At 35.0% G+C, this 64201-nt stretch overlaps 5 protein-coding genes across 7 annotated transcripts; 2 read left to right on the forward strand and 3 right to left on the reverse strand.

Moving 5' to 3' along the window:
- Nucleotides 1–592: 592 nt before the first annotated feature.
- LOC110099405 (flavin-containing monooxygenase FMO GS-OX-like 8) lies at nt 593–4665 on the reverse strand. The gene is made up of 7 exons (XM_020826534.2): nt 4050–4665; nt 3864–3934; nt 3535–3693; nt 3373–3455; nt 3109–3244; nt 2358–2522; nt 593–900 (listed from the first exon to the last, which is right to left on the reverse strand). Exons 1-7 carry the CDS (start codon nt 4606–4608, stop codon nt 700–702), a joined length of 1374 nt encoding a protein of 457 aa, XP_020682193.2. The 5' UTR covers nt 4609–4665; the 3' UTR covers nt 593–699.
- Nucleotides 4666–9114: 4449 nt separating this feature from the next.
- Nucleotides 9115–16069, forward strand: LOC110099408 (EID1-like F-box protein 2). Of its 2 annotated transcripts, none has more exons than XM_020826537.2 (3): nt 9115–9307; nt 13008–13809; nt 15717–16069. In XM_020826537.2, exon 2 carries the CDS (start codon nt 13044–13046, stop codon nt 13788–13790), a length of 747 nt encoding a protein of 248 aa, XP_020682196.1. In that variant the 5' UTR covers nt 9115–9307; nt 13008–13043; the 3' UTR covers nt 13791–13809; nt 15717–16069. The 2 variants fall into 2 exon arrangements, with proteins under 2 accessions (XP_020682196.1, XP_020682197.1); XM_020826538.2 differs by having other exon boundaries at nt 13012–13809.
- A 3835-nt stretch (nt 16070–19904) lies between these two features.
- LOC110099407 (heparanase-like protein 2) lies at nt 19905–27718 on the reverse strand. The gene is made up of 10 exons (XM_020826536.2): nt 27289–27718; nt 25170–25409; nt 25023–25059; nt 23475–23658; nt 22880–23028; nt 22147–22383; nt 21560–21749; nt 20831–20956; nt 20635–20734; nt 19905–20485 (listed from the first exon to the last, which is right to left on the reverse strand). The coding sequence occupies exons 2-10, from the start codon at nt 25377–25379 to the stop codon at nt 20090–20092; spliced, it is 1629 nt and encodes a 542-aa protein (XP_020682195.1). The 5' UTR covers nt 25380–25409; nt 27289–27718; the 3' UTR covers nt 19905–20089.
- A 2968-nt stretch (nt 27719–30686) lies between these two features.
- Nucleotides 30687–38151, reverse strand: LOC110099429 (probable galacturonosyltransferase 13). The gene is made up of 6 exons (XM_020826571.2): nt 37618–38151; nt 35025–35083; nt 34727–34882; nt 33340–33927; nt 32187–32489; nt 30687–31170 (listed from the first exon to the last, which is right to left on the reverse strand). Exons 1-6 carry the CDS (start codon nt 37826–37828, stop codon nt 30880–30882), a joined length of 1608 nt encoding a protein of 535 aa, XP_020682230.1. The 5' UTR covers nt 37829–38151; the 3' UTR covers nt 30687–30879.
- Nucleotides 38152–40256: 2105 nt separating this feature from the next.
- On the forward strand, nt 40257–60255 carry LOC110099413 (LYR motif-containing protein 4). 2 transcript variants are annotated; one of them, XM_028697926.1, is made up of 2 exons: nt 40257–40526; nt 60089–60255. In XM_028697926.1, the coding sequence occupies exons 1-2, from the start codon at nt 40299–40301 to the stop codon at nt 60137–60139; spliced, it is 279 nt and encodes a 92-aa protein (XP_028553759.1). In that variant the 5' UTR covers nt 40257–40298; the 3' UTR covers nt 60140–60255. The 2 variants fall into 2 exon arrangements, with proteins under 2 accessions (XP_028553759.1, XP_020682207.1); XM_020826548.2 differs by having other exon boundaries at nt 40262–40609; nt 60088–60255.
- The last annotated feature ends 3946 nt before the right edge of the window (nt 60256–64201 follow it).

Genomic DNA, 64201 nt, shown 5'->3' on the forward strand with positions numbered 1-64201 from the left:
TCAACTTTTTCTTTGGGAGACTTCTAGGTCAATTAAAACAAACTCACACATACATCACATACGTAAGACTCAAACTCAAGATTTCTTGATTGGTAGCAAAAGCTCCAAACCAACAGACCAAGACTAAGGCTTAGCTTAGGATGGCTTTCTTACTACTTTTTAAAGCGATTTTTTAGTTCAAAAATTAAAATTTTAATGCTAGAAAACATCTTTAAGAAGCGGTGAGAAATCAATCCCAAATAAAACCTAAATCAACATATTTTTAAAATTGCTTTAAGATTCATAGTATAAAAAGGATAGGGATGATAGCCTACCAATTCTTAATATATTGTGCTTCTCTTATACATTTAGCTATTAAAATCATTAGGCAAGTGCCAAGTAACTCCTTGTTCATATAAGCCAAATTCTAGCAACCATATAGATATAAAAATGACTTTCTTCAATTGTTCTTCCTTATTTCTTTCTGTTTTCTGCACTGAGCTCCCCTCATTCATCTCCTGGTTTCTAATTTTGATCAAAGCAAAATATAAACTAAGAGTTTGTTTGTGACAGCTTTTTTACTGCTTTCTAAAACAGTATTTTAGTATAAAAATTTCTTAAATTATAAAATTTTGTACTAAAAAGTTACTTTAGAAATAACAAAAAGTTGTTCCAATCGAAACCTAAGGACATTGTTTTTGAATAAATAAATACCGGCCTTCAAATCACAATGCTTTCATAGCCTTGTTGTGTGAAAGGAGGGCTTTGGTGAACCTCTTGAAGCAATTGAAGATCATCATCCCAAGAATCGCGATAAGTTTCCAGATTCATTTCAGCATTCAGTAGAGATGATAAGCATAATTCCTTCCTCCATTCTTCCAAATGTGGAAAAGAACATCTATCTCCATATTTGTCACAGTACTGTCCACCAAAACAATAAAAAACAAAATGGATTTGTTATATGATCATATTTTGATCAATTGTTGTGTTTCAAAACACAAAAGTTTGAAATACAAACATAGATAGAAAAAATGCTCAAAATTTTGTTCAATGGTGTTATTTTTTTTAATTTTTAAGTTTATTTTGATCATTTGTCATTCCATCAAATACAACACTGTGGTTTCTTTCGGGACACTTTCTTACTATTTTTTTAAAGCAGCTTTTTGATACAAAAATTTTAATTCAATTTTTTTTTGTATGAAAAAATTGTTTTAGAAAGTAGTAAGAAAGCTATCTCAAACGAAGCTTGTATCATGATATGCAAAAAAAAAAAGTTAGAATATTTTGATATAAATTGTATGAGGATGAGCATGGACTTTAGAACCTATGAAGTTACTTTAAGATTAGTGTTGTATACAAAAAGTTTTTGTTGTATTAATCTCAAAGTAAATCTACCGATTTGTAAGCCCATCCTAATAGAATTTGTATCGAGATATCCTGCAATAATTTTTATTATTAGGATATTTTATAAAAAAAATTTCTCTCTCTCTATATATATAGGCTCTAAAATAAAATAGGAAGCCAAAAGGGAAAGGTTTGTTCCTATGAAAATGGTTGCCTCTTAATCGCTTCTTCAACATCATACTAATGTAACTTTGTTTTTGGTCACCTTTATGAATCCTATTAGAGACCAATCTTACCCTTATCTTGCTAAAGATTTCATTGCCGCCGTCTCTCCAACCGCACAAACTTCTATCTACGGGATCCCTACCTGTTTGACTAAGTAGGCTAGGTTCCATTACTTCCCATGAAGATGGAATCATACAATCATAATTCTGTTTATTATCATTGCCCCAATCATCTGCCCTGAATTTATAGTTGTAAATTCTTTTTTGTTTCAATCCAAATAGCTTCTACTAAAGCAATTAATCATTAGAGCCACACAAATGAAATTTAATTGAAAGTGTTCTCTTATGATCAAGATAAATAGTCAACCATAGAGGATTGCACTTATAAAAAATCTCAAATTAGAATAAAAAGTCCTCATAAGACGAGTAAGACTTCGTTTGCGATGACTTTTTTGTTGCTTCATAAAGCAGCTTTCTTGCACAAAATTTTTTAATTTTGCACTAAAAAGAAACTTTAAGAAGCAGTGAAGAAGCCGTCCCAAACAAAGACTAAATCTCTTGGTAAAGTAATTTATTATATCAAATTTCCTTTCTAGAAAAAATTGATTCATAATCATTTGAATATTTAGTAGTGTCGTATAAGATGTCAATCATATAATGTATAATTTTTTATTTTACAACATCTATAAGTTCTAACTTTGAATTATATACCCTTTTGCTTTTCTAATTTTATTTGTGAAGACTAATATGACATTCACAAATCTTAGCTTACAAATTTCAAGATGGGGTGATAAAGAAAAAATATATTACCTCAAAATTGGCTATATCATGTGCATTGTGCTTTAGTATTCCAGCTAGATCTCTAGAGTGGTAATACTCCTTCATCATCTCTTCACATGATGGAAGTGTCCTTTTCCCTGAGAGCACTTGAGCTATCCATTTTGCTTGTGATTCAAAGAATGGAAACACAATAATCTATAAAAATTCAGAGTTAATAATGATCCTTATGCATATTATTAATAATGTTGTTTAAGTTTTTAGATGCAAGAAATATTCAAGCTTCGTTTGGGACGACTTTTTTATTGATTTCTAAAGCAGTTTTTTAATACAAAAATTCCTTAAATTAGAACATTTTATACTAGGAAATTATCCTAAAAAAATAGCAAAAAAAGCTGTCCCAAACAGAGCCTTAATTTACTTTACTGAAGTTAATCCACCTGAGAGAGAAGTAGAATGATATTTTCTCAATTCGTTGGAAACCACTGATGGAGTATGTTTTTTTTATATGGTTATGATTTTAATTAGGGATGTTAATGATGTAATCTCAAAGTTGATATGATCTAATACGATCTTACTCGATCCACCTCTAATTTGAATTGAGTAAGCAAATGGGCAGATTTGGGTCAGATCAAGGTCGACCTGAATGACTTTGACTTGATATTGAGCCAAAATCGAATCATCGTAACTTCAAATCATTCACAACCCTTCCTAATTTTATATAGGATAAAAATGAATTAATCTCCATGAACAAACACCTGTTTCATAAAGAAGTAGATCTCACCTTCTTCGGAATTCCTACAAAAGAGAGTGAAGGAGCAAGTGAAGGTGGGAATGTATGCTCATACAATGGACCTACTTTGTCATCATCAACAGTTACTATTCCCTTGGTGTCAAGAAATGGCAAAGAATATGAATACCTTCAAAGCAAAACAAATTTATAACCATCAATGTATCATACTAAAATTTATACTTTGACATAAATTTTTTATACCACAAAGCAAATAGCAACACTAACAAGACGGAGAGTTTATTTTTTAGCACTTACCCTGTGCAGTAAATGATCGTATCGGCGGTAATGAAAGTACCATCAACAAATAAAACTCTTCCATCTTCATAAAGAGTGTCTATCTGCAATTTACATAATACTTATTAATCTTAAGCTTTTATAAATGTTATCAGAAGAGTATTTTAGTTTCTTGGAGAGTACCTGTGGATGTAAGTGAAGGTTTTGATATTTAGCAATTACTTTGGACAATCCTTTAGATATTTCAAGAGATTTGACACTAAGATGAACTTCCTTAGCAACATTCACAAGTTCCCTTGATATGTCCCGGCCGCTCACCGAGTTCCCCACCACCACTACAATCTACATATTATTTCATGAACACTTTTGTTATGTTCTTCCCTAAACCCTAAACTAAGAACACCAAAAAAATAATGATTTTCAAGCATATTTTTCATACAAGTTAATATAAATTTTTGAGAAATTTAGCATGATAAGAGTAACAAGTTACAAATGGAGAAAATCTTTCTCACCTCATTGCTGAAAGGCTGGGGAACTCTGTATACATGACTATGGAGCTGTCTCCTTCTCCATACATCCATTCCTACATATCAAATGAAAGAATCTTCAATACAAAAATCATTCATAAACTGCAATACAACAAAAATATATATAAGTTTTCATCATCAACAATAATTCCATACTTCAAATCTTCATACCTTTGATTATAGGCAATCTAGGCATAGAATAATGCCCATTAGCAACAACAACAGCATCATATATTTCTTCACAAACAATTCCAGTCTCAATTTCTTTACTTCTTACAGCCCATCTAATTCTCTTACCAATATCAAATTCAGAACTATCAACTATTCCAACATATTCCACTCTTGTATTAAATCTTATCATCTCCCTGAGTTCAAACCAGCTACAGAAATCTTGGAGATATAAAAACATCTCACTGTGACTTGGGAATCTCCTCATGTCTCTTCCTTTCTTTGCAATGAAAGGGAAGTCGGTGAATCCCATTATCTCTCTAGGAGAAGCTAATCTTAATGAGTTATAGACACTGCTATGGATCTTTAATGGAGTTTTCTTCCCCATTGAATCTTCGTCTTGAACCTTTGATTGGTACAGCCATTGTCCTCCGATGTCATGGTTCTGCTCCAGAACTAAGACAGAATGTCCTTCCTTTCGCAGCTCTCTTGCAGAAACCAGACCTGAAGGTCCTGCTCCAATCACACAGACATTTTTGGAGCTGAGATTTTCTGAAACCATGGCTAGATGAATCTTGGGAGGAGAATCCCTTGCTGTGTAATATGTATAAGGGAGGAGAATGTCCTGCTTTTCTACCAAATTTTCTTTAAAGCCTTTCTTTTTTAAGTGGTAAGTAAGTTTGCTTCTTCATCAAACATGAAGTGTGCCCTTCACACTTTATCCTTCCTTTTGCCAAAAGTCCGGAGTGCTGGCCCAGTGAGAGAGAGAGAGAGAGAAAGTTGGGGTTGGAGGGGGTGTAGATTGAGATTAATTATTCTATGCCGAATGCCGTCCAGAGACTAACCAAAATGCGTCATGTCGCCCATTCACTTAGTACCGCGGCTCCGTACTGCTTGTACCGTTGATGTGGCTGCACCTAATTCGTCTCCGATATAGAGCTACGTCCGGCCTCCGCACAGAATAATTTCTCGTAGAAATGAGGTGAATTTAACCGTTTGTCAAAAAGGATGAATATGGTCATGCGATGTTAGGTGTGTAAACGAGTCGAGTCGAGCTAGAGTTAGAGGGTGTTCGAGCTCGACTCGCGAGTCAAATACCGAGCTCGAACTTGAGCTCGAGCTCGAGTAGAGCTAAAAAATCGAGCTCGAGCTCGACTCGCGACACAGGAAGGAGCTCGTCGAGCTACTCGATTTCGTTTTCACGCCCGCCAATGGCTGTTTTCCCGCCCAGGTTCACTGCATTATTCGGTGGATAAAAAAAATGATAAATTTGCTCATACATTGCTCGATCGAACACAATGATAATGACAAATGAGTAATGAAAGCAATTGCTTCAAAATATCTCAACCTATATATGTAATGCATTCTTTCTTTATTTCCATCTTACTTTGTTGTTTTGCCATCGCATTTGATTTGTCACATCCTTGATGACAATGGTGGTTGAGAAATATTCTGTAGAGATTGTGATGTTTTATAACATAAATATTAAGAAAAATGAAAGAAATAGCTTTGTGATAGAGAGATCTATCTACTCATCATTTCTTTAATCTCTCTCTCTCTCTGTGCAAAAAATAAAATTGATATTATTTAATACAATTGTTTTGATAATGTATTTATTATTATTATATTTATATTATTTTATATAAATAATAATAATAATAAATCTCTAAATTACATAATGCTATATAAATCTTCCATTTGTCCTTTTAAAATTATTGCAAAATTTAGACATATAAATTGAGAATTTTTAATATAAATTTCAATAATTTTGAACTATATTTAATTCGATAGTAATTAAAAAAAAGTTTTATAGTTGGTTTTTAAGGAAATTAATTTTACTTAAAGAAGAATTAAGATTTTAAAGGGGGTTCAATGATGGATTTACCATTACAAATAAAATTTAGTCGAAAGTTATGAATTTTGTCAAATTTAATTTTGGAAGATTGGAGAAACATGCAATTAGCTGATTTAACTTGGAATTAATTAATTGAATTGAAAATCCTAAATTAATTAAGAGCATTTAATTTAACATTAAGTCTCTTAATTAATTTAACAACCAACTCTTAACTTAATTAAAAACCAAACTTTTATCATAACTTTAATCAAATTAAATTTCACTTAAAATTTGTAAAAAAACAAATACTGAAAACTGATTTTGGAATTTAACTAATCAACTTAAACAAAATCCTTTAAATAAAATCAACTAAAATAAATTGGAATAATCAATTAATCAACTAACCAAAGAAAATCATATCTCATTAATTAATAAAAAATATAACTGTCAATTGATTAATAATAAATAAAATTCCTTTTAATAATTCAATAAATCAATTGGAATTCAATTAACTAATATGAAAATTCAATAACTAAATTTTAATCGAATTAAAGCTTTAACAGATTTAAGCTAAACCACTTAGCTTTAACTTGACGAAAAAAAAAATCAATAAGGTGGATGTTAATTAAATCAAGTTTAAATGACTAATTCTGAAACTAATTTCAAAACTTGGGTTTAAAATAAAAATCTTTTTAATCAATTGGATTAAATTAAGCAACCAATTAAATTGATTAAATAACTTTAAAAATAACATTTTAACATTTAAATAAAAAAAACAAATTAATTGAACAAACTTTAAATCGAAACTTAATTTCAATTCATTTAATCAATTGATGCAATTAAAATAAAATGCAGAAATAATCATATTTTCCACTATCAAACCTATGTACAAACTACTCTCAAATAGCTCTCAAATTGGCAACCCTCCAAAGGACTACAGATCATCAGCTCAAACACAAGATTAAGGAGCTCTCCAAACAACTCAACAAAGAACTCTAAAGCTCTCAAAACAAAACTCAAACTCCCTCTGGCCCTCAATAATATCTACTGCAGCTACTTGTGGGCTCTCTAATTTACTGGCTAAGAGCACCTGAAAGAAAATAGGCAAAAGTTAGTACACCAGTAAATAAGATTAAATCAATGCTAGAAAAAATAAATCTAACTAATGAAAGTAAAGCAAAGTACTAAAAAACTAATAAAGTAACAATCCTGAAAAACAAGTAAAGCAAAAACAATTTATTGTAGCAAAAATACAAACTAAAAGCACAAAATAAGACAATAACATTGATATCGAGGGAGTAAAGTGGCTAAAGCTATGCCCTAGGTAATCTGAATCATTAAGGTTACTTCTAGTCGGAGTAGTAAATCTTATCAACAATTCTTTCACTAAATATATATTTATTAAGTGAAGAAATAAATTCCTAAAACACCACCTGGCTACTTTCAATGAAAGTCATAAATATGATCTTTTAAGGTTAATAGCTAGGAAACAACTTAACTCTAGACCCCTTAAATATGCATCTTAATCTATAGGACTAAGTTGTAAGACCAACTATTTGGGTCACTTCTAAGGAAGCCGTAAGACCTGCATGTTAGGGAAACTTCTAAGTGAACAACCCTAAACCTCTTAACCAATTGTGCATCTTTGTTTATAAAAACTAGGTTGTAAGATCCGTCACCTTGCTACTTTAAATGAAAGCCGTAAGTTCAACCTTTAGGGAATAATAGCTATGAAGTAACCTTATCCTAGACTCCTTCTCGGGCATCTTAAGCCTATAGGACTAAGTTGTAAGACCCGCTATTTGGGCTACTTCTAAGCGAAGCAGTAAGACCTACGTGTTATGGAACTTCTAAATGAAGAGTCCTAAATCCAAAACTCCAAACTACTGGCAATCTTGTTTATAAGAACTAAGTTGTAAGACATATCCATCGGCAACTTCTAATAAAAGCCGTAAGTCTGACCTATAAGAGAAATATTTAGGTAATAAGATAACCCTAAACCTCTCACCCGGGCATCCTAGTCTATAAGGGTAGGTTGTAAGACCCACCACTCGAGCCACTTAGCTTACAAGGCTATGTTGTAAGACCCGTCAAGTTCTAAGGAAGCCATAAAACCTATCAAAAAAAAAATCTTCGGGCTACTTCTTATAGAAGCCATAAGACCCACTTATATAAAAAACCATTAGGACCACCTCTAATAGAGGTCATAAGTCTTATCATTAGGGCTACTTTCAAATGAAAGCCGTAAGCCCCTACCCAAATCTAATTATATGGGTAACTCTTAATTGGAGTCATAAGCACCAAACTAAATAAATTAAAATCCAAACGCATCTTCACTTTAGTTTACTCGGGATCCCTGAAAAGAGACAACCCATGGCTGATAATCAGATTCCTTGGACACTACAATCAAAGGTTGTTAGTGTTGGTAGACTGAACCCACGACATACCCGGGATAACGGAACAATGTGATCTTGATCGAGTGTACCTTAATCCCCCATAATTAAGCTTAAAACTTTGTTGCACATTCTCACATTCCTTACACAAAGCTAAGTGTATTTTATCCTTAATTGAGAGTGCTCTCCTAATACGTTAGGAGGGGTAATTAACTATGAGGGCTTGCACTCATAGAAAGTAGATCCTATATCTAAATAAACCTTGACACTACTCTCAGAAAAAATCTGATTAAATATTAAACTCAATTTATCTCCAAAAAATTTAAAAGGAACCGTAAATTCGTGAGAAAAAGGTTCACACTTGTTGTTATGATGATTTTTCAAGGCAATCAAATTTCACGTAAAAACTTTGAGTGTTATATTTTACTTCTATTTATGTACTAGATATTTGTATAACGCTGAGACAAAAATTTCTAATTCTATCGTCGTGTATGTTCTAACCCGCAACACCACTAAAGGCTCAAAGATTGGGCAAATTATTGGGTCAGGTGACCGAACGCAGAGATAGGTTCGGATAATAATAAAATATTATTTTAAAATTAGCGCAACTAAAGCGCAACTAAAGCGCAACCAAAGCGCAACTAAAGCGCAACCAAAGCGCAACCAAAGCGCAACTAAAGCGCAACTAAAGCGCAACCAAAGCGCAACTAAAGCGCAACCAAAGCGCAACTAAAGCGCAAGTCAAAAAGCGCAACTAAAGCGCAAGGTGACGCGGCAAATTTTTATTGGCTGTCCGAACTTATCTTTTGGCTCCGGTCACCTGACCCAATAATTTGCCTCGGTTCTCATCTCTCTCTTTGCTGGATGCGACAAGCCCTAGATTTCTTCGGCTTCATCAACGCCGGGCCTCCGGCATAGGTAATCTGTCACGGCGATCTTAAAACCCTTTTCCTTTAGTGGTTCTGTTCCCTATACCGAGGCGAATCCATCCACTTTCGGGGAACTAAGAGAACATCCGCACTACGCTCAAAGAGGTTTTCTTCACTTCTTTTACTTTGGCTTCTCACCCTCTTCTTGCATTGAGCTTAGCGTCTTACTCTTACCAATTGAAAAAAGAATCGCGCAATTTACACAATTTCCAAGATTTTGTCTGCAAGTTCCGTTGCATTATTTCATAGGTTTTTTAAGTTCTAGGCATAGTTTTTGAGACCGGAGGTAAGCAAATTATTTTTTTTTCCCGAGCAAAAAAAAGTAACGATACGACATGATGTACCTGATGCATGGCATATGCAACTATCATCTTGGTCTGCCTTTTGAATCTCATGATTGATGAGCTAGTAATTTGAAGGGAATGGTTAACCGAAGAAATGAGTGTTTTTTTGTGAAATGTTTGATTATATTGGCGGCCAGTGTAGTTGTGGAAAAAATGGGGAAAATGGCTACCGCTGTCTGTAGATCTAGGACAGGAGAAAAAGATTTTATGAAATAAGTTCTGAATGTGATTTGGATTGATTGGGCACGTGCAATGGAAGGTTGGGAAGTACCATTAAAGGATGATGTATAATGTATGTGAAAGAGCTTGAAAGGAAAAGGGGTTGGTTGAAACTAATTTGATTAGAAGGTTTGGCAAGGGATCTAGGTATTTATGAATAAGCACAAATCAAATAAGTAATAAATAGTGAAGAAGAATGGAAAACCCCAATCCAAAATTGAAATATGACTGATGATGTGAACTTAGATTTCAACTTTTCATCATTCTTCTACATTTAGAAATAATTCATGCTTTGTTTATTTATTTTTTGGTCCTAAACGATTGCTCTTTTCATATTTGCTATTAATATTCTTCTTCTTTCATACATGTACAAGAAAATGCTGATTGAGCTCAATTAGAACTTCAAGCTATTGTATTTTGCGTATTCTACATTAAGTTTAAATAATGTTGAGCTTTTATTAAAGTAAATTGCACAATATCTTTTGACACTTGATTGAATTGTGTTTAAGACAAAATCATTTTCTGCTCCACTCTGTAGATACATAAGAGAGAAGGGAGCAGCTACCATGTTGGGAGAAGATTCATATTGGCTTTTTAATTCATCATAATCATTAAAGAAATACAAATTAGACAAATTTATCTGGACTACAGTTTCACATAAACATTGTAGTAAAGCTCTTGCGTACCCTTAGTAAAGAAAGACATTTGATGTAAAGTAACATGTTATTTTGCATTTCATATTAACAATACCTTAACAACTTTTATCAACATGAGTAGTTTTTTTATGCTTGCATTGAGTTACTTTATTAAACATGTGGTTGTAAATTTTGTCTTGGTTGATCCTTAGTACGAGTTAATGCACCTATCTCTGACATTTTCTATTATCCACCCCTATGAATAATTCCTCATTAAAACTTTTCTAAGATAGAGTTCTTTTGATTTAGCATCTTATGTAGGCTTCTGAACAGAGTTGGCCGTCTGATGTCCTTGCTGCTCCCATATATTGTATATGTTGGAGCCCTCAAGATATTCTCTGCGGTGTAATTTCCCACACTTACCTAAACTTTCTATAGCTATATTGGAAACACCACCACTAACCTCGCTACTAATGATCATGGGCTTCTTCGATTTGGGCCTCTCAACTGATTAACATATTAGCCTTCTTTATTGTTGTTTCTTGATGCAAATTTATGTACTCACGAGTAATTAAAAGTTAAGTTCTACCCTTCTAACTCTCTCCACAAGTACTAAATAATCTTTAATCCCTAAGGTAACCTTGAACTGTCTAATCATATCCCTCAGTCCACATACGAATCTGACATTTTTCTTTAGTATTTTGAATTAATTATGGGTTATATCTTGACAAGTTGTGTAAATTCAGTTTCGTACTGCATTACTCACTTATCTCTATGCATAAGTCTTATAAATTTATCTTGTGTTTACTTTTTTTAGAAAGAGGCACAAATCATTATCTAAAGTTTCTACAAATCTCCCTAATCAATCAACATACTATATAGGTCTTAAAACTTGTCTTGATGTTAACCTCGCCTCCATATCTCTACTTATCATCTATTGCAAAAGTGGCAAATGCTAGCTCTCTTTCTTATGGAAAGAACATACCATCCAGTATTTTCTCAATTAACAGTAGCCAATATTTTACTTCAGTGGGTCCTTCAGCTCCTATCAATAATGATGGTTGTATGTCTTGGAATAACTTCAAATATTTATCATACTATTACTTCTATTATGTTGAGATAACGAGTCTTGGAGTAATCTTCATTTGAGTGAGAGCATTTATATCAACTATAGCATTTGTTGGCACTCCATCTTCTTTTGTATTTTCATCTCTTACTTCCTCTTGGTTATTCATAAACCTAAGATGTACAAGAAAATATTAAGTAGTTAGTAACATAATGTCTAACCAAATCTCATATAAAAATCTCTTTAATCATTGTAATAGCTCTTTTGTTATGCTACTATTGCATAATCTAACCTTAGCTCTAGTATCACTTTGACACATCCCGATCCGGAAGCTTGGAATACCAAAGCGAGAACAAAAGGTTGAGTGGAGTTTTTAAGTTACATTTTCTAACATCGAATAATATAAAAATCATTAAGTTTTTATAATACCAACTTCCAATATAACTAAAGAGCCACTAAATGACAAAATCTATTCTACTATAAAATAGCAACATATCTATTATAGTTACTTTAACATCCAGAACTTTTAAATACATATGATTAATAGCTCCACATTAGCAGTACACAAACTCTCTTTTCTCTCTCATTCAGCCATATAATTCTTTATTTTATATATTTATCAAATAGCAAGTGTGAGTTATAATAACTTAGTGGGTATATTGTAGTTCTAAATCATAGTAATTCAAATGAAAATGAAACATTTATGCTAGTCATCATATTTAAATTGTAAGGAGACCATAAGATGGGTTTATCTTTTAAATATTAACCAATACTGTAAACATTGATTAATAGTTGAAGTGATGTAGAATCATAGCATTTATCTTGTCATTAAGAGCTTATATTATATTAACTTATAATTATAATTATATATATATATATATATATATCAATCTTAGGAGCACAATCTATACATAAACCCAACTTACCTTTGGTTGATACCTCCCCTGTTAGCACAATGCCACAATGGGATGTAGATCATGTCCATTATTGTTTACGGTGGAAAAACATCAAGTTGCCCCTAGCCAATACATGCTCCGTCGGTGCAGTAGAGTGTAGGACATTCATAATTCTACCAATGACTGGGCTGGAAGGTGGAAGTCATCAACATGTGATTAAAATTTTAATATTTGATATTTTTAATTAAATAAATGAACATTTGGTTTTTCTTTTATTTACATTTTCTGAGAACCAATTTAAATTTAACTCTTAGACCATTTATTCAAGATGCCTTTATGGATGAATTGAGGCCATAGATGACTTTAAACTTGAGAGTTTCGAGTTTTAGAAGATTTAAGCCTATTCTAAATCAGTGGCTTATTGGATCTACTTGTTATTGTTGTGACTTGATTATCTTGCCCTAGGCGAATATGGTTGTACAAATTTATTTATAGACTGATCCCATGTGAACCTCTTGTTAAAATTCTTTGATTCAAAGAACTTTCAATTGGTAATTTTTTAGTAGAGTAAGTGTCTTCTTAGTTGGTTCAGTCAAACAAACTTAATATGTATCTTTTACTAAATTTTAATGAACTTTCGATTAGATAGAGAAAGTTCATCTACAGTCGCTGGTTATAACAATGCTGGTGGCAAAGCAGTACCGCTGCACCCACTCAGCAGCATGTGGGTGCACTAAAGGCCATCTAAGTGAGGATGCAATATTCCTAGTCTTTCAGCACCTCAAATGGAATCCTAGATTGATTGCAACACTGTCTTGTGTTTGCAAATGGTTTAGCGAGATATCCAAACAAGTGCTCTGGAAAGAATTTTGCCGAGCCCGTGCGCCAAAAATGATGCTAGACTTTCAATCTAGTGGAACTCACAGTGTTGATGGAAATTGGAAGGCACTTGCCAAGCTTTTAATATATTGTTCAGGTTGCAACAAAGGTGGACGTTTGAATAGCTCACCTATCCCAGGCCACTTTGTCTATAAAACACGGTTTTCGAGGACATCAGGCAAAAGCTTTCTCATTCCTCAGTGCAGAACAGATGTCCTATATGTCTCAGACCCTTGCGAGCATCTTGATCAAGGAGAGGATGGTGATGTGGGATTTTTTCGCGGCATCTTCAAGTCATTTTCTGTTTCAAAAGTCAGGAAGATGTTGGTTGACAGGGGTGTCAAACTCCATAATACTGAGCTTTGTCCATTTTGCAAGGCAAAGATGTGGAGCATGCTGCAGGCCAAAATGGTGCCAAAGAGTGCATACAGCAGGTTGGGTGCTTATGAGGACTGCATAGATTATTATGTTTGCCTTAATGGCCATATGCTTGGTATCTGTGCTTTGTTACCGTTATCTGATTCTGAGGATGCATCTGAACTTGAGTGATATTCAGTAATTTCACGAGGTAATTTAATTTTATTATGCCTTCTTTATTCTTTTACATAAATATTTTTTCTATGGAAAGAAATATTTTGAACCTCATTGTCTTGCATGTTTCATAAATATTGCTATGTTTTTCTTGATTCATAATTATAATTAGTGCAATAGAGTTGAGTTAATAAATTTCTTTCCCCATGTCAGCCCGACAAAAATGTTTTGATTTCATAAAAAAATTGTTTTACTCTGAATAGATTTGGGAAGCATCTAACTCGAAGCTTTTAAAATAAAATATTCTATTTATGTAATAACCTTTCTTGAAATTGAGCAGCTGCTGAAGGCAACAATAAATCTATTATAAGAATCTTACTGCTACCTCTTTTTAAACTATTGTAAGTCATGGGAGAGGTTAGGGAAACATTATCCTAGAAAAGTTAGGTTGGTGTTAATTTTTAATTTTATGAAAGGCAGATCTACTGTGAAGATAACTTTTGTGCCAAGAAAATTAATGAAAATTTTTAAAGACAAATGATCTTCATATTTCGTTTATTGATCTCGAAAATATATGATCAAGTCTAACAGGAATTGATTTAGTTTTCTTTAAGAAGAAAAGGTGTATCATATGATTTGTTAAATTTAGTTAATATATCTATGACACAGCTATGAGTAGCATTGAAGTAGTTGTGTAGTGTTTAAAATAATCCAAATCACAATAGGAAAACAATAATATTTAGCATTAAGGTTGAACCATTGTTATATTAATTATTTAGATGCTTATGATAGACATTCAAATAGAGGTATGTTGATGAATACTATTTGCAAATGGTCTTGTTTCACTAGTTATACTGCTTTTTGATTAAGTAAAAAAGACATAATGAAGAAAACTTTTAGAATATAAGAAATTTTGAATTAGCAGAATGAAGGCAATAAATGATATACAATTCTAGTAGATGTTAAATTAATAATTATCAGTTATATAAAGATTAAGTGATGCTTATGAGTGATAAATTTAAGCATTTTGGATATATTATAAGAAAAAGTTAGGATAAAGATATTAAAGTTTCTCAGCAGTACTATCGATAAGATAATATGATGAATAATTAAATGTAAAATTTTTAAAATTTTAATTGACCACCGTCACCATCCATACTACTTGGGTATGAGTATTTGTTTATAATGAATTTATTGTTAACCACGTTGAATGCTTTATAATAGAAATGTTAGATGAATGTGTGATTTAATAAACTAGGAAGAATATTATGAGAAATGCTTTTAATAGAGCGATGATCACCAATTGAAATTAAAATATCGAAAAATATTTGTGATATGGGACACGGACAACGAAGCGGAAAATATGAGCCTTTGCAGCAATTAGATGAAATAAATTCTAAAGGATTAGATTGAACTTATGTCGACTAAAGTTGTATATCTAGTAGTGCAAAAGGGTGCAAAGTAGAGGACATCTCATTTTGTGTAAATAGGAATGAATGAAGATAAGGGAATTCATCATCTCAAATAGCTTCGATAAGGATGATGATGATGAAAACCTCCGAATCTTAAGACCATTCATTAATAGAAAATTTTGGTAGTATGACCTGAGTTTCTACTATTGCAATTGCATATTTTGTAAAATATATTCTAGAATGGATGTTATGTCTATTTTTGATAGGGTGGATCATTTTTCAATTTCAAAATATTAGCGATATTTTAAAAAGTTTGAATATAGGTGCGAAGTTGGCCTGTGAAAATTTGCAATGATATTGACTGAATTGATGAACTATATGTTCCATGGATTTCTATCAGTTACCAAATTATATGATTGTTATCAATAGTTGTAATTTAGCACAATGCAATGTCATTTGGATGCCAACTATTTTATTTATGATTCTGATGCAACTGATAATTAATATTTCTTTATTTTGTATCTTCAAGCAGGTTCTGCTTTTTTAGTCGTTTTTTTTTTGGTGTTGCTGCATCTCGACACTTTCAAGCTAAATTCAAGAAGATTAAATTGGCTGATCTCAGAACTTTGAGGTCTGAAACTACATAGGGCCAGGCATAGAGGATGTTGTTTTTTGGTATTTGTTCTATTGCTCAGAATTTTGTCTATTTGCTAATTCTTGTCTTGAGAATCATATTGACCATATTGTAAATTTTTTTCCGCTTTCTATATAAATGTACATTTCGTGATCTATTTAGGTGTATTTAGTACATTTCTTGTCTTGAGAATCATCTGTGATTCTCTTGCTTCTCCAGCAATTATGTCAATTTTTAATTTGTCATTGTAATATTTTTGGAAGGCCTTTGCACGTTTTTGTTTGGGTTCTCTCTGCATTTAACACGTACATATCATATTAATTTGGACTTATACGATCATATTAGAAATATTCAGGAATTCAGATCAATTAATGATTGAGCGGTATTATTCTATTTTTTGCAAAGGCCAGAAAATAGTATTCCATAACTTCAAATGCTTATTAAACATGTCCCTAGACAAATAAACTAAGTTACTTGGCAAGGAAAAATGCCCTTTCTTGTGCCCGATGATGTGCATGAGAACCTAGTAGCGGTTTTTCTTGAAAAATACTGAATTTGGATTAACTAGACTTACCCTTATTTTGTTAGGGTTTATTAAGATAGTGGATCTAGAATTCCTATCAACGTAAATTCTTACAGTTAATTAATTATCCATTTCAGTTATGGGAGAGCACTCGCAATTAAAGAAGCCGCTTGGACATAATTTTTAAGCTTGATTGTAGTATTTAAGTTTGAGTTTGATTGAATGTGGAATATTTATGGAGATCGAGGTATGCCCTATCAAGAACTTATGGTTATGTTAGCTTAGGGTTATCAATTACCCCACTTTGCCTACATCGTTGGTTTTCGAGCTATAACTGGAGCCTAATTAATAGCCGTGGGTTGTATCCTCAAGGTATGCCAAGCAGACCAAGGTGTTAAGTGCTCAATGTATATTAGCAACAATTTTATATAAGTTTTGGAATTTATCACCTTTCATTTAAAGTGAATGGGGAATGATGATGAGGATTCGTCATGAGTTATCATAGTTCGTAATTGGTTTAGTTAGGAGAGGTAGTCTACCCAACTTTATCGAAGGATCCTTATCAGCAATCATGAGTTGCTTCTTCTTAGGGACCCTTATAGGTCTAGGGTGAATGTTTGTGTAAGGGAATAAATTCGAGTTAACCTTAGCTAAAAGAATGTTTTATGCCCTAGTATTCATTATTTAAGAGTTTTTTTGCTATAGGGAACTTGCAGGCGCTAGCTATTATCGTAGTTTAATGGTTTTATTTTACGATAAAATTACTCAATTAGAGAGCTCAGATCATAGTTGTTTGACTGTGGTGTCATTTAGCAACAAAACTACCAATTAGAGGATATGTGCCATGTCTTTATTGGTAAGAGACTGTTTGAGAATGAATCATAAGAATACGCCCGTAAAGATATTTGTTTTTTTGTGAACTTAAGTTATTCTCAAATTTATCATTCTAACAATGAGCACAGGTCACATATGCCAAACCACATCTTTTAAAGGTTGTTTTAATCTGAATCAAACTGGAGTGCAGAACCATATGTACCAACTAATACTATGGAATCATATTAATAGGGAGTACATCCAATTTTCATAGTCATCTATCATAGGCATGTCTAAACACTTAAAATTGAAACTACAATCTAAAATAAAACTATTAAAAGAAATTTACTAGTATCAATTATTCAATCAACATTCTCACCAAATGTGAACATATAAATCTCCATCTACCCAAGTACCCAACTTAAAAGTATTAGAAGTGATGTATAAGTCCAAAAGTTATGGGGAATAAGCCCAAGTGTGAGGATTGGTTGCATAGTTCAAAATGCAGTGTATAAACCTTGATTTAAAAGGAACCAAGTACAAATTCGTGCCAAATCACATCAATTTATGGAGATCACATTCTGTATTATATTATCATTGGATTCTAGTACTTAGGAATTGAATTATTAGAGATAACATTCCATTGTCGAAGTTTTTCATCACAGCTATTTATTTATGTATATAAGTTATTAGTATTTCCGTTGAGTGTGAATACACAGATCTCCATGCAATATTAAATTTGCAGTATTAAATTAGTTTTTTCAGGGGATTCAAACTCTTGGTTTCTTCTTTGATCGACCTCTTTTTCCAAGAGCAACTACCCCTAATTCATTTAAGGCTATCTATTTTCTTAAATATTGAGTTTAATTTTGTAATATTTTAAATCGATCTTTGGAACTATGTTTGATACTAGTGTTTTTAGTTTTAGCAGGCATCAGGCTTTCGTTATTAACTACCTAATATTCCATTAATGAGGTTAGCTCGGTTAGGATAAGTTTTTAAGCCGAACTCAAACTCCCAATGTGTTGCTTTTTTTTTTTTTTAATCTGAATTTGAAAGCTTTGATACAATTCTCCATTCTTTGATTTTCCATATTCCATCTACTGAGGCAATAAGAATAATGTAACTATTCGATCATGGCTTACTAAATTCCTTGGCTGTAGATTTATTTATTCAGCTAGCTTCCTAAGCGGGTGTGAAAACAAAACTGAAACAGTTGTTACTTATATTCAGTACTATTTTTACATGCTTTTCAAACCTACTGTGATTAGTTCTGGAAATACCAGTTGAAAAAAAAAAAAAGAACTACAGAATCTGCCTGATTTGGAGAACTGTAAAGTAGTCTGCTTTTAGTTGATATCCACTTCTGCAGACGAGCAAGAGCTTGATATCTGGACATAAATACATTTTCAGCGGATTTGATGACTAGAAACATTGACAGGTACCCTTATTCATGTACAACGCTTGATAACATAGCTTACTTGTAATGAGCAAGAAAGAGTTGAGTGGGTTAAGCAACGTGAATGTGCCTTACATGTATTGCAAGTCTAAATTTGTATGTGGGAAACTGCTGGTTGAAGCAAAAGGTTCTCTTTTACCAATGTTTAAAGGCTTCTGAGATCTCTCTTTTTAAATTGCTTGTGTTGTTACTTCGCTTCAAAGTTAATGTGCCATCCTTGTCTGTTCTTGTGTTCAATTAGAGTTAAGAGATTCTGCTAAGAAAGTTTTCCTGCCAATAAGAAATTCCTCTGTTCTTTGGTTCATTTTTGCTTGCACATATCTGTTTGCACTCATTTGGTGATTGAATGAAGGATAACTGTGAAATGGATGTAGTATAGCTCAAGTTAGAGAAGTTTTTGTATAATTATCAATTATATATGTACATATACATATATTTATATTTATGTGAATATACATATGAATATTCTATAATTTATATATGAATTTCAATTAGAGTTTATCTTCATCAATAAATCATATTCAGACTACTAAGCTAAAAATCCAAACATAAATAAAAAGTTTTAGCTCATTTGCTTAATGAGCTAAGCTGAATAATACTTCAGTTCGTTCAAACTCATCTTGTTTATAATCCTTCACAAGGGTTTTTAGTATGTGTTATTTTTTTGACATGTATAAAATACGTATAATTCCTTGGAGGCCAGTAGGCTTCAAGATTGTCTGTGGTTCTTTGGTTGGCTTGCATCATAGTGTGGATATCTGGACTAAATTGGGGGCTAAAGAAGGGGCTTGAGCGCCTCGGCTGCGAGCCGCCTTAGGTTTCGCAACTAACTAGAAATCTAGTTCAAACTTAATCTTGAGTTGAGTGAACTCGAATCATCATCTTCTTAGGAAATCAAGAATTTAAAGATGGATTCAGCGAGCTGTGGAGAATGGGAAGCAGGGGAGAGAGCACTAGAGTTTCAAGATTTTTCTTTATAATCCAGCTTTTAAAATGTCTTAAATCTTGCATTCGTATATATGACATAAATTACTTTCAATTATTTGGCTCACATGATGGGTTAAACCTGGGTTTGCCAAATAAGCTAGGTTCAGTAGTCACTCATCAAGCTTAGTTCACTAGCTAGCTCAAGCCTTTTATAAAGATCCAAACCCCTGGGCTGAAGAATTGGATTTCTAAGAAATATTGCAGAGGTTGTTTGGTTGCAAGTACTTAGAATTTATTTTATTTACAATCGAATACCAAAACTTTCAAAACAGATGCATTTTATTTTGTAATAAATTCAAACGAGTAACTATTAATAAAGATATTTTCACATGCAACAATAAATTCATCCATTACTAAACGTTTCATCAACCTTTTCTTTTAACTTCCTTGAATGATATTCACCAATCAAACAAATGAAAATTTCCAGATATATTCACCAATCAAACAAATGAAAATTTTACAAATTCATAGTTATCTGTTATCTGCAAATCATTGCGTAGGGACACAAGCATGAGCTTCGAAGTTTGGAAAGACAACAAATGCAATGGACATGGGGGCTATTGATATGGGTGCATTAACTGCAACCAACACTGGTCTTAGTTCTGGAATATCTCCAGATTCTGTAATCTGCAGAGGACTGCCATTGAGAAGCATTATCCTGCTTAGATAGTCTCCATCCTTAGCTGTTAAATGATATTCTTCCCTACTTGGAGATCCATCTGAAACTTTTCTTCCAATCCATGACACCGTTCTCTTCAAATTATGGGCAAAAGAACCATCCTTTTGAATGCCTTTCTCCACAAGATCGACATTCAGATCATTGTGGACAGTTGTGTTAAATGTTGCAGATTTGCTGAAATTGATCAAGAGCAAGGAGACACCTGACTGCAATGCATGTGACAAGAAACATAATAAGTTTACCTGTAAGCAATTCTTCACTAGTTACAGGTTTACTTTAAAATTCTCACTTTATATATTTTATGTGAGAATATGGTGATTTTATTGAACAATATAATATGGAATTCGACGCTTACTTCAGATTTTCTGCAATGAGCATATGCTTTTATGAATGGAGAACCATTAATATCAATAGCAAGAACACCTTTCCCCATGAGCTGATGCCAAAGTAGCGCACTGGTGTCAAGTAAAAAAGAAGAAATTTTTTCTGAATCTCGTAAATTTATTAAAAACCATCCATATTCAATACATTAATAGTTTTCGAGTTCTTGCCTGTAGTAATCAGGATTTGGTACGAATGTTTCTTTGTCAAGGAGGCCATAATTGCCACCAATCAATGCTTGTCTACAATAAACCTTTGTGTTGTACTTTGATGCCATTCCTAGTTGATCTAAGTACCTGAGTAAAATGGTTCGGAAGTTATGCAATTGTCTACAGGAAAGTTAAAAATAGTTTGGAAGTTATGAAATCACTTCAATTGGACCCAAGTCGAAATCTACTCAACTCAATTGCAATATCCACTTTTGACTTGAAATAAGTTGAGTAGATTTTAAATTTGATTTAATCCATTCAAATCAATTTGACACCAACCATTGGAATAGATTGCATAAATAGACTTCTAATCAAGCTAGAATCATAATTTTTTTTATTTGCAGTTGAGCCAAGTATACCCAAACTTAATTTGATATCAATTCTCGATGAATCTTAAATGGAACCGACGATCGATATCAATCTCCACGAAGTATTTTGATATCAAATTCAAATTGAGAGCTGATTTTTAGTCCAGTCGGAATCGAACGGTTCCAAATAAAGTTAACCTGACCATCCAACTTGAATCACTTGAGTCAACTTCAACTCTAGCATAAATCAAATTGTTGTGTTTGCAACTAAGTAAAGTTTCACTCAAATTTGACTGGATTTTAGATTTTCAGCCCCAAATGATTTAAGTGGAAAAAAAAAAAAAGCAAACACAAACTATAAGAAGGTAAAGAAATCAGATACCAAAAGCTGTTTAGGAAGGTGTTAGAGACTTGAGGACTGCCACTGTTGTAGACACCACCTGCTTCACCAACCCAGGCAGATGACCAAGGTCCATGTTCCTGTAGGGTGAGCTGAACAGCTCTGAATGTATCTGCAAAGCCACTTAAATAATTTGGATCTTTAATTCTCTCTGCAATATTAGGATCATCACCTGAAATAAGATGAATTTGAAGTCATTATACCTAGAAATTTTCAAGAAGTTTCTGCATCCATATGAAACTATAGCACAATTTCTTTTTCTTGCCTAGTTTATATCATTATGGATTACTTTACATAAATATTAGATGTTAGATTAAATTATGGGGGCTTAGAAGGTAATTTTACTTTATATTTTGCATATAGCAATAATAATAGTAATATTAATAATATTAACATAAATTTTGTGGATGATTTGTTGCAAATTGTATGCATAGTATTGATAGAATTTCCCTTTTTCATATGCAAAAGAATTGAAAAACAATCCTATAAACTTGATGATTTAAACTATTCTTTTGTTAAAGAACAAAAAAGAAAATCTAAATTATTTAGTCCATATAAATTATCCTCACCTCCACCTAGATTGTATATATGATGTGTCAAGGCATTGAGAACATTAGGCCCAGAAGCCTCAAGAAGCTGAGCATACCACTCTTCATCATTAAAGAACCCTCCAGGTGCTACCAGGAATGGCTTTGACTTGGAATTTCTGTACAGATCACTAAGGATAGTTTTCAGGAGAATTAAATCTTTGGCATACTGTTCTGCATCAACACTTGCACCTATTCCATGTCCACTCAACTCATTTCCTGAATCATTTGAAAAAATGATTACACAGGATTTCTACATTAAGTAGATTGAAACATAGAAGAGAATTCACATTTCTTTTTGGATTTGTTTAGCAAATTTAAGCTTCGTTTGGGACAACTTTCTTACTGTTTTCTAATACAAAATTTTTGGAATTAAAATTTTTATACTAAAAAACTGTTTTAGAAAACAGTAAAAAAACTATCTTAAACGAAACCTTAATCACATAACAAATGCACACCCTAATGCTAGCGCTGGATCCAGGGTCATGGTGTGGGAGTTGAAGCTCTCCAAACACTGAGCCACAGGCTGAACTATTATAGTTTTATTTAGGCTTCGTTTGGTACGGCTTTTTTTATTGCTTCCTAAAACAGTTTTTTAGTTTAAAAATAAAAAAAATTATACTAAAAATTTATTTTAAGAAGCAAAAAAAAAAGTCGTCCCAAACGAAACCTTAGTCATTACCACCTAGAATAAGATAATCTGGAAGTGACTTACCAAACTCCCATGTAGTGACGGGATATCCCTTGGAAATTGTGTATTGAATGAAATCGTGAGCATTGCTCGAGTTCCAGGGACCTTGCCAAATACCCTCACTGCTTTGACGTCTCCCTTGAAGAGCATTCAGACCAAATATAACTATTGCCCTGTGAATATTAATAGAAACAGTCAATTTTTTTGCTGTACCAGAACGAATTTGAAAAAAATAAAACATGATTGGACTAAAAGAAATTGTAGATTGCTTTTATCCATATATTATTAACTTATGAATGCATGTTAGACCATGAATAATTTTCGATCAAATTTGGCTCAAATTAAGATTGAGGTTTGGTTTGAGACTGTTTTTTTATTGCTTCTTAAAGCAGCTTCTTAGTACAAAAATTTTTGTACTCGAAAGCTGTTTTAAGAAGCAGAAAGAAAGCCATCCCAAACAAAGCCTGAATCGAACTCCAATAAATGAATTGGATATTACAGACAACTATGCTTTCCTTCTCGCTTGAACTTCTAATATATTTTGGCAAAAACTTCATAGATTAATGAAGATAAACAAAAAAAAATGAAGGAACAACAAATGGAATTTTACAACACTTACCCTGTCTTCTGGAATAAATGGTTCAGCTCATCCCATTTTTCCATGCTCAAACATCCTGCTGAGAAACCAAAAAGCCCAGAATCCGACACCGAAAATGGAGCACAATTTGGTTTGAAAATTCCCACATCATAAACGATTCGATCTTGCAAAGTGCCTCCAACTCTTACTCGTAGAGGATTAAAGGCTAAAATTCATCAAACAATAAAATATTTTGTGAGATATAAAGCGCAATACTCAAGAAACCAACAATTGTCACAACTTAGTACTAACTTCATGTCTAAAATTCTAGAGTAAAACATATCATTCCACTCTATAATCAGGTTAGTTTGATTATGATTATGATTTTGATATGTGAGGAGAGCTAGACTTCGTTTGAGACAGTTTTTATCTTTTTACTTTTGTTATTGAAAGCTATTTTCTCAAAAGTTGTTTTTCTAAATGTCAAACTTTGAAAAAAAAAAAAAGCAATCTCAAATGAACACTATTTTTTGTTCATTATTTTTGCTACCACAAAAGACAATCCCAAATAAAGTATAATTTAAGGAATTACTTTGAAGGGTGAATTGTAGGTTCCATGCAAATCCTTTGAAATTTAGGTTTCGTTTGGGAAGGCTTTCTTACTGCTTCTTAAAGCAAGTTTTAAGTAGAAAATTTTTAATTTTTTACTAAAAAGTTGTTTTAAGAAGCAGTAAGAAAGACGTCCCAAACAAAGCCTTAATTTATGCTTAACAATGATTCATTTTCTTTAAAGCATGATAGTTTGCGCCTTTTGAGATTTCACTCGAAGTTTTTAGGCCAATTTTCAATCATCCATTTGTCCTCGAGCTCAGTGAGAGTTGGAGGGTAAGGGTTCTAGTGATGTCACTCTTAGCGAGGAGCTTGCCTCAAAATTCGGCAATGGATAGCAATAATGATGTTGGGAGGGTTTGTGGAAAGCAATTTAAGACTAGAGACAAGAGCTAACATCATCTCAAGTCTACATGAGTAGGTCTAGCTTTATCAAACATGTCTCTCATTTTAGTATGAATTTAGGGGCGGTTTGGTAGCACCCAGGATTTGATGTAAGTAGGATTTCGTAAATCTGCTAAATTTGGATTTCGGAAATCCTGAGGGGCCTAAATCCTGAAAATTGTTTGGTAACATTCTTGATAAATCCTACTAAATCCCGTGTGATTGTTTGTCTATAGAACGGATTTAACGAGCGGACTCTTCCTCTCAAGCCAACGGATTTCGTAAATCCGGCAAAAAAGAGAATTTCGGAAATCTAGGACTTAGCACGAAAAGGCGGAATTTCCCCGTCTACGGCAACTTTCATTTGCTGTGAGATTTGGTTTTACATTTTAGGCCGTTTAGCCAGATTTCGCTCAAATCCGGCCTAAATCTTGCTACCAAGCAGCCCCTTAGGGCTACTTTCAAGTGTTTCATGAAATAATAAGGCAATAAGGACCTAAATGAAGGTGGATAAGAATTTTAATTTACCCTCAAGTTAATTTGGTCATAACAGTCAAGAACCACAATTATCTCGAGCAATCAATGAGAAACACATACCTTTAATAGCCGCCGATAGGTATGGATTATTCAAATCCTAAGACACAAAAAAACAAAAATGATTTCTGGTTTTATATTTCTTTTAGTAATTCAAAAGGGAAACTAACATGATCTTAAATTCTTTCTGAAAATTTTCAAAAATCTTACCAAATTTAGAACAGAAGCATTTCCCCATGGGCAATTTTTATAATCACATTTCTGAGGTGGCCACCAATCAATGGTGGCACATATGAAACTATCATCAGTTTCAGCCACTGTAACAGATCCCTGGATAATAATTGTTACATTTGCATTGTCTTGAGAAAAAATCACTGGAAGGGAGTAGAGGAACAGAAGCAATAAAAGCTTCAACACCATTTCAGTATCTCTGATTCTTGCCTAAAGAATCTGAAATTTTTGCAATAAAATTATAAGTATTCCTTCTTTAAAATAACACAATAAAATGGATATCAGCTGCTAAGAATAAAACATAAAGATATAATATTTAACAATAGTACCAACCAATTTGCTGGTTTTCTATCTGCAGAATAAACTGTAATAATTTGGTTTTAAAAGTAGACAATTCCAGTTAGCATAAAGGAGGGAAGCAATCCCTGTATTTATATAGTGAAAGATTATTTGGGGAAGTTGAGATTGAAGGTTCTTCAGTTTCTTGTCAGTAAAGACAAAAAAAAAAAGAATTTTTGTAAACAAAGCAACCAATCAAATTACCAGAAGAATAAACTAATGAGGTAATTTATAGATTCAAAACACGAGCAACTGAGGACTTAATGTTAACCTGGAAACAGAAATAGCATTTGCTGAAGTTCTAATTAGAAACTGTGTTCTCCAATGCAGGAAGAGTTCAAATTTGCATGGTTGAAGGCTGATCAATTAGGTAGCAAGAATCCATCTTCTTTAGGTATGTGAATTAAACTAAGATTACTTGAGAAAAAGGATTATTTTTCTTTTACTCAGATCAAGCTCAAATTGAAAAGTCAACAACTAACAAGTTGAGTTTGGGTAGGATCAGATTTGAATTGAGCTGAGTTTGAATCGGATCAAGTTGACTCGAGACTGGATCAAAAGGTATATACATTAATAGATTTGCACATATATTAATGCGAGTACTTCAATTTTACTTAGCGCTCGCGCACCCACACATAGATTTGTAAATATATACATATATTACTGATTCAAATAGAGCTTGAATCAATGTTATTGAGCCGTATCTTAGTCTAATTGAGCCGACCTATAACCATGTTTAACTCAGATCAGTAAAGACAAGATCAAATCAAATAACTTAAAGCTTTGAATCGGTTCAAGATAGGATAGCTAACAACACTAGTACTCTAGCTTTCATAAAAATGCCAAACCAAATCCATTAACTTCATTGACCTAGTTACAAAACAAAGTGAGTTTTCTTCTCATCTTCCTATGGAACTCCAATATCATCAGATAATCAATACCCTAAAAACTGAGAAGGTCAATAAAATGAGAAATTATTCTGTGCGTAGGCCGGACGCAGCTCTACATCCGGAGACGAATCAGGTGTAGTCACGTCAACGGTACCGAGCCGCGGTACACAACGATGGAGTGACTTGTCGCATTCTGATTAGTCTCCAGACAGCACGTCCGCACAAAATAATTAATCGTAAGGCTTTCCGTGTTGTATGAAATAAAACTATTATATCTTCGTATCAATGACATAATTAGAATTTTACATGAAGTGGAACAGAATTCAGTATAATTTAAAGATAAATCTTTCATATTATACATATCTACATAGAACATCTCTGAAATCTAAAGGGAGTAAGAGCCAGGTAGCCCCTCCCTACTTCCACCATTACCCACATAAAAACATGAGCTATCCCTAAAGCCAATTCATATGCTCTCATAAAGTCATCCATAAGTTACATGGTGCAAAATTGTGATATTCTAAATATATTTTTCATACTAATCATAAAAAACATTCAGTGTTTATTGCACAAAACCGATTATTGACAGTAACAAGAGAGGGATTAAGCAGAATACAATTCAATAGAATCTGATAGAGCCATCTATCTGATAATTTCCCTAAAAATTACAACTCCTTTTCACACCATACAAAACCTGAACATTCTCCCTATCAGAAAAGACAAACAAAAAAAAAAATTGTATAGCTTTCAGCACAAAAGATTCAGTCATATCAGAATGATTCAAACTCAAGAGAGCATAAACAATCTTCGAAAGCAGTTGCCACCAAATGAACGCTACTTCAACCAAAAACTCAAATAGAAAAGCTCACCCGTTTAAAAAAGAAGGAATTCGACGAGATCTAAACGACAGAAACCAAGAAGCTCGTTGCAGATAAATGGCGCTGTAGCGACAAAAATGAGGGCATTGCCGACCCAATTCCATGGCTTTATATCAACCGAGAGGGCATCGACGGGGGAAGAAAGGGATTCGAGGAAGGCAGCTTGTGGGGTTTCTCCACCTGCGCCAGATTCTTCTTATTCTGGAGATGCTTTTTCTCAAAACTCTTCACAAAACCTGTAGCTTTTTTGTCTTTGGAGCTTTGGATTCTTCTTTTTAATGGCAAATCGCCGCCCCACCTTTATCTAAACAAATCAACCCAAAACCACAAAAAAAAAAAAATTTTTGAAGAGCGCACTAACTATAACTCTGTTCGTTCTAGTAATTTTTAATGTGTTTGAGCTTCTGACTGAAAACAAACAGACAAAGCTTCCAACATGAGGAAAGGTAAGGTAGAAGAGAAGTATTTTAATATCTTATTTATGCATATTTTTTATCATATATTTTAAATAATTAAATTTCAAATAATTTAAAAATAAATTTTAAATAATTTTATATATCAATTTAGTCCAATAGAGACGTTAGATAAATTTATTTATGATCAAATTGATAACAATAATTTTTATAAATTATTTTTTAATTGCTTTAAAAGTTACATTTTATATTAGGGGATTTTACATACATACCACTTTATTTCATATTATTTATATATCTAATACGTAAAATTTTAATATTGCAGGCCTACTATCCAAAGAACAAGTATGAGTGTATGGAATGAAATATTTAAGTTTATAGGATGGTATGAGTGGTAAGAATAAAATATATGAGTGATATATTTGATATTAAATTTTTTTATAAGTGGTAGGAATATAAAATTAAAATTTTAAGTGTTAGATATATTAATAGTATGAAATAAAGTGGTATGTGTGTAAATCCTCCTTTATATTATTATATCAAAAAGTTGCAAAAATTTACAATTATTTATGCAAAAAGCTATCACCATATTCCTTCAATAACATAAAAAAAAAAGGGAAGGAAGACTATTTTTATCACTATATTTTCCATACAAAATTATTATTTTTAAAGTAAAATGTGCACAAAAATCTGCAATTTTGTTAGTGTCAGGGAGTGTGTTGGAAGATTACTAGATGGAAGCAAAGCAAAAACACAAGGCCTTGCTTGCCAAAGGCTGCTGTGAAAGCTTTGTCAGAAGTGGTTGAGTATGCTAGTGTTGTCTCCTTCTAGAAAAATTATTAGGTGCGGAGTGTGCACCGTCCGCACAAATATAAGTACCTAGCAATATCCAGCGGTACCAAACGGTACCGAGTGCCGGTACCTAGCTCGGAATAAGGCTTATGCGGACGGTTCTCCCCGTCCGCACTCCGCACCTAATAATCTCTCCTCCTATGATAATAGCCTAGGTGTTTGTCTTATTACTTTCTAAAGTAATTTTTTTTACAAAAATTTAATTTTTTACTAAAAAATTATTTTACAAAAATATCTTAAATCAAGCCTTAGGCTTCGTTTGGGATGGCTTTCATACTGATTCTTAAAGCTGCTTTCTAGTACAAAAATTTTAAATTTTGTATTAGAAAGTCGTTTTAAGAAGAAGGAATAAAGTTATCACAAACAAAACCTTGATCTCATACGTCCAAGATTAGAAGATAATTAGCAATGTAAATATTAGCACAATAGCCTCTATCTCTCTTGCTTGTTTATTTTAGCAATATTATATTTCCTAATTTACAATTATTTTTTCTTAATAAATTTACTTGGTGTAATTCAAGGCCTTTTTTATTTAATTTGACATTGAACCTTATATTTTCACATTTCTTAACAAAAATGAGCTAAAAAATACTTATATTTAGGCTTTGCAAAACTAACCCATTTTTAGATAATAATTAATGTAAATTTAAAGACGCGTTTAATTACTTATAAATAGAAAAAAATTCATAAATAAATAGCTAAATAATTTATTTAATACATTAATTATAAATAAATTAATTATAACATTTATTTAGAATATTAAATGAATTTTAATTTTAATAAAATGAATACAAAAAAGTAATTCCAAATAGCCCTAATGAATCCATTTTGTTACTCCCTTAAAGCATTCATAGATTTTTTATGTAATTAATATAATAAAGAAATTTGTTCGCTTCTGTGATAGAAAAGTTTATTGTAATTTTATGACATTGTACTGTAAGCCAACTTTTTGTTTTATTTTTTTAAACAAAAATTTTTAGTTGAAAAAAACCTGTAAGCCAACTTGATTATTTCAAACTATATATTTTATGAGGTTTTGTTTTGACAAATTTCATCATAAATAATCATAATCAAACAAAGAATTTAGAATTCTTAAAATAGTACCTATGATATTTTTATAGAGGTTTTATATATAGGAACTGATTTATTATATATTAGAAAATTTGTTTGATTAAGTATGAATCTTGATTTATATTGAAATTAGAAATTTTTAGAATCAAATTTAGGATCATTCAAATTCCAATTTTTTTTATAAATCTTGCAGTTGAACTAAATATATCAAAGAGACGGACCTAACAACTGAAAGTGATTTGATCCGAGTCTGAATAAGCCTGGATCATGTGCGTCATTTGATCTCTAGCTATTTCATGCTTATGGTCAAATTGAACTTCTTAACAAGATGGGTGTTTTGAATTTCGGCTATTTAAGGGTAATGCATTTCTCATAAATTACAAATAGAGTGAGACTGGAGATCATAGAGGTTTGATTCATAACTCCTCTATCTTCGAGCCGCCGCAACCCACCCATTGCCATCACCACTACTCCTTGATCACCGCCATCGACATTGATGGCTACCTTTGCCCAAACACCAACATCGGGCCACCACCAGCCAATCAATACCATCAGACTACCACCAGCCTCATCAGACATCATCGTCACCAACATTGACACACAATATTGTCTATAAAGCTAATACACACCATCATCATAAACATCGAAGCTTGTCAACTTCATTGTCCACCATCAAAACCAAATATCAACGTTAACACCTACAAACTTGATCACCCATTATCACTACCAATGTTGATGTACGTCATTATAGATTAGGCGGATGTATACCATCAATACCAACATTGATGCCAACCTAATTAGTTATTCATCATTGCGACCAACGTTGATGCATGCTATTGCCTATAAGGTCCGGTCAATAAACATAATCTCCTATAAGCTCAAAGCACGTTGTCAGTAACAACATTGATGCTCGGCGACTTTGTGGATCACCATCACTATAAAGTATAAACTCTCAATTTTAAATTAAAAAAGTACACATTCTACAATTTGATGAAAATGGATGAAAATGGTTTTGATCTCAATATCATTAAGAGCATATGTTATAGTGACTTCTTGTTAAATTATATATAAGCAAAATTTCTATTGCAGAAAGTAACTGTTAATTCTCTTCACTGTCAAAGGGAAGCAATGTGCTCCCCAAAACAAGAAGACCAAAAATCACCCTCCTTATCTAATAATCAGCAATTTCTAGTTTACAACATGAAATAACATATTCCTTGTATAGATATATATTGCATTGCTGGAGCTAATCAACAGGCTGTAAGATATGACAATTTCTTATGAACTCATTGGAGTAGTTGACATGCTTTGTCCAAAATGGTTGAAGGTGTCTGTAACCTATGTCTAGCCATGGCTTGCACTGGCCATTGTAGTGGATGACAGCAGAGTTTCTCACCTTATTTAAGTTTGTCTTCTCCTGGTAACCCAAGCCTAGCATGTGCCATGATGAATCGATAGGATGCACGTGTCCGCGAAATGCGATTAGAGCTGGAGGCAACGTTCCGAGCTTCCAAATGGTCAAATTCGAGTTCACATTCTACGAAGAAGGAGATGAGCAAAAAAAAAAATTAGTTTGTCATCGAAAAATACTTCATTTAGAAGAATAGTACTAATATGAACTTGTGTGAGAGTTTGTTGGCTTAGCTGATAAAGATCTTGAAATTTGTTGTTAAGGTCTTGAGCTCAAATCTCATGGCCTAACTTACTATGTAAAGAATTGCAACAAAGGTTTCATTTGGGACAACTTTCTTATTGCTCTTAAAGCAGCTTTTTAGTACAAAATTTTTAATTTTTTAACTAAAAAGTTGTTTTAAAAAGCAGCAAGAAAGCCGTCCCAAATGAACCCTAAGTCAATCACAAGAATCTTGAGACTAATTTGTTCTACGAGTGAGGATGGAAAGAATTTATATTAGTATCAAGTTTTTTAAAGAGTTATGTTAAGAATGTTCAATGAAAGTGCACATCATATATGAAAATTTAGTTTTTTTAACAGGATGGAATATAAAATTTTATAAGTTAATAATAGCAACAAATCCACCTGTGAGTATTCTAAGTTTGTAAGTGTGTGGGCATCAACTGGATAATTAACAAAATTACAGAGGTAAGGTAATCATCACTAGCAACTTGACGCTTGATCGAGCGAAGAAGATGAGAAGAAGATGAGAACAAGAAAAGCAGGAAAAGGCTTTTACTTTACCAAAAGTTTCTCAAAAATAAAATATGCCCCTTACCCTATTCGGTAGGAGAACATATTCCCAGTACCAATAGCAAAACAAAAAGTAAAGAAGCTTAATTAAGGTAATTAAGTATTGCTACTATAATTAAGCAGCTATTTATGTATAATACTGTCATATATTGATACAACACTGTCACATACAATAGTAAATGTGCGTTTTATTAGTCAAAAGGTAAGGAAGAATTCATGGCATATGGAGAGAAAATGATGTTGTTTGAAAGGAAACATGAAGCACAAATATACCTGACTATTTTCCATTAGAATTTCAAATGACTTCCTACTAAAGTATGAGATGACAAAAAAAACTTAAGAATTACCTCTTTTAGCCAATGGTGGTAAGTTTCTCTGATTTGTGTTTTCCTCCATGAATTCAAGTCAAAGATATTCATTCCATAGGCCCATGCACATTCGTCGGGGTCCAAGTTTTTCGATACCAGAGGATGAGCGAAGTTGAAATATGTTCTAAAACGCTTAGACATAACCCAGCCGTCGTCGCCTTTACAAGTTTCAACAGCACCATTTACTTTTCCAAGAAGATCAATGTCCCAAAGTGGGATCAAGTCGCGCTGAACAACAACATCATCATCAAGAAAGACCACCTTGTTCAGCTCGGGGAAGAGCTGTTTGCATGAATTTTAGAGAAAAAAAAGTTATTGATATGTGGAATAAGTATGGTTTACAGTTTTTCATGAAATTTGATAAATTTGGCAGTAAAAAGAGGCACTTAGGGACCGTTTGGAACTGATTTTCATGGCTTTGCCTTTGATATAGCAATAACAATACTGTTTGACTAAACCTCGATCTCTTGCTACTTTTCAAGCCTCGAGTATGATAATAATAATAAGAAAGTTAATCCAACTTTTTCAATAGGGAAAAAATTATAATATCCACAAAAGTTTACAAAAAATATATTTTCACTAAAACAATCATACAATGGTTTTTGTAGCCACCCAAAATGGATCCTTAACTTGGGTAGAAAGAGACTCAGTTTTTTTTTTTTCGGGAGAAAATTGTTTTGAAAAAATTGCTTTTAGAATGGAATTTTTAAAGTACTTTGCAGCAACTCAGTAAAAGTAACGGCATATTTGACAATTTTTTACAGTTTTGCTTTCAAGATAGATGTCAAAGTTCTGCTTAGCTGCAACAACAAGATCTGTTAGACTGTGATAACTATAAAAAATTGCTGTAAGACTTTTTAAATATTGAAAAAGGCTATAGCACTTTAAATATTGAAAATTTTGCTTTTTAAATATTGAAAAAGGCTTTCAGAATGGATCAAAATGTCATATTAACCGGTACTTCTACATTTTCTCCTCCTAGAAACGCTTTTCCAAAGCAAGATATACCATTATTGCTCCGAATTACAGTTCCTTTTGAAACCTTCAATTATGCTTTCAGATTCAAATTCTAAAAGTCACTTTTTAACTTCCACAAAGACAACATATAACTTGTCTATGTTGATTCGATTACCTCGGGAAGATATATGCGAAGATGATTGAGCAAAGAAATATATTTCGGGCTCTTAGCTTGCAGTTTTGAAGCAAAAACTCTTGGATTATCACTTGCTTGGATGCCTGAGACAGGATTTCCATGATAATGATTTCTTACACCATGGTGACTCTCCATAGCTTGCAGCACAGGCACATTTTCTTTTGTCAGCCACTCAAACTGGTGAACACTTTTCACCTCAACAATGGCTGGAGAAACAGGATTCAAAGCAAACCATGAGTGCATGCCTGGATATGTCTTCTTGTCAGTGATAACATGAAAGACGATCATTTGAGGATTCAGTGAAGACCTGACCGTTGAGCCAACCACAACAGAAGCTGCTAAAATGTTATCAGAAGCTACAATGAAATGGTGGTAGGAGTTATCAAAGAGAAGGGGCAAATCTTCACGAGAAGGTAATTGTTTCCTTGCGAGTGCATTGGTAGAATATTCATCTGTCAACCTTAAGGAAAGACAATGGAGGCCTTTTGGAATAGAAATTGCGGCAAAGTGTTTATGCAACTGTTCTGACAATCTTGATTTCTTTACTTCCCTGTCCATATTTTCCATCTGCAAGACAGAAGTTCAAGTAATTGAACTTAAAGCTCTTTGAAGAACACGAAGGGGCTGTTTGGTTACAAGTAGTAATTAACTAGGATTTAGTTGATCGAAAAATCCAGATTTAGTAAATCTTAAGTGGATTAAAACCTTAAAATTGTTTGACATGAATATTATTAAATCTTGCTAAATCGTGATAAATTGTTTGACAATTGGTTTCACTATTTAAGATATGTAATACAGAAAACCCCTAAAATCCACTAAATTATGTGAATAAAGGGACTTAACAAAATCTTCATTTTTCAAGTTTTTTTTTTTACGATGGGTTGAATCCTTTGCATATGACTTAAATTCGCGACGGGGTATTGTACGTGGCAGAGTGGCATTTACTGTCACGATCCATTGAGATCAGGCCCTATGTCACAACAGATACGTCCCCGCCAAATAAATAAAAAAAAGGATTTAACAAAATCCTAACTTTAACAAATAATAAGGCAGAAATTAGATTTATCAAACAATAAGTAGTTCCAAGTTTTCATCTGTTGAAGGCTTCCCAGGAAATGCACGAAATAACCATTTCTAGAGCTCTAGAGGAAGCAAAACCCACCTCCATATAGCCCACATATAGTACGATCTACCAAGTGATTAAATACTTTTTTCTATTGAATTATATTCAAGGAAATTATCTTATAAAGGCAAAGTCAAGCAAGCATCAACCAGTAAATCCACATAATATACTATGTGATGAATGAAAAAAAAAAATTTTTTTTTGAACAACGGAAACAAAGAAAAAGTATAGTTAGTTACATACTGTGCCCTTCAGCATGATTGCAAATGTCTTTGCATCATAGTGGTTATGTTTCATTTCAGAAAGAAACTCGCTAAATGATTCTGGAAATTTTATGCCTGATGGGATTTCCACAGCATTTGCTTGATCTATTAGTTTATATAAATCTCTCATAAGTCTCTGCAAAAATGAAGCAATATTCACTGGTCATGAGCTTATGTTATTTCCTTGAAACAAATAAATTCAAACAACATTAATGTAAACATTTAATAATAGACTGCTTGAAAATTAAACAAAAGGGGCAGAAGTCTCTTTAGGGTACCATTGAATCATCATCACCACTACCAAGAAATCTTGGACCCAGCCTCCTTCCCAAACAAACTGAACCAGAAAATAAAATAGGTTAGGCCAAACCCTCAGTAAACAATAATTAGTAGTAGTGACAAAGGGAAAAAAACATAAAAAATACATCTATTATGCCACCCCTCGATACAACAACAACATCAAGCCTTAGTCCCACTACATGGGGTCGGCTACATGAATCCTTTTTCTCTATTGTATCCTGTTAAAAGTAACATTTTCGTTTAAATTTAATAAAGAAAGATCATTTCTAATATTTTCTAACCAAGTCTTTTTATCTCTACCTCTACCTTTCTTAATATAAGTCAAATCTAATACCCCTATTTTTCTAACCGGGTCATCGGAAGGCCGTCGTTTTATGTGACCAAACCATCTAAGACGACTCTCTCTAATCTTATCTTACAGTGGAGCTACTCCAACCTTTTCACGTGCATGCTCATTTCGTATCCTGTCTCTAAGGGTAAATCCACTCATCCACCTGAGCATCCTCATCTTTGCAACACTTAGTATTATGCCACCACTCGATGCATAAAAAAAAAATAATTCAAAAAATTAAACGTCTAATCATTATCATGCTCATGCGTACAACAATTGTGGTGAAACCAACAAAGAAATATAACCGACACATTTCAAAAGTGTTGGAAGAGAATCTTCATTTGACTTGGAATCATGTAAAGGCACACAAATTATTTGAGAGACATAGATGCATTTAAATATAAATTCAATAATCATGCATATTAGCACTCATCCCTACTATTTAGGATTTGTCATCTATGAATAAGATTAGTTGTCATAACTCATAATGCTTTTGTAGTTATTGTACTTCAAAAGGATATATTTGCACCTTAAAGCTGTAACCGAACAAGTGTTATCAATGAACAGCTTGAGGTTCATTTATATAAAGCTTATTTATGTTCACTTATCTAGATAATTGAACAAACTTGAACATTTATTTACTCTTTTATTCTTGTTCAAGAACATGCTCATTATTGTTTAACTAGTGGTTTGACAAGTAGTTTGTTAAGAGCTTGATAACATAATAATGACCAACTTACTTAATTGATGATTTATTTTGTGGTTTTGAATCAATTTGTTTATATCCTATACATTTTAAGAAGCATGCATAATTTTTGATATGAAAATATATATATATATATACAATTAAGACAAAATTTTATATATCATTATAATCGATGAATTGAGTAATGCTTACAGGTTTCTTAATCTATTTTGTATTTTTAATAATGTTGCATTACTATTTCCAAATATTTCTTTCGAATTCTATCAATATCATTGACATCATATCTCCAAATTGAAGGTCAAAGCCCTGGATAAGCAAGAAGTCTGTCATCATAAATCTCTACCCATTCTTTCCTCTTCAAATATTGATCCATTTACTAAACCCTGAACATAGAAAAAACTCTAAATTTAATGTAAATAATTGGGAATTTCTAACCAAATATCCATAACATGAACATTTTGCTTACAAAGCAGACAAACATAAAAAAAGTATTGCATTTAGAATAGAGAGAATGTTAGCTCCCGGTAAGACAGACAAATAGGGAAGAATGAGTGAGGCGGGTTTCAAATTAATACAGCACCTAAAATACATTAACCAAAGTACTTAAGCAGCTAAGAAAAAATCATAGAAGACCCAAAAGCTTCTCATGAAGATATGGAGAGGTAAGAACTTTCAGATGATAACCATTTACTAGATGTAGTTCTAGATTGCAGAGGGGCCAAGAAAAATATTAAAAGACCGTGTAATATCATGTCCATTCAGATTCAACTCAAAATAGCCAACAACTTCGAATTAAGTCACAGAATTGTTGCTTTTACATCCACTATAATCTGTAAACTTGATATCTAAGCCATAAAGGAAAAAATACAAGAATATTACAGTTAGATATGCACTAATGTATTAACAATATGAACTAAAATCATCATACTTCAACATAAAAATCCGAGCTATTTCATAAATCAGTTCGTGTGCTCATGAAGTCATTAAAAAGGTGAAATTTCAAAATAGCAATACTTCTCATATCAAACAAACCGACTTTTCAGAAAGTTTTTTTTTTCACATATTTAACTTTTGAATAGAAGCTTATAATCCAGAGTAAAGAAGAAGAAATGAGAAATCATGAGAACTAAAGATGTAATACAGATATACCATTCAATATGAATTCAGTTACAATAGAAAAACTTGAGCTAACAAGCCAAAGTCGTACAAAAATATATAAGAGCCAGAAATTTGAACTGGTTACTGATTGTAAAAAAAACGAAAGATGGTATCCAATTTAGAAGTCTTACTAGAATATACTCTCATAGGGAAGAATTGACTGTTATGACTAAAAAGGGTAGACGCCTTATAAGAGAATTCAAATTTGTACATCCTCCAATCCAAATATACAGTTTCCCCCTCATCCCAAGATCAATCAATCCAGCAAGAGTAAAAATCCAATCATCCAAACCAAATCCATTATACCAAATCGACAATCCCCAGCTTTGGATCCATCATGAGATAGATAGATAGAGAAAGAGAAAAGGAAGCTTACCGAAGGAGGAACAGTTATTGACGCCCTCAAGGGTTATGAGAGCGGTGAGGATGAAGACGAATGGGAGCAAGAGAGCAAGAATCAGGACGATGTGGAAGATCCGATAAGAGATATGGCGAGCAGAGACCTTCACCTTCATCAAATCAAATAACCCATTGTTGCTCGTTGATATAGTGATACTTCTCATGCTCGGCGACAACCTAATCTGCATCGTAGGAGCCAACGCCGCCACGGATTCAGCTCTTCATCTCTCGTCGTCGTGTTCTCGACGGCAACGGTGACAGCGGCTGCTGCGGTGTTACTATAAATTCCCGAGAAGCTCGATTTGATCACCATAGGAGGTCTTCGGCGGCGACTCCGGATCGGCTTGCATCAGAGGCCGGAAAGCGCAGCTGGAGATTCAAGCTGGAAACTTTTTCGCCGATTCGATTCAAAGATTTCAGTTTTTGACTTTTATGATCCCTCCCTCCCTCTCTGTGGCTCCTCGGCTTAATCAGTTAAAAAAAAAAGGAAAAACAATGAAATTTATGGCAAAAAAGAAGTAAAAAATGCGGTTTTGTTGATATTGCTCTTTTGGACAATTTGGCCTATTAAGGTTTCGAATAAATTAATAACTGTGATTGATTATTATAAGCATTTAACGGATTATGAATTTGGAATCTGTTTTTCTCAGTTTTATTAACCAACTTTTAACAACTTTTAATGATTTTTTTTACTCTAAAGGTGGGAAAGAAGACCTTTTCATCATCATTTAGCAATCAAAATAATTTGTGCATTGTGATCACACTTGTCAAGCAACTAATAAAAAATATATATTAAATATTTCATGCTTTTTTTTTAATTTGAAGAGATTTAATAAAAAATTATGAGAATTTGAATTTATTTTACAAATAAAGTATCCCTAACGTTATTTTATATCTTATTAAAGATCCTATAATTTATATTAAACATATTCTTATTTAAAATAGCTTTTATTTTTTTTAACATAATTATATTGTTTCGGGCTAGAGTATACGTGGCAATAGAATTAAAATTCTACATCTTAGTGTTGTACGGATATCTAGCTCACATGCATAGAACAAAATATTTTTTTACGAGGAAAACCCTAGAAAGGGGAAAAAACAGGAGGCTTGACCCAGTTGAAAATGATTCCACTAGAATTTAAGTATATTATAGTGGGCTGACTCGTCCTTGAGGGCGATCAAATTACAAATGCCAACTGTATGGTTGAAATCTAATGACAAACGGGGATGAAAGTCCAGTGTCCCTTGGCGGACTAACAGAAGTCCAGTGCTACTTGAAAATTGGGTGTCAGTTAATAGCATCATGGTGGTTTGGCAGAACTTCAGCGTCGGGCGGTGGTCTGGTGGAAGTCCAGTGTCCGATGGTGGTCCTGCGGAACTCCAAGCTTCAAATGATGGTCTGACATAACTTCGAGGCATCAAGTGATGGTCCGGTAGAATTCCGAGCGTCGGGTGGTGGTCCAGCAAAACTCCAGGCCTTTGGTGGTGGCCCGACTAAAGTCAGGGCCTCAGGTGGTGGTCTAGAAGAAATCTAGCCTCAAGTGCTGGTCCGATAGAAGTCCGAGCTTAAGTAATGGTCTAGCAAAAGTCTGAGGATCAGGTGGTGGTCCAGCGGAAGTCCGAGCCTCATGTAGTGGTTCGGCAGAACTCCGGGCCTCACGTGGTGGTATGATGAAATTTTGGGCCTCAGGTGGTGGTCTGACAGAACTCCGGGCCTCAAGTGATGGTCCGACGGAACTCATGGCCTCTAGGGGTGGTCCGGTGGAACTCCAGGGCAACCTCAGGGAACGTAACTGACATGAAAATGTCCAAGATACAAGAGCGATCTTCGATATCTCTCTTTTCTCCTTAGGCTTAGGGGGTCCCTCTCCAAGAGGAATGATGAGTCTATTTATATATTTCCTAAAATGGCATGACCCGTAAATAGGAGGAAGATCAAGGGTAAATGGGAAGTAGTTTGGATGGACGACCAATGTTGAATCCCCTTATCATGGACCGTTCGTTAGACATTTGAAAGTCGTAACAAGTTCGGAATTTCATGATCTTGGGCTTGTTGGATTCGTCTCGTCGAGCCGCGTGATTCAATTATAAGCATGTCATGTTAAAAAAACCATTTGTTAATCCAAATTATGGTTTGAACCTTCCAACAGTGCTTCGGGTCCATGATTTAGACCCATTTGGACTTGGATTGAGTCGAATTTGGTGTCATTGTGTTCGTATTTTCAAGACGTTTAGTTTGACTATAAGTTTGTTGAAATCAGAGTTCAGATGACCCCAATTTTAATTTCGAAAGTTTCCAACTTGATTTTTCCTTGAGATTCGTGCCCGATCAAAGATAATTTATTGGTTATGTATCAATATTATATTATGATTGATACGGCATCGCAAAATCATCTTGATCGGGCACGAATCTCGAGGCAAAACCTAGTTGGAAACTTCAAAAATTAATTTCGGGAGCATATGAACTCCGATTTCAGCGAGCTTACAGTCTAAGATTCTTTTTATATGTATATAATTTTGAATATTTAGGAACTATTTTGCAATTTCTAAAATGCTGAGGTTTCAAATGGAAATAAGTATTTTTTTTTTAGGAAAAAAATAAGCTTATTTATATCTTAGGGTTTAGGAAGTATAGGACGATTCTCCCCAACTTCAGCCATGGCGGCATCGGCTTCAGCGATGGTGGTTGCGTCGAGAGCCGAATTGCTAAGTCTATTTCGGTCGCTTCTTCGCACTGCTTCCAAGTTCTCCGACTTCAACATCAGGGAGTACGCGAGGAGAAGGACAATCGATGGCTTCCGCGAGAATCGCCACCTCTCCGATCCGGCCTCCGTCGCCGCTGCCTTCGCTGACGGCAATTCACAGCTCGACATCGCAAGGAGGCAAGTGCTGTTATACTCCCTTTACGCACCCAATGTTAAGAGCGTCATGGAAATCAAGTACAAGTGAATGTTAAACCCTTTGAGGTAGTTCTAATTTTCTTTTCACGAATACTATAATCCTGTTAAGTGAAAATTGACGCGCGTATTCAATTGGTTCTTCTTTTCATACCTTGTGCTATTTTGTCTGTTGAATGGATGGATATATTAGCTTTGATCTGGAACAACTGTTAGAATTCCTTTGATTCAAAAAGGTTCAGAAAGGTATTCGCTAGGTCGATAACACTAACGCCATGAACTACTTCCCTACCACCAACAATCACTGGTTTGTGTGCTAAGTTAGAGAAGTTTTTACTCCACCCCAAGTGACTCCTATTGTTGTGCCCATCTATATGCCACACAAACAGATGTTGATGATCAGTTTGTTCAGGTTAATGCGCAACTTTCCCTCTTAACTCATAACCCTTAGAGTTGGAATCAAGATGTTCTCCCTTATCATTGCCCAATTGTTACTCTTCCCATCATCTCCTCAGATAAGTGGAAACAACCCATCCCACCTTCATAGAATGCAATTGTTTTGCAGAACTCCTTACGATGAATCTCGTGCCTCTCCTCTAATCCTTGAAATCTTGGTTGAGCATGTCCTTGTAAATATTAAGGCTCTCATCCCGTTGGCTTCAAGGGTGATATTGACCCTGTAAAGCACTTAAATGTCTTCACGAATGCTTTCTTGCTCTATGACGTGTTTGATGCACTCAAGTTCAAGATGTTTCCCAAAACCTTCAAACTTTGGGAGGTGACTTCCAAGTTGCCAGCTTCTAGCATGTCTTTATTTGAAGAGTTATCTTTTAGTTTTCTCTTCCAATTATCCGCCTCTCGTCATTCACTGAAGTCCTCCCAAATACTCTTTTGTATCAAGTAGAGAGGAGTTGTTTCATGAGATTCTATATTAAATTGTTATCTTGCTAAAATTAAATATGAGATTAATAAGTACAACAAGAGTAAGATCATCCATATTCCCAAAGAAGAAAATAAGTCCACAGTCAAATTATAGAAACCTAGTTGTAACTAGGGGTGTAAACGAGTCAAGTCGAGTCGAGTTTATGCCCTTATCGAGCTTGGCTCGTTAGATGGAAGGCGAGCTCGTCTCACTGTAAATGAGCTCGAGCCGGCTCGCCAGCCATGGGCAGGAATTTTTAAATTTAGGCGGGTTTTTTAAAAATTAGGCGGGATTTTTAAAACTTAGACAAAATTTTTCAAAAAATATGAAATGCTTAACATTTAAATAAAATTTAGATGATTATTATTATTATTTTTTAATATTTACATTTAATAAATAAAATAAACTAAAATAACTCACTTAAGATGCTTTATCGCACCAATGAGATGATGCTCATGCTCTATGGTATAAAGCTACCTGATGGTTCGCATTGGATGATGATCTCCAGAAGAAGTCGTACTTTGGCTTCTACTTGAAATGTTTACATCTAAAAGAAGTTAGAGAATCATATAAAAAACTATACTCAAGGGGGGTCCACATAGGATATATTGATATAGTAAATAGCCATTGCTTCTTTCCATCTTTTTTGTTAAGGATCGAACTAACTATCTCATTGCCCATCAAGACAAAAGTGCAAGTTTCATTTGGTTGTGGGCTCTGAAGAAGAGGTGCTGAAGAAATTAAAGATTTCCATTGTGTGAATATTTTGTTTCATTTCTCTGTCTTTTGAAATTTTTTTTCTTTTCTCAATGCTTTAAGGAATGGAGAACACTTGTCTTTATATTTTGAGATCAGCAATTTAGGTATAATACTCACCCCACAAGTTGACACTGAGGAAATAAGAATGAAGAATGATTAACCAACAAAGACAGAAGAACACCTTCAAATTCCTCAATCCTACAAAAACTGCTTACAAACTAATGAATAATTCTTTTTAAATCAAATACCAAATTAGAGTTGGAGAAAACTGAAGTTGATAAGCTTTGATAACATTGATAAATGACTTAGCTGCAGAAAATTAGGATTTCTTTTAAGTCGTTTGTTGGATGATAGTGCTTGTCATCTTCCAAGAACAGGTAGATTAATTGGTTTGCTGCTAATGGTTGTTAGGAATTCCTCTGGAGAATTGTATCTGCACCTGAATAGGCTTCAATTGGATCCAAGATTGATTTCTTGACTACAAGAAAGTCCTCCCTGCAGGAATTAAAAAAGAAAAACTAGCACATTTCTTGCATTTTCTTTTGGATCTTTCTTGAAGATTTCCAAGGCTGCTGACCCGTAAATGTCCATGGAAGAACGTTTCTTGCTGGAACGTTTACGAACACCCCCTGCAATAGTGAACAGTTGGGGGCCTGGGCGGTATCCAATTTTGATGGTGGAAGAGAGCAACGGTAGTGGGAGATTGATATTGGTGTCCCAAACTCAACTACAAACCCTCACTTCCTTTCCTCTCAAGCTTAGGGGAAATCCACCCCAAGGAATGAGATTTCTCCCTCCCTTTTAGATTTTCAAAATCTGAAATGAAAACAATCCAACTCCTTTTCCAAAAGAAATGAAAGGTATTTATAGACCTCTGATAGGAAATACTTGATTTCAAGTATTTCCAAATCGCTTCTATAGAGAAACTCGATGCAAACTGCTGTTCGCAGCAGGAAAAACAGCAAACAGTGGGAAAAAACAGGGAAAATCTGAGAGAGAATTGGGAAAACAACTTGTATTTTACTAGTTGATGCAAGAAAAATAGCAAAGATACAATTGATCCTCAATTCGAGAGGAGGATCGATCTCTCCCAAATCTCTAGACGCCGCTAGAGCCCAAAGAAACCTAAATCTACGAGATCTCAAATTTCAGCCAAATTCCAGATGATCAAACCCTAGGAAAATCTACTATTTAATGCATACAAATCAAAAGGAATTCCCTAAACAGTCCCTACATTCAAATTTCCCTCTCAAAACGCTCAAAAAAACTTCCTAAACGGCTCTACGGGGGCGGACGGGCCGCTCGTTCTCCGCCAGATCCGCCTATTCGCGATTTCCGCCCGAGAACCGGTCCCGCCTGGACCGGCTGAACCGGTCCAGTGGACCGGTCTAACAACCTCAAGACTTAAAAAAGAGAATTTACCACTCCACCTCAACTTTAAGTAATTAATAAAAATGACAAAAGAAAATAAAGCTAAAAAAAAAAAAAGAATGATAACAGTAATAAAGCCCTAAAGATAAAAACAATTTCAAACATAACATTATCACAAGTTGTCAATCATTTTTGTGGCAATACTATCAATATTACTTGCACTTTGTCAGGATTCACTTTGAGGCCTTTGGGAGTAAGAAGGAAGCCCATAAACTTTTATGATCATACTCCAAAGATGGTACTTGTTAAGAATTGCAATGTCTCCTTGAGGTCAACGCCATAAGAATTGCAAATTTCTTCTTGAGTTCAACGACATGCTTCTTTGGGGCTTTACTTTTCATGAACAAATCGTCAGCATAAATTGTTCATCAGCATAAAATTCAATATTTCGACCCTTTTGCTCTTTGAAAATGTTGTCCATCATGCACAGTTAAGTTGCTCTATCTTTCTTTTGGTCGAATCATTATGATAATCTAAAAAAGCATTGAGAAAACTGATTATAGAACAGTTGATTGTTGAGTCGACAAGAGCATCAATTCACAAGGTATTGTCCTTCTAATAGGCTTGGTAGTTGGTTCATATTTGTAAAGTCAACGCACATCTACTAGTTCTTATAAAATTTTTGGACCATGATAACATTGTAGATCACGTCTAGGTGCTGAACTTCTCAAATGAAGTCAACCTCTAACAGTAGCTACTCATTTAAACAAATTGGATTTACTAGAGTGGTCACGACTTGGAGAATTGTCTTTTTAGTTGGTTGAGTCATTTTCTTGATGTTCAAATGGTAAGAAGCGACATTTTGGTCAAATATTGGCAATTGGTTGTGGAATAAGCAAAAATGTTGATGTTGTGCCATCAAAGAGTTGAACTCGATAATCTGAATCAAAAGAAGCGTTGATGTGGCAGATGTGCAAGTGTGACTTGGATCATCATCAGAAATGGCATCTTCAATTTCTTCTAAAGTTTTACGAAGGCACTAAGGTTTGGTAGTTCTAAATTTCATGTACTTGTAAGATCTTTGTAATATGAATCAACAATGAATTAGGTGAGATGATGATTGTAACAATAACATGAATTCGATTTCTAGTAGGTGCAACTAATTGTAATTGTTTAAAGTAATGTATGCCTCTTGAAATTATGGCAAGTGAAATAGATAAACAATCTTCGTTTTTTTTTTGTTTGAAACATTGTATTATGTTGAATAATATTATCTAGCTTGGGCGTTATTGGACATAAGCTTTGTCTTAATCATAGATAATATATTTAGTGTGAATCTTATGTGTAGTCTGAAATTTAGGTTTTCATAACTAAGAGTTATCCAATTTGTAATAAAAAAGAGTTGCCTTGTTATAAACATGTTCGTAAGGATCACCTTATAAAGTTCATCATTAGTCAAGTCTATCATCAAAAAATATCTTCACAAGGATCAGCATTATAACGTTCATCATCAATAAGATCTATCATCATAACATCTTCATACGGACCATCATCATCTCAAGGGATCAAATTGTGGATGAAGTTAGGTTTGTTGTTGGTGATCAAGTGATTTAGCCCATAATTTTTGTGGAGGTAAGTAGATGAGACTAAAATCACAATGTAGTTAGCACTTATGAATAATTTGGTTTACTGCACGATGAAACTCGTCGTATGATTTGTTAAGATGATGATAGACTGGCCAAATTTGATTGAGAGGGAATTAGGAAATTTTCTAATCAAGAGGGAGTTGTTTAGGAAGGTTTTTAATTAAAAGGAATTAATTAGGAAATGTTTCCTAATTGAAGAGGTCATATTTAGGGGCTGATTTGGGGGGGATTAATTAGGAAATATTTCATAATTGAATATGACAGATTTATGGGATGATTTGAGGGCTAATTTGGGAGGGAGATAATTAAGTAAATAGGAGGGAATTAGGGGAGGGATATTTAGGTTTTTGTTGTTTAATTGTTTGCTTTAAATAGGAAGAGAGGATTAGGGTAGGGTTATGCAAATTATTGTGATTGTTCTTGTTCTTAGAGTTTGGTGTCTTGGGCTCTAACGGCGTCTATGTATTGGGAGAGAAAGATCCTTCTCTCGAATTGAGGATCAATTGTATTTTGCTAGTTTTCTTCCGTTAGTTTGATTATTGCAATAAATACTATTGTTTTCTGGTTTCTTCCATTGGTTTTGTGGATCGTCATCGTTGATTTTTTGCTTCTGTTGTTAGGGTTTACTTGAGATCTTCAAGTATTTCCTAACAAATTGGTATCATAGCAAATTTTGTGACTATTTGGGAGATTTTTCTAAGAAAATCAGTGGCTGATTTTAAATAGAAGGGGGTTGTTTTGCTATTTTTGGAATCGAGATTCATATTTTTTAGTCCAACAAGAAAATGGATGCGTTGGAGGAACGCCTTGAAGAGATGAACCAAATGAAATCAATAGTGGAAAAAAGAATTTCATCCCTGGAAGAAAAAGCTTTCGATCTTCATGAGATGTTGAAGAAGATTTTAGAAAATTAAATTCAAATGGCGACATAAAAAACAAAGGGGCCGTAGAAAGAAATGAATTCTTAATTTCGTAGGAGGAAAAACGATGTGAAGATCATAGATGAGAAAGGTGGAAGGTATGGAGAGAGGCGTAGTTATGGTAGGAGGGGTTATGGTAGGAGGGGTGCTGATTCTGAAGGAAGGAGAGGAGAAAGCAAAGAGGAATTTGGGTATGAGCCTGAAAGGGAAGATCGGGAGACTTGGGGAGGATCAAACACTTGGGAAAGGGAAAATTATGGAGGAATCCGGGGAAACGGGGGAGATCCGAAGGTACGAAAGCTGAAGATGCCCATTTTGTAAGAAGATGATGCACATGAGTGGATTTACAAGGTATAGTGGAATTTCACCATCAATGGGTTGACGAAGGAGGAAAAATTGACGGTAGCGGGCTTATCTTTTGAAGGGAAGGCATTGTCTTTCTACCAACATAGAAAACCAACATAGAAACATGAAGAGTCCAATACGGAGTTGGAGGGAGTTCAAGGAATGTTTATTGGAATGTTTTCGAATTAGCAGGGGAGGGGACTTTTATGAGTAGTTCTTTGCACTAGTGCTGGAAAGATCAGTGTCAAATTATCACGAGATATTTGAGTACCTGGCCAATCGATTAGTTCGACTATTGGAGACTGTCTTGAAGGGTAATTTCATGAAGGGACTCAAATCAGAGATCAGGGCCGCAATGAGAGTCATGAGGCCTCGTGACTTGGGAGAGGCAATGGAACTGTGTTGACCTCATTTTTGTATGAGGTCACCTGGACCAGTCCTGACCCCAGATCAATTTCAAAATTTAAAATTTAATATTCCTAAAGAAAATTAAATATTTTTTCAAAACTATATATACTTAAATATATTTTTTTAATCAAAACAAACTGGCACTGCTAGTGGAGGATCAAAAGTACCAAGAGAGGGGAGCCATGTGTATTAGTTCAGGTGGTCTTATAGGATGATTACCACTCTTTTAGCACCCAAGGGACATGCAACGGGCAATATTCGCGAGACTCCTAGGGAGAAGCCAGTAGGAGAATGAAGTGCAGAGAACTTGAAAAGACTGACAAAGAGGGAGATGCGGAGAAGAGGATGAAGGGATTATGCTTGAGACGTGATGAGAAGTATTGATGTAGGATCCTGCACTAGAAAACTCAAGCAAAATAGAATTTAAGGCAATAGAACAGTACCTATTCTAGTTATGCACTTAGAAGCAGAATTTTAGTTCATAAGTAGAAAAACTGAGTAATACCTACAGGAACTTTGGCTTATGTAATTCCTTCAACAAGAAGGACTAAAAACAATTAGTCATGTAAAAAGCAAACCATGTTATGTGCTATCAAAAAGAGTAAAATAAGTAGTGTTGGTCCTGCTAACATCAAATAAGAGCAAGTGCCAATAAGTTGAGCCGCAGGCTTCCTGGGCTAAATATGCTCCGCATCATTTGCCCCTTCCGCAAAGAAGGATGCTCTCCTCCGGCAGCACTGTAACATTGCTGTCATCCGGTGGTACGTAAGGATATATATCTGCTACATTGAAAGCGTGCGAAGTGTGAAACTCAGCAGGTAGATCAATAACATAAGCGTTATCATTAATTTGTTGAGAGATGGCGAACCGTCCAAATTTGCGGCGACTGAGTTTGGAATGATCTCCCGATGGCAGGCGCTCCTTCCGCAATCTAACTAGTACCAAATCACCAGGATTGTAAATCTTCTCCTTGTGATGTAAATCGGCCTTCTGTTTATAATTTTGATTTGAATCTAGCAGCTTGATCCGCACTTTGGCTAGCATATCAGTGAACTGTTTAGCGAGTGAAGCAGTTGCTTGGTTGGTGCACTTGGGCATGGCTGCAATATCAACAATTGTATTTGGAAGCTTACTATAAACAATACTAAAAGGGGACCTACTCGTCGATCGATTTGGAATTGAGTTGAACGCATATTCGGCCTGACCGAGCACTTCATCCCACAACTTTGGATTTTCCTGCACCAAACAGCGGAGTAAGTTTCCTAATGTTCTGTTCACCATTTTGGTTTGTCCGTCAGTCTGCGGATGATATGAAGAGCTTTGCAGCTGAGTATTCATGTGCTTCCATAATTCACGCCAAAAGTAACTAATAAACTTGACGTCGCGGTCGGATGTCAAAGAGCGAGGACACCATGTAATCTTACAATCTCGCGAAAGAACAATTTAGCTATATTTAGTGCATCAAAGGTTTTCTTACAAGCTACGAAGTGCGCCATCTTGGAAAATATGTCCACGACCACCTTGATTGAGTCATTTCCCCGACGAGTGCGAGGCAGACTCAATACAAAATCTAAGCTGAGATCCTCCCATATGGACTCTGGCACTGGCAACAGCATGTACAAACATGTGTTATGTCTGCCCCCTTTGTAATGTTGACAAATTGAACATCTCTCAACAAACCGGACAACATCCTTTCGCATATGCGGCCAAAAAAATATGGCTTGTAATTGTGCCAAGGTGTTATCTCTATCAACATGAGCAGCCAAACCACCACCATGAATCTCTTTTATGATTTGTTGCTGCCACAAAGACTTGGGCATGCATAATAAGTTTCCTTTGAAAAGAAAGCCGCGCCTAATAGAATAATCTTCTATAGGTTCCCTTTGGATGCATTTGTGCCAAATGGTGCCAAAGTCTGCATCATCTAGGTAAAGTTCTCCCAAGCCGTCCAACCCAACAAGCTCGGTTTGGAGTTTTGTGACTAAAGCTGACCGCCTGCTCAAAGCATCCGCAACTCGATTTTGTTTTCCACTTTTATGTTTTAACACAAAAGTAAATTTATGCAGGAATAATATCCATCGGGCATGCATCCTTCTAATGTTCTTTTGGGTGTTGATATACTGCAATGCCTTGTGATTGCTGCATAGTACACAATCCTGTTGGAGCAAGTAATGTTACCACTGTCTAAGTGCTTTGACCACATCATATAGTTCTTGTTCATAAACGGTCCACCGTTGCCTTGGGATACTTAATTTTTCACTGAAAAATTCAATGGGTCTATCTTCTTGAGATAGCACAGCCCCGATCCCAATAGTAGAAGCATCTGTCTCCACCAAGAATGGCTTATCAAAATTTGGCAACGCAAGAACCGGTGTCGAAGTTTAATGTATCCTTAATGTTCTCAAAACTTCTTTGCTGCTCCTCGCCCCATGAGAATTTCTTTAATTTCAGGATGCCTGTTATCGGTGCCATCAAGATACTAAAACCTTTAATGAACTTCCAATAAAAATTTGTCAACCCATGAAAACTGCGGATATCAATAAATGTTTGAGGGATTGGCCAATCTCTAACAGCTTTAATGTTGGATGGGTCGGCACTTATGCCATCACCAGAAATTCGGAAGCCCATAAATGATACCAAATGAGTAGCAAATTCATATTTTGCAATATTTAAATATAACTTATTCTTCCTCAATGCTTCAAATATTTATGTCAAATGCTTAAAATGGTCTCCAAAATTGGTACTACTAATATATCATCAAAATATGCGACACAACAACGATTTAAGAAAGGTTTAAGAACCTCGTTCATTAGTTGCATGAAGGTGGCCAGAGCATTACATAACCCGAACGACATCACTTTCCACTCGTATAGGCCTTCATGTGTTTTAAAAGCTGTTTTCCAATCGTCGCCCGACCTGATTCAGATTTAATGATAACCATTGCGGAGATCCAATTTAGAGAAAATTTTTGAACCAGCTAGCCTCTCTATCATTTCTTCCATTCTCGGCATAGGAAATCTGAACTTAACCGTGATCTTATTAATTGCCCGACTATCCATGCACATCCTCCAGTTACCATCTTTCTTGGGCACCAACAAGACCGGTACAGCGCAAGGGCTCAAACTATGTTGAATCAACTGTTTGTTCATCAGTTCATCTATTATTTGCTGCAAAATTTTGTTCTCATTTGGACTAAGCTTATAGTGCGGTAAATTTGGCAATCAAGCACCTGGAAAGAACTCTATTTGATGCTGAATGGTCCGCATGGGAGGCAATTCCACTGGCTGGTTCTCCGAACAAACATCTGCATACTGCTCCAGCAGGCTTCGCAACTCCACCGAATGGTTGGCTTCGGGTGCACATTCAGCTACTTCTTTAACTATCAAAGCTAGTATGCGGGAGGTTTCCTTCCAAGCATTTAGCATTGCTGAAACCGAAACAGAATGCAAAGCAGTTTTATTCTTTGGAAGATTGTGCTCTTGTCCAGAATTAGATGGCAGCAATCACAAACACCTCCCCTTCCAATCAAATGCATATGCGTTGGCCCGACAATCGTAAATGGCTCCCACGTCATATTGTCATGGCCTACCCAGAATAATATGACACACATCCATTTCTAGCACATCGCATAAGACCTCGCTTGCATAGTGCTTCCCAATGGAAAATGATACTCGACATAAATCGGTCACAGCTATCTCCATTCCCTTTTTAACCCAACTGATCTTGTATGTGTTGGGATTTTTTGTTGTCTTGAGCTCCAATGCTTGGACCATTGCGCGAGACACCACATTCTCCATGCATCCACTGTCTATCAACAAATCACATATCTTTCCGCTAATCGTGCACTTGGTTCTGAACAGAGCATTACGCTGGGATGGATTGGATTGTCTCGGCGCCAAAAGCAGTTTTTCCATCACGCAGACAAGTGGTTCGCCATCATCTCCCAAAACATCTTCTTGCGAATTTTCACAATCTGCATCATTTTCATCCAGTTCTACCTCTGCATCCACTTCCACCATTTGTAATTGCGGCCTTGACGGACATTCGTTGGACTTGTGTCCTTGTTGAAAACACCTGAAGCACTTAATATTAGTGTTTCTGGCATATGGATTCTCTTTACTTGCTGCTTTACTTCTTTGCTCCAAATTTCTATTAGTTCCGCCAACAGGGGCACTAGTAGTGGGACTCGCTAACGGTTGCTTGCTCTCCTGCGATGCCGCTGTGTTAGATGGCTTGCTATGCTCCACTGCAGTTTCTGAATTTCTTCTATATTGGCCTCCTCGAGTGTGTCTGAGCATTTATAATTCAACCTTCAATGCATAGTTAACAGCTTGTGAAAGTGACCATACCTCATTCAATTGCAATTTATCTTGTATAGCTTCCTGCAATCCACCAATGTATGTAGCCAACAATTGATTTGTTGATTTATTTAAATTGTTGCGAGCACTTAAGCGATAAAATTCTTTGGTATAATCGTTTATGGATCTACTACCTTGAACACAATGTTGATATTGAACATACAACATTTGTTCATAATCCGTTGGCAGATAGTGTCCCTGCAAAAGTCACTTCATCCGGTGCCAACTACGCACTTGCCCCCTTCCATCTCGCCTCAGTGATTGAAGAACCTGCTGCAACCAAGCACTAGCTCCCCCCTTGAGCCTACAAGCGACATATTTAACCTATTTTTCAGGTTCAATGTCCATATATTCAAAGAATGTTTCAACGGATCTCTCCCAATCCATGAAGTCTTCAATATGCAATTTGCCATCAAAATACGGTATGTCCAACTTGACTTTAAATTCACTGTGAGTTTTGTTTGCTTCCCTCGGCCGCCTACGACGCTGAATTGCAGCGTCAACTTCAGAATTGGAATTGCCAGGCTCTTCAAAACGGTCTAGTTCCCCCTCGGAATCAGACACCTCAATGATTTGTGATCCTCTCTGATGTCTCCGGACATTTCAATTTCTTCGTCTCAATGCTGGTTCTGGTGGAATTACTGGTCGTGTGATATGGAACCTCTCTAACTTGAGGTTAATCTCCCTCAGTTCTTGCCGCACCTCACCGAAGATTCGGTGAACGTCCGCTGCCAATTCATCAGTTTGTTGCGCCAGTTGATTGTGCTCCCTCCAAAGAGCTTCAAGGCTGTTGTTGACCCCGGGAGCCACCCCTACTGGCGGTGGACGTACCAATACTGATGTAGGATCCTGCACTAGGAAACTCAAGAAAAATAGAATTTAAGGCATAGAATAGTACCTGTTCTAGTTTTGCACTTAGAAGCAGAATTTTAGTTCATAAGCGGAAAAATCGAGTAATACCTACAGGAACTTTGGCTATGTAATTCCTTCAACAAGAAGGACGAAAAACAGTTAGTCATGTAAAAAGCAAACCATGTGATGTGCTATCAAAAAGAGTAAAATACGTAGTGGCGTTGGTCCTGCTGACAACAAATAAGAGCAAGTGCCAATAAGTTGAGCTGCAGGCTTCCTTGGCTAAATATGCTCCGCATCAAGTATACTTTAGGGCCAGGTGTAGGGATCAAACTCTTCAGGTTCTCACAGTCTGTAATGACGAGGAAACTGAAGAGGGAGGTGAGAGTGAGGTAGAGAGAGATGGAGGATAACCTACATCTAGATGTATGGGAGGTCTCCATGAATTCAGTAGTATGATTCACTCTTAATCATACCATGAAGGTGAAGGGGAAAATAGCAGACAGAGAGGTGGTGGTGTTGATTGACAGTAGGGCTACTCATAATTTCATTTCCAACCAGGTCGTGAACCAATTGGGAGTGAAATTAGTGGTTACAGGATGTTATGGAGTGACGATGGGTACAAGGATGGTGGAGACAGGCCAGAGGATTTGTAGAGGAGTAGTTTTGACCATACAAAGGATTCGAGTGAGGGAGTTTCTCCCATTGGAGTTAGGAAGCACTTATGTCATCTTGGGGATGAAGTGGCTGCAGATCTTGGGAGACACCAAGGTTAATTGGGGGTCATTGACGGTTGAGTTGGTGGTGGGAGGGAGAAGAGTACGATATGGGGAGATGCAGGGCTCTCCAAAGCCATGGTATCACTTAAAACCATACTGAGGAGCATACATAAGGTGGGGGGAAGGTCATCTGGTGGAACTACATAGGCTGGAGGGGAACAAATTGGAGGAGGTAGATGACGTTCCTCTTGTAGTGCAGCCCTTGATTCAACAATTCAGTGAGGTTTTTCAGCCACCTCAAGGATATTCACCTCTATGGGAACACGAGCATGCTATTATCTTGAAGGAAATAGTTTCACCTATTAGTGTTCATCTGTATCGTTATCCTCAAATCCATAAGGATGAGATCGAGATATTTATCAGGGAGATGCTGGAGGCATGTATCATTCGACCCAGTGTCAGCCCATTTTTTAATCCAGTGTTATTAGTCAAGTACTTCAACAATAATTTTCTTTATTCCACCTTGAGGACAAGGTGGCACTTTGGGAGGAGAGTATTGATAGATTGGCCAAATTTGATTGGGAGGGAATCAGGAAATTTCCTAATCAAGTGGGAGTTGTTTATGAAGGTTCTTAATCAAAAGGAATTAATTAAGAAATGTTTCCTAGTTGAAGAGGACATATTTAGGGGCAATTTTTTTCTTAGCGAAGGGGGGGGGGATTAACTTGGAAATATTTCCTAATTGAAGAGAGTAGATTTATGGGATGATTTGAGGGTTGATTTTGGAGGGAAATTGTTAAAGTGGCCCAAACCGGTCTAGGTGTGTCTGGTTCAGACCTACGAGAGAGTTTGAATTTCTTTTATATTAGGAAGCTTTTATTAGGAAGCGATGTATTTAAAAGCATGAGAAGTTAGGGTTAGGGGACATGCATGATTTGAGTTGTTCTTGGAGTTTCCTTGGTGTCTTGGGCTCTAGACTCATTGTCTAGAGATTGGGAGAGAACGATCCTCCACTCGAATTGAGGATCTATTGTATCTTTGCTTTTTCTTGCTCTCGGTTTGATTTATATAATATAATATACTGATTTTGGATTATTTTCATTTGAAATCTTGAAGTTTTCTCGCTGTTTTCACCAACTATTGCTAGGGTTGCTTGCGAACTCAAGTATTCCCACTAGGGTTACTTGCAAACTCAGGTATTTCCTATCAAATTGGTATCAGAGCAATTACTGGACCATTGTGGGTTGAATTTTTCGAAAATTCAGTGGAGGAATTTTGGTCAGAAGGAGAGATCTTGCTGAAATTTGGATCTAATATCCAGATTTTTGTTATGGTGGCCAAGAAAGTTGATGCATTGGAGGAACGTTTCGAAGGGGAGATGAGCCAAATCAAAGCCATGTTGGAAGATCGACTCTCATCCGTGGAAGGCAAGGTTTCTTCGATGGAAGACAAAGTTTTTGATCTTCATCTGATGATGAAGAAGATCTTCAAGAATCAAATTGAAATGGCGGCATCATAGGCAAATACAATCATTGATTCAACAATTACAGGAGGTGTTTTAGCCACCTTAGGGATTGCCACCATCGAGGAAGCAGGAGAACGTCATTGCATTGAGGGAAGGTGTATCACCCATCAGCATCGGGCCCTACCGATATCCTCATTTTTAGAAGGATGAGATTGAGAAACTGATTCGAGAGATGATGGAGGTGGGATCATCAGGCTGAGTGTGAGCCCCTTCTCTAGTCCGATCATACTGGTCAAGAAGAAGGATGGGAGCTGGTGATTTTGTGTGGACTATAGAGCTTTGAACAAGGAGACAGTGCTGAATAAGTTTCCTATTCCGGTGATTGACGAGCTCTTGGATGAACTGAATGGGGCAGTGATTTTTTCCAAACTGGATTTGAAGTTTGGATACCACCAGATTAGAATGAGGGAGGCAGATATCTCCAAGATAGTTTTCAAGACGCACGAGGGGCATTATGAGTTTTTGGTAATGCCGTTTGGGCTTACGAACGCCCCTGCTACTTTCCAGTCACTGATGAACAGGGTGTTCAGGCAGTACCTCCGGAAGTTTGTTTTAGTGTTTTATTTAATGATATACTGGTGTACAGTAAAATTGAGGAAGAACATCTGGAGCACTTGAGGATGGTCTTGGGAGTCATACAGGAACATAAGCTGAAGGCTAACATGAAGAAGTGTTATTTTGCTCAGACTAGTGTGGAATAGTTGGGACATATTGTGTCCAAAGAAGGGGTGGTGGCGGATCAGTCAAAGATTGAGGCTTAGCTGAGGTGGCCCTTACCTAAGAATATGAAGGAGTCGAGAAGATTCTTAGGATTGATGGGGTATTACAGGAGATTTGTAAAATGGTACGACACTATAGCATGACCACTTACAGAGCAGCTGAAGAAAGATGGGTTCTTATGGTGGGAGGCAGCCATAATAGTGTTTGAGAGACTAAAGAAGACGATGACTATTGTACCAGTCTTAGCTTTACCAGACTTCACTCAGGCATTCATAGTGGAAGCAGATGCTTCAGGATATAGAGTGAGGGCAATACTCATGCAGAATTGTCGACTCGTTGCCTATTTGAACAAGGTGATGACAGCTAGAGCCAAGCCGAAATTAATCTATCAGAGTGAGTTAATAGCTATCGTCTTAGCCATTCATAAGTGGCAACTCTACCTGTTAGGTAGGCATTTCATTGTCTGAACAGACCAGAGGAGCTTGAAGTATTTGTTGGAACAACGGATGGTGACCAAGGAGCATCAGAGATGGTTGTCCAAATTGTTGGGATATGGTTTTGAAATTCAGTATAGGCTATGAGTGGAGAACAAGGCGGCAGATTCTTTGTACAGGTGTATGGGAGAGCTGCAGACGATGGCAGTATCGATTCCTTTGATGCTAGATCGGGAGGCCATCAAGGAGGAGAGTGCTAGGGATGAGGAGCTAGGAAAAATCATGACAGATTTACTGAGGGAAGGGTGTAGCCATCCAGGGTACTAATTAGAGGGGGAGAGACTTATGTATCAGGGGAGATTTGTGATGCTCAGAACATCAGTCCACATTCCACACTTACTACAGGAGTTCTATGGGAGTGCAGTTGGGGGTCACTCAGGGGTGCAGAAGACCTATAGGAGGCTAGCCTCGAAGCTGTACTGGACATGATGCATAAAGATGTGAAGGAGATGGTGGTCAGGTGTGAAGTTTGTCAGAGGAACAAATACTTGGCTATGTCATTAGGAGGACTCCTACAGTTGTTGGTTTTATTGGGTAGAGTATGGGAGGAGATATCTATTGACTTCATAGATGGGCTGCCACATTTAGAAGGGTTCACGGTGATTCTGGTGGTGGTTGACCGATTGAGTAAGTATGCCCATTTCATTTCCCTCCGACACCCATACACAGTAGTGACAATAGTTTCATATTTCATCCGAGAGGTGGTTGTATTACATGAAGTATCATAGGCGATAATATCATATAGAGATAAGGTATTCCTCAGCCATTCTTAGATAGAGTTGTTTAGATTGCAGGGGACAATTCTAAAAAGGAGCACCACCTATCATCCACAGACATATGGCCAAACAAAAGTGGTCGATAGGAGCTTAGAGACCTACCGTAGATGCTTTATATCGGAGACACGCAATCTTTGGGTCAAGTGGCTATCATGGGTTGAGTACTGTGACAACACTTCTTATCATTGTGCTTCTCAGATGACCCAATTCAAGGTGTTCTATAGAAGATATCCATCTCACTTGGTGCACTTTGGAGTAGCAGTACTCCAGTTTCTTCAGTGGAGGAGTACTTGAAGGAGAGGAACAGTGTTAGAAGAGTTAAAGAGACATCTACTGAGAGCCCAACAAATTATGAAGAAACAAGCTGATGGGCATATGAAGGATGTCCAGTTCGATGTGGGAACCCTATGAGAGGGTGAAACATCAATTTCCTAATTTCCACCTTGTCAAGGTGGACAAGGTGGCTCTTTGGGAAGAGGGGGTATTATTACGGTGCCGCCCAAACTAGCCCAAGTGAGGCCGGTTTAGACCTACAGGAGGCGGGCTAAACCTCCTCCTTTAAACCCCACCGCCTAAGCTAGTGGGCCCCCCTTATTTGGGCGGCAATGAGAGAGAGAGAGAGAGAGAGAGAGGGAAATTTGAATTTCTTTTATATTATTGGCAATCATAACCCTACCTCAACACATGTATTTATCCATATCAACCTCAATAAGCAAAATTACAGATAATTCATGTTTCAATGGAGTAGGCTCCATCCATAATTCCTTAGAAAACTCTTCAAATATAAATAAATTAGATGTAGCATATCAAAAAACAAATATCAGAATGATCTGTTATTAATAATATATGTCCTGACTTAAATAGATTCCTTTGCTTTTTGTTGAGTTAAGTCATGCACGCCACTTTTAACCGGTTGGTCTTTACCTTTAAATTGATTTTCTGTATGAACCTTTGTTAGTCCTATCATCTTAGTTCTTCCCCCTCTACAGGTGAATCCTTCATTGTATGTCCTTGACTGAGGTAGCCTTCAACTCTGCACTTGTCCTTAGGGTTTACATTTAGACCTATTTTTCCGCAGCCTCTTATTCCTTCATTGTATGTCCTTGACTGAGGTGGTATTGAAATACTAACCACTCTCAAAGTAACTCCTCTTGATACCTCTTTCTCTTCTCAATATTATTATTTTTGCTTAGTAGCCGATAGATCATTCTCTAATAATCTTGCTTTTTCCACCAACACTAAAAATTCATGAATTTCCGAAGGAATAAGAGGCTGTTGCCAAAGGAATTAGAGGTTCTTGAATAGAATTTTACACTTCCCTTAAAATTGATGGCATTTTCCTCGTATGTTGGTACAAACTGTGGTGCATATATAAACTTTGCCTCGTATTGCACTATTTTGTTATCTCCACAAAATAACTTATAATTTCCTTGCATTTGCTGTTAGATTTGTATTAGCACAAACCAATCTCAAAAGGTCTGCAAACTCTCCCTATGTAATAAAAGCATTTGATTTTTTTCCCCAACTTCTATTGTTAGTGTCTCAATCACCATCTTTCAGCTTTTAGATACTGGTCTAATCTCAGGACAAATTTCTTCTCTAATTGTTAGGACAACTTTCTTATTGTTTTATTTTTCAAACTGCAATTACAGTTCTATTTGGCTTCTATTTTCTCACTGTTTTCAAAGAATTTCTGTACTGATTTAAAAAGGGATAATTCAGAATAGAGATGGACCCATATCTTGAACTACTTAGGATGCTTATCCATTATAGAAGTTGTGCTAGCATCAGCCGATGATTATTGTACTGAACTTGATGTTTGTAAGCCCCATCTACAATAACTTGCTGAGTTTTCTGCAGATCATTGTACTTAGCTTCATTTTCATGTCCTGTAAGATCAAATCTATTGCTTCGATATAAATTTTTTAATATCATGAATCACATATCCCTACATTGTATTAAATTGCACAAATCTGGTTCAGACAGAGCATCGGGTAGAAATTTCAAATCCATCTAAATGAAGTCAATAATCTCAATTTGTAATTTCTTTCATGACAAAGTAACCCACAAACAGGCCGCAACCAGCCTTAGTTCTCAGGAGGGACAAGTGTTAAACTTATAAAAAAATAAAAATATATATAAGGGTGCAAAAATAATTTATTTTGCACATAATTGATTTTCATAGACTTATTTGTTAGTGTTAGAAAAATTTAACATAATCAGATGAAAATAGCGGATGGCCAAGAGGCTTTCTGATTTTTTTTTTTGGGAAAATTGGGTGGAAAAAAGGTCGATTGGGGGCAAAAAATAAGATTTTATTGCTGAATGTTTATCTCCTCGCTGCAGATGAGAGAATAAAAAGTATCAAGATCAATTTGTAGAAGGGATGTACGGATGGCGGTCTTGAATGAGTTGTAGGTAGGAGGAAGTCCATTAAGAATGTGTAAAACGATATCTTTCGGATCAATTTTGGAGCCGGTGGTAGCTATATTGTCAACAATTGTCTTGATTTTGGCAAAATATTGTTGCATAGTTGAATCTTTCATTTGGATGTGATAGAGTTCGTTCTTAAGTTGGATGACTCGAGAGTGACTTGTCGGTTACAGGTTGGAGACGTTGTTCAAGAACCGTCCAAGCTTCATGCGTCGTGGATGAAGAGATTACGTAGGGAAGAGTTGAGGGGGAGATCGTGGAGAAGAGTGGGGAGATGAGGTTGCTGTCAACGAGACGCCATTTCCGGTAGTCTGAAGTGTTAACGTTGGCGGGCATGGGAGTTGCACCGGTGAGATGTCCGGCATAGCCATTTGCCGACAAGTGTTGAAGGAGTTGGATTCGCCAGATTGCATAGTTGTCGGAGGTAAGTTGATTCGATAGAAGATTCTTGTGTTGGCCATGAGGAATTTTAGAGAAGCAGGGATGGAGAGACCAGTGATGGGTTCAGATAGGGTAGAGGAAGGGGAAGGGAGAGAATTGGTTGATTCTTGATCTCCCATGGCTCTTGATACCATGAAAGGAAGCAGTCAAGAACAACCACACCCAAGGAGAAGTGGAGAAGACAGAGAATGGAAAGAATGAATTGTATATTGCATTTGTAAAACAGAATACATGAGACAATATATAGAGATATATATGGTAAAATAGTAAATATAATGCCACGTCATGAGAGACGTACAACGTTCACTAACAGGAATCAGCCTTAGTTCTCAGGAGGGACAAGTGATAAACTTATAAAAAAAATATAAATATATATAAGGGTGTAAAAATAATTTATTTTGCACAAAATCGTTTTTCACATACTTATTTGTTAGTGTTAGAAAAATTCAACATAATCGGATAAAATTGCAAGAGGCTAAGAGGCTTTTTTGATTTTTATAAGGGCAAATTGAGTGAAAAAAAAGAGAGATTTGGAGCAAAAAATAAGATTCAGAGGAAACAGATTAGAAATAACCCTTATTATATTAAGAATAGTACACAATTCCGCCATTGACCACAGAGCCTCCACAACATGAAAGCATAAGGCTGCTTATGTGAACCATTTGCAATAAAAGCATGTCATGTTCAGTAGAGAAGACATAAGTTGCCATTGCAAATCTATTCTTGTCTGATATTAATATTAAGCTTTGAATCATTTGTTTTTACAGCAAATTATTCTATAGGAACCTCTTTATTATTTTGAATCATGAGTAAGAATGTCTGAGATGCTACTAATCTGCATAATTCATGGCGCTTGCAGGTAACGACAGAAATTTATGGAGGAAAAAAAATAGGTCAGAATATCCTGATATAATTTGTATTAGAATGGAGTTTATCATTATTAAGATTAGTGCAATACAAATTATTTTTATTAGCACTGAATCTCAAAACATATCTAATGATTTTGAAGTTTATCCTAATACAATTTAATTTTCCCTTAAATTTGAGAGGTACAGTTCTATCACACAACATGTCTGATGCATTCCTAAACTTCAACCATCCAACTTGAATTCTACTAATAATATCTTCATTTATTTCATCATCACTTTGGACAATAGACTTGAGATATCTAAACTGTGTATTTTATTAATGACTTTTTCGCCCAAAGTCATAGTCGCGTAAGTTGGGCCAATGTGATAATATGCAAGGTTTGCGGATTTTTTTTGGTTGAAATTTTTAGATTAATAATATAAAATTTAATTGATTATTTATGAATTATTACAAATATTTTACTTTGAATGCTTAATATGTAGTAGTGTGTTAAATTCCTTATACTAATAGAAAATTTCCATATCTATGTATGATAGTCAACTTAGACTTCTTTTTAAAGATTAAAGATGAAGATATTTATTAATATTTTTTATTTTATAGAGAATATTAATGAAGTTGATCATTACGTTGAACAAAAAATAATAAAATTTAAAAAAATTTATATAAAATGTGAAGGCTTTAGGTGGCATAGTAAAAGCTACAATATGATTAAATATTTCATAAATAGGAGGGTGCCAATTTTTAAATAAATACAGTTTTTCCCCTCCATTAATTTCTCTCTCCATCCCTTTTTAAGAATAATAATTAAAAAATTTTAATGAATTAAAATTTCTTACCATCTATAATGAATATATAGGCATATGATCTCATTAGACTATAATTAAATTATTAATATTTGATATGTATTTGTAAAAAAAAAATTAAAATGCAAATTTTAATATAATATTTGAATTGATATTTTTTAATTTAAATTAATGAGACATGGACTTCGATTCAACAAGCTTATGATCAAGATATATATGAATATATCGACATTATAGATGATTTGATCTAAATATAAATGAATTTAAATCAAGCAATGAAAACATATTTGGAATATTCAAAATATTAATTACAAGAATAAACGATTTTTACATCTTGCAAGCTTATAATCAAATCGAGTGGTTTTATGAGAAGAACCAAACGAGCTTATGATCATTCAATTATAAGGTCATTAGAAAAATCAAATATTAAATAAAAGATTTATGATCAAAGGAATCAATTTTTCCCATGATCAACAATTATATTGCAAAAATATTTATATGATTTTAATATTTATCTAATAATAATTTAATCTTAAATACAACAAAAGTACCGTTAACCATTCAATCAAAAACTCATTGAGCAAATTTCTTTGTAATTAAATTCTGCAAAAAATATTTTTTGTAATCATTTATTGATTTGATCTTAAAATTTTGATGATGAGTAATTGTATGTCAATTTTTATATTTTATTCATCACAAAATAATTATAATATTTAAAAATTCATTTAAATTTAATTTAAATGATAAAAATCTAATAAAATATGCATAATTAACTTCTATATATATCATGAATTATTTTGCAATTTAATTGCATAATTTCACATACATTTTCTACGTCTCAATTAAAAAATTTATTAATTTTTGAAATAAATTCAAAACACAAATAATTTCAAATAATTTTTCAAAAAGATACCAAGTTAACGACTGTTTAGTGAGAGAAAGAAATGGTGTAGAGAGAGAGAGAGAGAGAGACGGCGCGACCGGTGGGGAAGAAAGAATAGTAATAGGCAAAGATGAAATGATCAGACGTATGGTTCTGTACTTCTGTGAGCAAATGGAACGGAGAAAAATAAAAGAATTATGTTGCTCATAATGACTTAAATACAAGCATCACAAATTATTTTCTTTTCTAGAACTCTCCATAGCATATCTTGAAAGATTATCATATACAACAACAACAACAACATCAAGCCTTTGTCCCACTATGTGAGGACAGCTACATGAATTCTTTTTTACCATTGTGTCTGGTTAAAAATCAAATTCTCATTTAAATCTAATAAATAAAGATCATTTTCAATATTTTCTAACCAAGGCTTCGTTTGGGACGGCTTTATTTTTTAATTTTGTACTAAAACTCCGTTTTAGAAAGCAATAAAAAGCCGTCCCAAACGAAGCCCAGGTCTTTTTAGGTCTACCTCTACTTTTCTTAACATAAGTCAAATCTAATACCTCAACTTTCCTAACTTGGTCATCAAAAGTCCCAAGTTTAATGTGCCCAAACCATCTAAGGCAACTCTCTCTCATCTTATCTTTCACTGTGAAAGTTTATCATATGCTTACTCTAAATAAATGAATAAATGTCATTTGCAGCTCCCATTTACTGTATCTATGCTTCTCCATCAAGCCTCTCAACAAATACATATATTCAATAGTGGAACTACCCATCATGACTTCAAGCTAATTTTGAGAAACATTAAAATCAAATTATAAACTATGCTATATCACTCTCTTCTACAATTTTTGTTCTAGATAGCTGCTTCTTAAAGCAGTAAGAAAGTCGTCCCAAACGAAACCTTCGTAAGCCTTAACCATATTTTATTGAAGTGCAACTGCCGGAATTCCAAGGCTTGGAGAATTGCCAGCCAGCAGGAATACAGACCACAGCTGGGATTCAGTCACCGACAGTTTTTTTTTTTTTTGGTACTTCTGTGCCATCCAACAAATCAAGGTAAGCTGCATGAGAACAAGATTGATTTGCTAAGACTTCAAAAAAGTTGACAAAAAGCTTCCACTTTGATCAGCTAGAGCCATAAAAACCTAAAATCGTGACACATCTGCACAAGTTGCCCATTGAAGCTTATGTCTATGTCATTACAGCAAGGGGGAGGGAAACTGATTTAATAAACAAACATATTTTAACCATTATGATTATTGAAATAATCTTCATAACAAGATGATGAAGCTACTGATGGTATCTCTATCCAAAAAACATATGGTATTGCTCGGTATTGGTCTTCATAGAATAGTATTTTTCATTTTTGTCGAGCAAAATGGACCAATACCTAGCAATACCGAGGTACGCCAACTCCCAGGTCCGCTCCGGGTCGGGTCGTCGGGCCGCGCGGAAAAGAATAAGTGCACGTGGCTACGTATTATAGGCTACCTGATGTATCTCTACGTCAGGTAACTTGACGGAATAATTTTTCCAGAAGATGACAATGAATCCATGACAGAACTATTAGAGAAGCTTCACTATGCTCGAATTTCCATCGTAATGTCAGCTATGGTTGCCTGAGAAACTCTAGGCCATCCAGAAAGCCATAACATAGGAAACATAGCAATATTCAGGCTAAATTCTTAACCATCATCATCATCATCGCCATAAGGTTTTTACTCGAAGAAGAAATAATCATAACACACTACAAGTTATATTTGTGGCACAGATCTTTGAAACTGTCACATAATTATGCCTCCTTAATTTCATATCAAGGTGAAAATGAGGCAACTGATAGGATTTCCATATGAAAAAGCAAAAATATGAAACCCCATCAATGCAATTTCATTTTTCCTTTTCATGGCAAGAGATTGTGAGATGCATCAACATATCTCAAAATTAGAATCGAGACAGAAACCTGAACTTATAAACGACTTAATGACCTTCAACAAAATTTGTATTCCATATTTTCTTTTGAAGAAAAATATGCTCCACAGAATAACAAAATAGAGTATTCAGTAGCTGAAAAGAACTTTCATAATATTGCTCACCACCTCATAAAAGAAAAAAAATAGCGCCAAGATTTATAAAATAAAAAACCTAGCTTTGTGGCATGACGGAGAGAGATATAAGCAAAACTTGCAGAAGTATATGCTCACAAATAGTTTTTTTTTTGGCCTCAAGCCCATATCTTTTTGCTTTAGTGATGGATGTTCTCACTAGACATTTGCAAGACGTTGTACCCTGGTGTATGCTTTTTGCTTATGATATTCTTCTTGTTGATAAGACTAGAGGAGTTGAATGTAAACGTGAATAATGGAGGTCAACCTTACAGTCTAAAGGTTTTAATTTGAGTAAATATAAAACC

Source organism: Dendrobium catenatum, unplaced genomic scaffold, assembly GCF_001605985.2.
Source record: "Dendrobium catenatum unplaced genomic scaffold, ASM160598v2 fragScaff_scaffold_1022, whole genome shotgun sequence".
Taxonomy (NCBI): Eukaryota; Viridiplantae; Streptophyta; class Magnoliopsida; order Asparagales; family Orchidaceae; genus Dendrobium; species Dendrobium catenatum.

Bases quoted from the DNA above. Each gene is read 5' to 3' on its own strand.
- LOC110099405 (XM_020826534.2), bottom strand. From the start codon at position 4,608: ATGGTTTCAGAAAATCTCAGCTCCAAAAATGTCTGTGTGATTGGAGCA. The intron at 3,456-3,534 runs GTACTCTCCAAG...TGTAAATTGCAG, and splicing joins ACCTTCACTTACATCCACAG to ATAGACACTCTTTATGAAGA. The intron at 901-2,357 runs GTAATATATTTT...TTTGGTGGACAG, and splicing joins ATGATATAGCCAATTTTGAG to TACTGTGACAAATATGGAGA.
- LOC110099408 (XM_020826537.2), top strand. From the start codon at position 13,044: ATGCTGGTGGCAAAGCAGTACCGCTGCACCCACTCAGCAGCATGTGGG.
- LOC110099407 (XM_020826536.2), bottom strand. From the start codon at position 25,379: ATGGTGTTGAAGCTTTTATTGCTTCTGTTCCTCTACTCCCTTCCAGTG. The intron at 25,060-25,169 runs GTAAGATTTTTG...TTTGTGTCTTAG, and splicing joins ATGCTTCTGTTCTAAATTTG to GATTTGAATAATCCATACCT. The intron at 21,750-22,146 runs GTGAGGATAATT...ATCTTATTTCAG, and splicing joins TATATACAATCTAGGTGGAG to GTGATGATCCTAATATTGCA.
- LOC110099429 (XM_020826571.2), bottom strand. From the start codon at position 37,828: ATGCAGATTAGGTTGTCGCCGAGCATGAGAAGTATCACTATATCAACG. The intron at 35,084-37,617 runs GTAAGCTTCCTT...TTTCTGGTTCAG, and splicing joins CAATAACTGTTCCTCCTTCG to TTTGTTTGGGAAGGAGGCTG. The intron at 34,883-35,024 runs GTACCCTAAAGA...TCATTTTTGCAG, and splicing joins GTGGTGATGATGATTCAATG to AGACTTATGAGAGATTTATA.
- LOC110099413 (XM_020826548.2), top strand. From the start codon at position 40,299: ATGGCGGCATCGGCTTCAGCGATGGTGGTTGCGTCGAGAGCCGAATTG.